Source organism: Marmota monax, unplaced genomic scaffold (genome assembly GCF_021218885.2).
Source record: "Marmota monax isolate L192 unplaced genomic scaffold, Marmota_monax_Labrador192_F-V1.1 WCK01_AAM20220418_F8-fsc00011, whole genome shotgun sequence".
In the NCBI taxonomy this organism is placed as follows: domain Eukaryota; kingdom Metazoa; phylum Chordata; class Mammalia; order Rodentia; family Sciuridae; genus Marmota; species Marmota monax.
The window spans coordinates 13348485-13420573 of NW_026693082.1; the positions used below are offsets into that span (position 1 = coordinate 13348485).

General features: G+C 36.8%; 3 protein-coding genes across 3 annotated transcripts in view; 1 reads left to right on the forward strand and 2 right to left on the reverse strand.

Annotated features, from left to right (window-relative positions):
- Stoml3 (stomatin like 3) overlaps nucleotides 1-396 on the reverse strand; it is a 22937-nt gene extending 22541 nt beyond the window's left edge. The window contains exon 1 of the mRNA XM_046454255.2: nucleotides 253-396. Within this exon, the coding sequence (XP_046310211.1) occupies nucleotides 253-304 (52 nt within the window). The 5' untranslated portion in view covers nucleotides 305-396. The remainder of the gene's footprint in view (nucleotides 1-252) is intronic.
- A 6139-nt stretch (nucleotides 397-6535) lies between these two features.
- Proser1 (proline and serine rich 1) lies at nucleotides 6536-29759 on the reverse strand. Its single transcript, XM_046454220.2, has 13 exons — nucleotides 29064-29759; nucleotides 27158-27223; nucleotides 24184-24252; nucleotides 21798-21892; nucleotides 20477-20570; nucleotides 18420-18530; nucleotides 17766-17849; nucleotides 16418-16496; nucleotides 15717-15812; nucleotides 13917-13961; nucleotides 9109-10894; nucleotides 8477-8630; nucleotides 6536-7905 (listed from the first exon to the last, which is right to left on the reverse strand). The coding sequence occupies exons 1-13, from the start codon at nucleotides 29106-29108 to the stop codon at nucleotides 7783-7785; spliced, it is 2847 nt and encodes a 948-aa protein (XP_046310176.1). The 5' UTR covers nucleotides 29109-29759; the 3' UTR covers nucleotides 6536-7782.
- Nucleotides 29760-30222: 463 nt separating this feature from the next.
- Nucleotides 30223-39327, forward strand: Nhlrc3 (NHL repeat containing 3). Its single transcript, XM_046454253.2, has 7 exons — nucleotides 30223-30574; nucleotides 30907-31059; nucleotides 31361-31508; nucleotides 33519-33719; nucleotides 35185-35276; nucleotides 37633-37745; nucleotides 39002-39327. Exons 1-7 carry the CDS (start codon nucleotides 30491-30493, stop codon nucleotides 39252-39254), a joined length of 1044 nt encoding a protein of 347 aa, XP_046310209.1. The 5' UTR covers nucleotides 30223-30490; the 3' UTR covers nucleotides 39255-39327.
- The last annotated feature ends 32762 nt before the right edge of the window (nucleotides 39328-72089 follow it).

A 72089-nucleotide genomic window follows, 5' to 3' on the forward strand; every position in this document is an offset into this window, starting at 1 on the left:
TGTGAAAAAAAAGGAATGCAAAGACAAACATCAATTCCATCTCAAAATGAAGAGAAGGAGCAAATTATAGACGGTCACTCAAGAAGCAAATAGAACCAACATAAGCAAGGAATCCAAAATCATGGGCTCTAAATGGAATTGGAGCCAATTTCAATACCTATACCCCATGCTTACTCTGTAACTCTAAGCTACAATTCCTGCTTTCCTTCCTCTGTAACATTAACGTGCTTAAAACAGGAGAGAGGAACATACCCACTAAATTATCTTTATCCTGCTTCTCAGGCGAAGACATTCCAGCATCCATCTCATGCTTGGGAAGCTTTATACTTGGCAACTGTTTTTCATGGGTGTAGAGCCAGGCCTGGACTGTGGGCAGCACGTCAGATGTGCTTGCGAGAAAGCAGAACAGAAAGAGTGAGAGAGCCAGGGAAGTTCCTGCTCTTCAGTGAGCACCCTGAGGACTAGTTACCCTGGTGAAGGAAGCCCAGTAACATAAACAAAAGACTTATTTCATGAGTTCACAGTGTCTTTGTTCATAGAGGAAATCCAAAAGAATATGAACTTCTGGTGGTCGTGTTTCCTATAAGATATAACTGTATATTTTCTGTGTCATTTGAGTTTTATGAAATGTTTCTGTGTACCTTGTGGAATTGGTCACTCTAATGAAATGCCTGATACACAAGGCAAGTATATCCATCCTTACATTTTAAAAAAGGAAGCTTAATCCAATTCATTCAACACAATACAGTGAGACATCTTTTAAAATTTATATCTAATCCTATTATCTTCCTTCTTAAAATAATCCAAGATGGTAAACTGTTAGGACAGTAAAGACCAAAGTCCTGAATGTTCTAGAAGACCCTGCTGGTCTGTCCCTCCCTCCTTTTCCAGCTTCACTCACATGACACCCCATTCATTACCGCTACCAGTCCTTCTAAGACTTGATGTGTCTTCTTGCCACAGGGACTTTGGACGTGGTATCATATACATAAATATTTGACTTGAATCTGTTTTTTTCTTGTATACCAGGGATTGGCAAACTACAACTTGCCTGCCAAGTTGGCTATACTACCTCTTTACTTTTTTAAAAAGTTAATGGTCACTGGAACACAGCCATACCCTGTATTTCTGTATTGTGTACAGCCACCTTTGCACTGTATCAGTAGAGTTATTTGCGACAGAGACCATCTGACCTGCAGAACCTTTAATTATTGATTAGCTATCCCTTTGCAGGAAAAGCCTGCTGGCCCCATCCTACACTGCACATTTCCTTGAGGGTAGTGATTAGGTTTGGATTATTTACCAATGCATCTGCAGCATTTAGAGCAACACAGGCCCATAGCTGATGTTCAGCATTTTTTGTTGAATGAATGAATAAATAATTGGTCAAGGATTATGGCTCACAATGGCAAACCCTTTTCTTGAATCCAGAGTTAGGCTCCTGGCCAGGACTCTTTCTTTCATCACATCACATGGAATCAAGAACCATGTCAAGCTTATTTCAATACCAAAAACACCAGTTTTCCAATTTCCCAATATTTATCTTTCTCATAACAATATCCCAAATATTGTGTCTTCCTTTCTGTAAAAGCAAAACAACACAAAACAGACTCCGATCTCTCCTCATTTTGTCTCTTCTGTTTTCTTCCTAGCAAAATCATCTTAAAATATTTCCCAGAGTCTGAGTTACTTTCAACAAATACTTAATGATCTGCATTGTGTTGTCCACTAATTCAAATTGCAGTAATAATGATGGCTGCCACTGTGGTTTTAAGAGCTAATGTGGAGCTTGGGAACTTCAGGGAAGGAGACTGGGGACCAGAGACAGATGAGAGTAGACACGTGCGCATGGTCAGTGTGTGTCACCTTTCTACACTTTCTTCTGAATTGACCTTATACACCCTTGGTTATGGCTCAATATGGAAATGATGCCAGATGCATGGGGTAGGGGGTGGTAAGAAAGGAAGCTTTGTGCTCACATCACACTGCCCCATGGAGAGAAATTCTTGCTCCACTGTGAATCCTTAAGGTGACCTTGGGGAGGTTATATAACCCTTTTTTCTTTCATCTTTCTCATCTGTACAATGGAGATAATAATATCTACCTGAGTTGTCTGAGAATCACATAAAATGTTACATAGAAAATTCTCAGAGTAAAGACTGGCATTCATAGACAGTAACCATCATTACCCTGTGTGGGAGCTGAGCTATATATCTCAGGGTTCAGTTATCACCTAAAATAGGAATATTGGGTTAATTTTCACAATGTCTCCCTTTCCCCCTGGTTTCAAGTGAATGCAAGATTGGTAGTTGATTCAGAATGTCAATACAGTCAGCATCTCTTTGCTTCCTTCTGTAGTCTAGGGTTATTGTTTGCTACAAATTTGAAAGCGTGAGGCCCATTCCCGGCCTGCCTGCCTGTCAGTAGATAGATCCCATCTTGTTTCTTTCTAGCCACCATGTCATCATCACTTTGTGATGAGAGCGACAGAAAAGCTTCCTGTTTCCAGCATTTCTCATGAATGGGCCATGCCAATCTTCCCTGGAATGGGAGGCCCCTTTGCCTTTGAATCAGATGCCCCTCCACAGCCCTGCTGCGAAGGCTCTAGGTGAGCTCATTTCTAAATACATTTCTCCTTCATATTGGCCAAATATCATTTATGCTGGCCCTGCCAGTCACTGAGGTATAAGGTTCAAAACAACACAAACAATAATTGTTCCCAAGGGACAGCTGGAAAGAACCTCAAGGGACCTTGCTACATACATCCCCTTGGAAGATGACTAAGCAACTGTTTTTCTTCTTCCTGCAAAATGTTCCAATGTCTTGGCCTAGAAAGCATGAGAGGTTTCAACCAGTAATGAGCACCAACAAGCTGGGTCTCGGTACAGAAGGACCTGGGGAAATAACACCCAAGCCCATTCTTAAGTTGCCTCCTTCTTTGTCCATAAATATCCACAATTACGCTTCAGATGATGAAGCTTTATGGAATTTTTCCCCATTCATCTTGAAGGAGTGATGGTGCTAGAATTGCTGGAAGGTGCTTTTGATGAAGATTTTTCCGTCCCTACACAAGTCCATTCCTACACTAGTGAAAGTCCTGAAATGAGGAGTTTCCCCTACCTCCTCCAATGTTTGTAAATACTGTGAAGTTTCTACTGTCTTGATAGCTATATCTGCTGAACTTTCAATAACAATAATTGCTCATATTTACTGAGCTGGTTTTCTGTGCCATTTACTGTTTCTAGCTCTTTAAGTGCTATCTTTTATTGAATCCTTGCAACAATCATGAGAAAAGCATATTATAAACTTTTTCCCTTCTTTTGCCTGTGCTGAGGATTGAACCCAGGACCTCATGCATGCTAAGGCAAATGTGCTACACCTGAGTGACATCCCCAGCTCTTTCTTATTTTAAGAAAGGGTCTCCTTAAGTTGTTCAGGCTGGCCTCAAATTTATAATCCTCCTGGCCCAGCCTCCCCAATATCTGGAATTAAAGGCGTGCACCGCTATGCCTGCAGACAGCTGTTTTTAAATGTTCAAATTCTAATCTCTTTTAACGCATAGGACATCTATTCCTAAGTATGAATATTTGCTTTTCCTTAAATGATCATCTTAGGCAAAACTGTTGCTTGCAACAATCCCTTTTATCCCTGAGTCCTTCTCCTTTCCTAAGCATCCAGTTTCAGGAACATTTTTTGGCCAGGTGTAATTCACTATGATTTCTTGCTAAAATGCACACAAATATTCCAGGATATTTGCTACTTCCTTAGAAAACTTTCCCTTTTCTTTAAATGAAGAAGTTCTCTGATTTCATTAACTCTTCACCATACACACCATTCACTGTATCTTATTTCTTCTCATTTCTTTTGGAGGGAGGGACTTTTTCTTAGTTTTATACATAATATGTACATATACACACTTCATACATTATACTTAATATATAAATGATACTTGACAGTTATGAGTGGCAAATATGCTTTCCAAATTCTTTTTTTTTCCTTTTACGATGTACCTAATATCAAATATGTGAAGTTTCAATGTATTCAATGTCCAATATACTTTGTTTAAAAATCCTCCCCTTCCTAAGGTTTTAATCACCTAAACCTCTAAATATCAGTCAGGCACAGTGGCATACACTTTGAAGGCTGAGGCAAGAGGATCACAAGTTTGAAGCCATCCTGGACAACTTAGCAAGATTCTGTCTAAAAAAAAAAAAAATCTGAATGTTGGGGATGTAGCTCAGTGGTAGAGCACCCTTGGGTTCAGTCTCCAGTACCAAGGGTGGGGATGGGGGCTCTAAATATTGCCTTGATATTTGGTACAGCAGGTCCCTCCTCCATTCACTGCCTTCAGAAGTGTTTTGCTTTCCATCCTTTGGCTGTGGACATAAAATTTAAATTAAGCTTGTAAAGCTCTGTTGGGATTTTGATTGAAATTGTGTTGAGTTCCAAGGTTGAGAGATTTGATATCCTAAGTCTAGACACTACCGGCAACCATGATCATTGTATATTCTCCACCTTAAATAGGTTTTCTTTAATGATGTTCAGTTTAAAAAATCCTCCTTGAAGTTATCATTCATCTCATGTTGGATTTTTTCCTAGGTAACATGTCACAATTGCCTTTAAAAATTATTTTCTGGAGTTGCTCATGTTTGATAATGCAAACTGATCTTTAAATATCTGTGAATCCATTAAACTTTGTTAATTATTTGTCACCTCTTGAATATCGTCACATCTGTATTTTGCTTTTATACCTACCTACATTAGTATGTCTTGTTCAATGGTGGATTGCACTTTCCTTGATTTCTGATTTTATGCTGATATTTCTAATGTTTCATAATTAAGAATAATGTAAGCTATAAATACTCCATATAGATTTCCTTTAGCTGATAGCTTCCTTCTTTTCCTAGTTTGCAAAGTTTTAAAAAAAACTATGGTGAAGTTTATTACATGCTTTTATGCCTACGCTAACAGCATTTTTCTTCATTTTGTTAAAGTGGTGAATTGCACTTTCCTAGTGTTATTTGACTCTTGCACTTCTGATACAACCCTAACTTGATAATGGTATGCCATTTTAAATGTTTGCATTTCTATATTTATTTATTTTACTATTCTCTTGAGAATACTATTCTCATACCATTCTTCTCAGAGTTTTGGTTCACTTTCTATTCTCTTGGAGAAAACCCCAATTCTTCTGATCCTGCTGCTTCCTTTGCATTTAGAAAGGTTGTGATCACTAGTAAATGGGAAGTTCAGCTAACATCTTCCTGTGTGCTTATTTCTTCAATTTGTCTGGGCCTTTCTTCTCCTGCCTTCTTTGGACTTTTTTTTTTTTTCTTATTTCAATATTCCTCTCTACCAACTAGGAGTTATAAACACCATTGATTTTTAGCTATTACCATACAATTTTATTAGAAGTATTTAAATTTTAAAAAATCATAATGCACCATCTGAATACAAGGACCTTTGAGACACTTTAATTTTGATTACCCTTCCAAATTTACTGGCTAATCTTGTTCAATATTAATGTCTTAACTAAATTAGACATTGTTTAGTACTACGGTGTCACCTTTAAAATAAAATTGGAGGAAGGTCTTTTCTAAAATTGACATCAATTATATTTTATGAATACACAGGTTGAACTTATATGGGAAATCAAGTAGTGAGGATTAAATTTAAGTTTAACCAATTATATTAATCACCTTTACTTTATATGGACTATAGGACTTTACATTAACACTTCTGTTTTCTTTATAGAATGCCAGTCTTACAATTTTTATTTTTGGTTTTCTACAATAACCACCCAGTCTATCACCACTAATCCAACCTCCATGTTGCAGGTTATGTGAGTATATATATTACCTTTATTTTTATGTGGTGCTGAGGATCAAATCCAGTGCCTCACGCATGCTAGGTGAGCTCTCTACCACTGAGCCACAACCCCAGCCCTCTCTTGCTTTTTAATTTTGAACTGTATATTGTGCTTCCTCATATACTACAGTCTATATACTATAGTCCCTAGTAATTAGTGTGAGTGTTCCAAATGTTTTCTTCACTTTTATATAAATCTCTGAGTGCCAAATATGTGCAAGATGCCAGAAATACATCTGAGATGAGGAGGATACAGTTTCTCTGCTCAGAAGCTCATAGGATAACAAAAATACACCTCGCAGTAGCAGCACTCTATAAAGATCACTCATTCAATAACTATTTTCTGAATGGTCAACGTATATAAGCAATAATACAATATCATCTTAAAAAGTTTTATGAACGTAGACTTAAAATGAAAAAAATGATAAATTCTGGCAACTGGTATCATAAACTGTAGGAAATATATGTATTCAAAGACAATTCAATGTATTTATTCATCTGTTTCAATTGTTAGTTATAACTTTAGCATATTATTTAAAGGGTTGGGTAATCAGTAGTATAAGTAGGGTTTCAAATAAATTCAGACAAAGACTATTCAGTATGTTCGTTCAAGCACATACACAAAAACCCAAAAACCCTATCCAAGCATTTAATAAAACACAAAATATTTGTCATATCCATAAAGTTTATTTTAAAAAATTGTTAAAAACTAACCATACAGGAATATTTAATATACTTAAAAAGTTTGTTCCCCATGTTGAAGGAAAATACATTTGCAACATCTTCCAGACACCATCTTTATAAAAGTAAAACTTCTAGATGCTGAAATGTACTACAGTAGATTCTATAATTTACAATTTTAATCACAGGATTAGAATTCATTCTTCCTACACCCCCCGCCCCCAATGTGGCAGTTGTTATTCTTAAATTAATGACATTCAATCATGTTATACTACCACAGGTCCTTAAATAGAGTACACACTGCATTACTAACAGAGCAAGTATTCTCTATTTGCTGTCACATAATTATTTCAGATAAGCATTTGACTTTAAGTACAAAGAGAAATACGACATCCCATGATTGTAAACATTCACCAAGAGCTTCCAGAGTACAATGAGTAATAGAGGTGGCCCAAGAGTCAGTCAAGTGTTCCTCACTCATTTGGATACTGCTGAGATTGGGAAAAATGTTTTGAAGGCAAATATTATCATAAGCCTTCCTTACTTATATTTCCGTAAGAAAGTAGTTCTGGATATATATTTTTAGTCGAAAACCTGAAAGTCATTCTAAAGACTACATTAAGCACCATTTTCACTTACCTGAAATATATTGAGTTAAATTCAGCAGTATGTATGATCATTAATATCAGAAATAAAAAATAATAGTGGGTGTCAAGTTCCCTTTTGCGTATACATGTGGAATATTGAGTTCCAACTGATGCTAATAGGAACCACTCATGCATACCAAGGGTATTAAGTCCCCCAGGGCCACATGCAACCCATAAGTCTGAGGCACAACTATTACTTCTGTCCATGGATGCTATACAAGCAGATTTAAGGCTGTATTCGGCTATAAGGAGTTCAGTCTCCTGCTTAATATTCTTTCTATGTAGATCACATACATGATTCAAAATTTTGTAGACTGGGAGGTGAAAAGTTCCCAAATACTTTTTAAATACTATTCTCCATACAATTTATTGTCAGCATATTTACATAAAGAAATGGGGAGTATTCATACTTAAAACCATTTTAAAAAATGCAACCAGACTTTTCAAATTCTTGCCACAACTTTTCTAGGATTATCCTCATTTTCATATTCTGACTTTTGGCCAACTTCACATTTGTCAGATTGTTCACTGCAGTTCTTAAGAAAATCTCATGTTGCTCCCAAGAATAATAAAAATTAAAAAATATTCACTGCCATCCACTTTGGGACAGGCTTGGCTGCAAAGAAAATGGAGTTCCTGGTGTTGAAGGATAGCTAGGAAACCCATCAGGCTGAGCTGGATAGCTTTCCAGAGCTGAAGCTGAATGCACCTGAAAGAGAGAACACACATGCAGGTTAGCACAGGGCCAAGCTCAATTAAACCTGACTTGCTTTGGCCTGTGCCACACTTCAGATAATCAGAATAGGAAGAACATATTTTGGGCAAAAGAACATTTGCTGAATCTTTTAAAGAAATATTCAGTCTTCTTCAAGTGGAGGAGAGACATAGAAATGCCAATTAAATAAAAAATATTCTTGCAAAGAAAGAGTAACAGGTTTTCTACAATGTGTTTGAAAGGCCTATTATAACTTAAAAAACAAGTTAAAATTTAATTTTCAGGAATAAAGATTACATTTTATTAAGTGAAATCTCCAAACAGATTTTTAAAAATCTGTTAAGTGGGAAAAACAACTCATACAGATGGACTTTATCCTACCCTTTTGTTATTCTTCTAAAAGAAGATAAGCATAATTTGCAAGTCTGAGGAGAACTACATATTAAAACTCTAGGCATTCTGATAAGAGGCACTTTTTGCCAATACTGGGATGTCACAACATCAACACTACTAATTACCATTACATGGGTGACCATTTTATTCATGCAAGACATCGCCTGCCTACCTGCTGTAACAATGCTGACTGTGCCGCTGCTGCATTATGCTGTAATTCTTGCAAGGATGACTGTGAAGGATTCTGGGAAAACCCAGGGATACCTGGGAGGGACAGGAGGCCTGGAAAAACAGAACTGCCTGCAGCTTGAAGTCCAGACGATAAACTAAAACAATTGATAGAAAAACAGGTTAAACTGCAGACAAGATAGCAAAGTTCTTTTTAGATTTACCAAGTAGTATCTTAAGATATGGAAAACAAAACAAAAACTTAGAATTTATTCTTCTGTTGGAAAAAACCATAAAAGTCAGCCACTCACTAATGTAGAACTTACTGTTACGAAGTGTATTATTCTGAATTCATCAGTCTGTGTTTTACATATAATTCTTCCTATTTTGAAAGCAAGTTAAATTACCAAATATAAATTCTACAACTTTGCTAATAAGTATTAATATTTTATATGCATCTAAACTAACAGTCCAAGAGCCATAAAACATTTTTTGAGCACTGACGTTTTGGCCCAGAAAGACATAATTCAGCACGACTGAATGACTACATTTTGACTTTCATTTGAATAACTTAAGACAATGAATTACATGTTAGGTGAAGAATGATTCAATCCTATTCCCACATTATTCACATACCCGGCTTGTGCAACAAGAGCAGAGTTGAAATTAGAACTAAACGCTGAAGCGAATCCCGGGAGGACAGGAGCTGGTGACGGGGCCGTAGCTGCGACAGGTAGTTGTGTGACAGCTGTGACTGTGGAGGGCGCCTGCAGCCCCGGGAACGAAGGGAGAGCAGGGGTAACACTTGGGGTATTGGAGACAGAAAAGCCAGGATAGGAGGGATTTGAAGGGGGAAGAGGTCCTTGGGTAACTGGAAAAAGTGAGGGGACGGCAGTGGATAAGTTGAGGGGGAAAGGTGCTGCCGAGACTGGTGCTGAGGCAGAGAGCCCTGAGAGAACAGCTGCCGTGGAGCTAGGAGGAGGCATAGCTGCGGAGGTGGCAGTGGTAGATGAGGTGGCTATTAATGACCCTGGAAGAGACACCGATGGATTAAGAGACGGGTTGCCAGGTAAAGGAAAACTATTGGTCAGAGAAGTAAAAGGAGGAAGAGCAGTAAACACGGGAGCAATAGGAGTGGAGGAAGCATGAGGTGGAAGGGAAATAGAAGAAAGGGGATTTGAGCCATTTAAGGGAGTGCTCAAACTGGAGAGACCTGATAATGCAGGATTAAGGCAAGTAGATAAACTGACGGGCACTGACGCCGAAGTATATGCACGACCCAATGTCCCTGACAAACCTAAAGTGCCATGAGAGGGAGTCACAGAATGAGATGGGCCTTTGAAGGCCGAGGGAGTAGGACTTGTGGGCTCGGTTTTGATCATTACAGGAATGGTAGTAACTGCAGGGGTAGGTGAAATATGCAGGTCTGAGGTACCTGGGTGGGGGCCATGCAAAAGGGAGGCTGAGGAGCCACAGCTAACGGGCACTGATGTTGAGGAGGATGTAGCAGTAGCCAAAGGAGACTGCACAGACAGCGTAGGGGGAGTGGAAGTTGGGTTAGCCACAGGGGACGGCAGGCCTGGGAACATGGCCAGCCCAGGAGTGGAAGACCCCTGCGGGGTGGGGACAGTTGGGGGTGCATAGCACTTGCTAGGCGCTGAAGCAGGAGAATCAGAGTTTCGCTTAGTAAGAGAGGATAACGAAGCCAGCCCACTCGTGACAGCAGATGACAAAGCAGAGGAGTTGATTAAATTGGTGTCATTTGATGTCAGAAAGCCTTTTAAAGCAGACAGAAGAGGACTATTTACACCAAGTGGACCAGCAACACTGGGGGCAGAACCACCCGCAATTACAGAAGGAGTCGGGTTGGATATACCTTGGGAGGTTGGCGTTAAGGGCAAAGGGAGACCTGCAAAAACCGATGATAATGAAGCCGAATTTGGATTGTTGGTAGAAGCAGCAGCAGAGGTGGCAGAAAAGGAGAGGCTAGTGAAAGGAGCAGAAGTAGAAGCAAATGATTCACTGGAAGCCAGAGTAGCCCGAGGAGTGGTTGTGGCCTGAGGGGCTGGGTTAGGAGTAGCAGAAGGACCTGGCAGTGGTACCAGGCCAGAAAAAACAGAAGGAACAGGAGCAGATGTTGTACTGTGGATGGAAGTAACGGGTGCCGTAGGCAATGAGAGGGTCCTGATAACTGTAGGGTTTGGCGTCGATGGCTGAGGTGTATGAATGGCTGCGGAGACCTGCCCTGGGAACACAGGGAGGACAGTATTGGGCATGTTCATTCCAGAACCGGTGGCAGCTGCTGAGGCTGATGGATGGTTTACTGTCTTGACTGGGGATGCAGTAGGGACGGGAGTCGCAGCAGGTGTTGAAGGATTAGAACCATGGGGAGAAAAGAGTTGACTTGCTGGGGTAGAAAATGCTGTGTGAGGAAGAGAAAAAGGCAAGAATTTATTATGTCGAAATGCCCAATTTGAACTCCAAAGAAATGTATAATGATTTTTGTCATATTTCACAAATATATGACATCTATAATCAGCTCTTGTAATATCTAAATTTCTAGATTCCACTATCCTATCTTCACTCTGAAGTCTCAGTCAGATCCAAATGTCTTCTAGACAGTGCCCAGAACATCCACCAAGTCACACTGAGGAAGCCTTGAGAAGCTTAGAAAATTTCATATTTTTCTACTTTTTAAAAATAAAAATAAAAAATAATTTAATTGTGATTAGTGTTAGTACATTGACTTACTCTAAGTGATTTGAAAGAAAGTAATAATAACAAACCAGTCCTCTTCTCAAGAGCTTTCAGGACACCACTTCCCTTTCAGGGACATACTAGGTCTTCCAGGATTCACGTCCCTCTCTCTCAGTATTGTTTGTTGCCACCCAGTGAGGTGAATTTAGTAGTACATGTTATTAATATGTACGGTCCCCACTTGCTGCATTTGCTAATACTGACCAATATTGCACTCATACTATACTTATACTGTTTCAACAGGGAATGTTCCTTCTGCAGTGATAATCAACTGAAATCATTTCTATGAACTAAAACAGACATTTAAACATCTACGCATACGTAAAACTATTTGATATGAAGAGATGACATGTTAATGAAATAATGCCATGTTAATCACAGGGGAAGGACATCCAAGGAATAATAGAGGTAAACAAATAGACCTAATTCATTTGTAATGGTCAAAGAGTGCACTGGGCTGAATAAGCACTGCAGTTGTTTTACAAAAGAAACATAGGAGGAAAAATTCACAAACCATAATACATAAATGCATAAAACTGCAAACTCAAAAGGCCAAGCCTAAACCATAGTCATGCCTTTGTTTTTTTGAGGGCAAGCTTTGAGACTGAACTAAAGCACACATTCTACATCTGAACTATATTCCAGTCCCACCGTGTTTGTATTGTTAAGTAGTGATTTAATTTCAGGAAAGCTAGACTATCATTTTAGAGTACCTATGAAAATGGATTTAATCTTATTTCATAAGAACTAGACACATAAGAAATATATTTTTAATTTTGATTTTGTAAATAATGTACCAAAAAAGTATTTAAGTCTACAGTGGTTGGAAAAATTTGAGAATCCACTATCCGATTTAACTATATGCTGAAGACTATATAGTCAATGATAATCTCAAGAGAAAACCAAGCTAATCCTAGAGTGATCTTTATAGCTACTTCTACTAGATACTTTTTAATATAATAAAGCACAAGCTTTGCCCTATTAATAATTGTGCCTACAGTTAAAAATGAAACAAAACAAGGTGCCAGGGTTGTGGCTCAATGGCAGACTGCTTGCCTGGCACAAGATCTTTATTTTTTTTTTTTCTATGTGGTTCGATCCTTAGAACACATAGAAAAAAAAATAGAGATATTGTGTCCACCTAAAATTAAAATAAAAAATTTTAGGGGAGGGGAGGGGGGATAGTAGAGGATAGGAAAGGCAGCAGAACACAACAGACACTAGTATGGCAATATGTAAATCAATGGATGTGTAACTGATGTAATTCTGCAATCTGTATATGGGGTAAAAATGGGAGTTCATAACCCACTTGAATCAAAGTGTGAAATATGATATATCAAGAAATTTGTAATGTTTTGAACAACCAACAATAAAAAATTTAAAAATAAATAAATAAATGAGTCTTACTTTAAAAAAAAAATAAAAAATTTTAAAAAAAGAAACAAAAACCCCTATAAAATCCCAACTACATACTATGATAAACATCAATTTCTGCTATATAGTTTAGTTAATAATTAAAACACTATCTGTCACAACCCCTGCTAGTAATCTATAGCTATCATTTCATTTGTTCCCAAATTAATCCTGAGATAGACAGTAACACTTCCATTTTATAGGCTTAGTGAGGCTAAGCAAGCTATTAAAAGATCATGCATCTGTTAAGTGGTAAAGCCAAGATCTGAACCTAGTCCTGTCAGGTCCTTACTCTTAACTATTACATTAGTTTGTCTTTATTAATGTTTCCTAACATGGTTTAAAAAAAAATATAAGAAAAAACTCCTAATCACGTTCATATAACATAGCATAAGAAATCAAACTATGCTACTCCTACCAATGGTATTTATGACACCCTGGTTACCTCTTTCCAAAAACAGATTCATGAATAAAGCTGATCATAAAGGATGAAGTTTCCCTAATCATCTTTCCATAGAAATTAAATGAGTCAAGGTCACAAAACCTCGTGGTTCCAGAGACAGGATGAGAAACTAGGTATCCTGACATCTTACTTGGTGTTCTTTTCACCCCATTTTGCTCCTTCCTTTAGAAACCAGCTCAAAAGCATCATTTTACGTACTGTTCTCAGGGAAGGGAATTTCCCCACTGAAACCATCTGCTATAGTAATTAGACTCATATGCTACTCTGCTACATAAGAACTTACTCCAGGTCTCATAGCTGAAACCATCTCATATCCTCCAAGAAAGGAAGAATACAATGGTATCAAGCTGCTGCCACAGGACAACACTGTCCTGGCCACACTTCAATTTACTTTCTGCTTTGGCATCACTTATTCTTTTCTACATTCAGTTATGTTTAATAATACTGAAATAATTAAAAGTAGAATCCAAAATAGCACTTGTCAAAAAGGATTTTTATCATTCCATGTGTTTATATCAAAAAGAAATGAGGCTTTCAAAATCACACAATGTATATATGGATCCACATGCTACACAGCACTTAGATTTCATTACAAGTTTTGCAAATAACATTAAAGTAATAGAATTAATTTTAAATGTAGTTATTATATGCATTTCATTAAGCCACTTTTAGTAAGTATCAATTACATTCTTTATCCAGGAACTTTTCTTAGAACATTCCAAATATAATCAATTCAAACTGTCCTCAGTGAACAACAAAGAGCAGACAACCATGACAGACATGTTATCTCTGGATCAGATCTGGTACTTACTTTGATTTTGTGTAGGTTTTGACTGATTGGAAAGGTCTTCATTTTCTATGTAAAAGTAAATAAACAGAAGTTGATTTCAAACTTTAATCAAATTTTTTCACCACCATAACAATCAGAGATTGGTATCAAAATGAGAAAAACAAAGGACATGAACATACAAACACTAAATTAGAAAACACAATGAATACCTATGGAGAAATAAAGGAAATACACAAAAGTCATAATGAATCTGAGAGGATTATAAATGATTGTTCTTTCCTTTCTCTTAACCCATTCTCTTCCCCTGCTGGTCTCCCCTGAACTTGTCAAGGTTTAAATTCACATTGTTAAATTCACATTATTGAAAAGGAGCCAGCCTGAGTGTAAATGCAGGAGAGAGTGCAGACACCATTTTTATTGGCTAAGCTACCAGCAGGCCCCTCCGCACTGCTGCCTGTGTGCACAGTGGAAGACTAGGAAGACCGAAGCAGGAGGCGGCTGCTGGGTGAATGAGAGCAGAATCCACTGAGTGTAAGAGGGCAAGTAGAGTAAAAGCTACATATTTAAAAATCAACATTAAAGTAACGTGAGAGTATACAAGATACTTTTATACTTTTGGGCTGAGGAAGGCTGTCCTGATCAAGGCACAAAGAGCTAAGTAAAATATAATTAATCCAAATAAAAACTAAATTTTTGTCACACACACACACATACACACACACACACACACACACACACACACTACAGTCTACTATTAAATTGGCAAAATTAGAAAACTGATTATCTACCATGTTGAGAAGGTGTGAAGAAACTAATTCATATATGCTCATGGGCAGAAGTAACTGGTACAGGGTTGCTGGAGAACAGTTTGGCAATAAATGAAAAAATATTTATTCTTCATATACGGTATGAACCCTTCTCATCACGCTTTACTTTCTCTCTTTTTTCCCCTCGATGTTGGGTCTCAAACTGAATGCTTGCACTACCTTTTCAAAGTCCTTGCTCCCTATGGTAGATAAGAATCACTTGGAGTCATTGGAAAACTGAAGATACCACAGCACCACCTCTCATCCACTGAAGCAGAATCTCTACTGAAGATGTTTTAAACTGTGCCTCAGTTATTTCTAGGCCACAGAGAAACTACCTTATTGTCACCTTGTTATTCCTCTCATAGTATTTCATTACCAGTCCGTTTTTACCTGTTTGTACTTCAACTTAGGACATTACTGAGTCAACAATGTCTACTGATACATGACACAAGCAACTCATATTTATTTTAACAAGACTGGTTTGGATGCCCTTCCTCTGAGATTGCACACCACCTATACTTTTTCACAGAAATAATCATTCTTCTATCTCAGAATCTAAGCTGCTATTTGCTATAAAGCACATTCCAATTTCAGAGAAATTAAACTATAAAAATGTGCAGTTTAGAATGAATGAAGTAAAATAAACTGAAATTGTCTTCTCCTTCCTCGCCTATATTTCTCATTGATTGCAAATTCTTTGCAAACAGGACTTTGTTCACATTCTTTCATTTACATATATATAGCACATTGCAGATCATCTCTCTAATGTTAACTGAATGTTACTAAACAATAGTTTTTAAAGTATTATTCTGTATTTCAAATGGAGAAATGGAAGTCATTAAGATTATGAAAACTGCCCAATGTTACCAACGACTCACACCACACTAGTAAGGCTCTTGAGCTCATGCTCCCATTGTTAGGACATGCCATGTCAAACAACTGTCCCTGCCAAATGTATGTCTGTGAATGACTAATTTAGTTACTTTTAACACTCCAAATATCATGACTTTACCTGTTCCTACAGGATTCGGAGTATATGAAGATGGAGGGGGTACACCTGGAGCTATCATGTTGGCTAACGGTACCAGACCTGCATTGTTGTAAGCACCTAAAATAATAGAATATATGTAATTTAGTATTTCTCTGTGGTTAGGAGTTCAAAGTATATTAATGCAGCTATCTCATTTATTATTTGAAATTATTTATATAATGGATTTGCAACTTATAGATTTGGGTCTAGGGTTAAATAAAAACTGAGATAATGAGATAACAGGAGATGGCTATTCCCATTACATGTTCATTTCAGGCATAAGTTCACTGAATGGCATGGCAGGCAGAATCTGCCATACATTTAATTTAAATATCTATATTTGACAATATTGTAAGTTAAATTACCAAAAAAATAAAAAAGATTCAAGGTCATTTACCACAGTGAAAACCCATAATAAGGAATGATTAAAAATAATCTGCAACTAACTTATAGTAAGAAAAATAAATATAAATAAATATTAACAAATATAAATAAATACCACAAGGAAAATAAACTCTGCCTGATATAGTACTGCAGACCTAGAAATTGGTAGCTGACTGTGAGCAAACTCTCAGAGAACTTCATAAGTGCTGCAGGTTTCCCAATTACATAAAATTAGAATTTACTCTCAAATTAATAAACAGGAAAAAAGAAAAAGAAGTAAAAATAAGAGAACTCCTTACTTGGTGCAATGGTTGCATGTGGCCGGCATGGAGGTATGGGATAAGGAACAGGTTTATGTGGGTTGTATGTCGAAGGAGGCTAGACGGGACAAGAACAGCAGTTAGAAGGAAGCCAAGTAAGATGTCTCCTGGTAAAACAAAATACAACCTGCCTTTTAAAATGTTTAGTTCTAATAGGCTAAAAATGTCCCCAAAGATCAAATGCTACTGGCCTAAGAAATGGCATAAATGAGGGAAATTTCTTTGCTTTAATAAAAGTAGTTTCTAGGTACTCTGAAAAGTAAATTCTGCCAAAGATGGCCAAGTTTTTGTTTTTTTTTTTAATTTCACTACCCAATCATCTCCAATGAAGGGTCAGAACTTATCCTAAATAGCAAACTACTCTCTGATCCAGACTAAATTAATCCAAGGATTCCTCTCCTCTTATATTAACTAATGCAATAAATCCACTAGGTTTTGGAATCTCAGCTACATAAGAACCCCAATGGCCATATCCTCCTCAATTGATTAGGAATTCATCCTATAATTCTTACCCTCTTTTCTTCTTCGGGAAGATAAATGCACTGTTTGTTTTAGCATTTGGCATTTTGACAACTTTCATAAAATGTATACTAGAACTAGGAATTGAATATTTCAGGGTTTTTTCATTTTCTAAAATTCATAAATGCACAAATACTTTTATAGTTGATGGCATTACATAAATAACAAATATTCAAAGAATGGGTTTTTAGAGAACTGCAAGTATTTGAAGCTAAGGCAAATGCTGTACTTTTTACCTACAGAGAGGTGGGCGAGCATGAATGCCTTTAGTGCAGAAGGGACCCACTGGGGGAAAGGGACCCAGTTTCTTTCTAGCTGTCACAAAAAACAGCCACTGGCATTCTTGTCATATGGATGGGCAGAGATTACAAGGTGGCTGAGTACAGGCCTCTAATACTTCAATTCTAACAATACTTTAAACCCATAGGGCTACCTCTGCCTGTTCAGTTTACATTCTAATCACCATAATCACACCCTTGAAAAGACTCTCAGTCTCCTGGTGTCATTCTTGTTTCACTAAAATTAACCCCAGTTTTGTTAAACCAGAATCTGTTAAAGCAGACATCACACTTTGAACTGAACAACTGAATGTGTCCAGAGAAAACAATAAAAATAATTAACTCATCTCACTTTAAAATAATGCTTAACCTCAAAAAGGGTCTTAACACTGCTGATTACACTATACTTCTCTAGGCTACTCTCTCTTACTCTTCCAGCATTTCTAACATAATTAAACTTTGCAATACAAAAATTTAATAGAAAACTACTAGGAGTTAAGAATTATTTTCTCTTTTATTTTCACACATACTGGCTTGGATGGTCCAAGAATCCGTGCAGCTATGCCTTTGCCCTCATTTGTACATTCTTCACCATCCTTTTTCAAAGGGGTTCCCTGTGTTATTAAAAAAAAAAAAAAAAAAAAGAGGGGTGAGGTGGGGAAGAAAGGTAATTGAGATTTCAAATAAATCCAAGCCAGAACAACCACACTGTATTATACTAAAACAGAAAACAACGATAAGAGATAAAGCTGGTAAGAATAAGACTTGAATTCCAGACCCAGTTCTGCCCTGGCTGGCTGCATGATCCTGATGAAGTTCTTAAACTTCCTCTTTGCATGCAAAGTTTCCCAAACATATTTAACTGTAAAACTGAAAATTACTGACGATTTGAGAAATTTTCCTTTATTAAATGTAAATCAGTACTTTTAAAATATGGAAACAAAATAAAACAAAATCATCATCTTTTTTTGTTTGGCTTGAAGATTTTACACAAATGTTAATGAAATTTACTCATGAACTTTCAATCAGTGATGAATCCATGAATTATGCTGATGACATGATGAAATTCCTTTCCTTTGCAGAAGCATCATCAACTGGTATTTTCCCTTAAATATCATTAACTTGGGTTATATTTCACACTTAGTCATGAGAAGTTTCATATACAGTCATAAAAGTATGCTTACTGGGAAAATTCCATTTATACGACTAGGTCTTCCTTTGGGATATGGATTTCCTGGGATTGTTCCACAAGAAGATATCATAGCGTGAGGAGCTTTGCAGCCCCCCTTAAAAGCCTGTAATATACAAAAGAGGAGAGTGGTTAAAAAAAAAAAAGTCAAACCCATAAAATCAAATATTTTGGATACTAGGAATCCCAGCTAAAAAACATGAATTAAGGAACAGCATCACATTCAATCTGTTAACACATCAGTCAGCACTTGCAATGATTAACATGTTCAAAGGCAATATGCAAAATCACTTTATTTAGGTGGAATTATTAAAATGGTATAATATACTTTAAATTGCAACTAACAGACCCTTAAACAAAGAAATCTTCACAATGCATTCTGTAAATTATGTGCAAAAAAAAAGTCTATTTATTATCAAATCTGTTCCATTTCACCAACCAACAAGAAATAATACAGTCCAAATCTCTAAACACCAAGCTCATTAAAGGCAAGGCAAGAAAAACACAGGGGTGAAAGAGGCAAAGTCCTCGCTCTGAAAAAGTTTACATTTTAGTGGGAAAAATGCAAACAAATAACAGAGGATGCTACTATTCAAAGAACTGCATTGCTCAATACACTTGACCACATGATGTCCAGAATAATGTTACACCCTTGAGACACAGTAGCAGAAGGGATTTGGGTCTAGGCTTTTCATTACTAGATCTCTGGCTTCTAAAATGATGCTTCACATATACAGAGTTGGAGCTCAATATTTATTAGATGAGGTCTGGGAATGTGGCTCAAGCGGTAGCGCGATCGCCTGGCATGCGCGGGGCGCTGGGTTCGATCCCAGCACTACATAAAAATAAAATAAACATGTTGTGTCCACTGAAAACTAAAAAATAAACATTAAAAAATTCTCTCTCTCTTAAAAAAAAATTATTATTAGATGAATGATAAACACTGTAGAAGGCAAATATATTCCAACAAGACTATACTGTATTACAGGAATATTCAGTTATATATAGACATGTAAAATATAATATATATGTGATTGTGATTATATGGTTTTACATATATATAAAGATTTTACAAGTATGCATGATTTTACACACATTTTTATAGTTATATCGGTTTCATAAATTCATCCACAACACATATCATATCGGTGATATAATCCAGCCCCCTACTAAACACTTTAGCTCTAAAAATCATCCCTATTTTTGGTTATTATAAATTTATGTAAAAGCATTTAGATAAGACTGTATTTCTAGTTGTTCCACTGGAAAAAATTCTTAGACGTGGAACTTTTGTGTTAAAAGGTAACATCAACAAAACACTTTGTAAGGAATAAAACTACAGTGGCAGAGGCATGATACCATAAAGATTTCAGTCAAGAAACCCAATGAATTAATTAAAAAGTAAAAGAATTGTAGGCTCAGACCTTATCTCTACTACAATAACATAGGACTAAAGCAAAGTTGCCTACCCTCCCTAAGCTCAGAGGAAGATATAAGAATTAAATAGGACAGAGTTACAAGAGCAATATGCATCTTCTTCAAGGAGGTTCTGAATTATTAATTCAATTTATAGACATCACAGTCCCAGGAACTTACTAACTTAGATGACATATCAAGTTTTCTAGGCTTGGACAAGAACTGCTTTTCCCACTTTGGTAGGTTTAAATAAACCGGAACTTGGCTTTGGTATTAATCTCTTAGGAATCTAATTAACATAAGCCTGAAAACAAAGCAAATTTGAAAAAATCAAGTTCCTAAATACATAAAATTAAAAACAAAAATCTGCAGCAATGGCAAAGCTATCAAAGGACCAAGACGTAACAGCTTCATGGGGCACAATGTGATGCTTTTCACTCTCAAGCCATCTCTCCCTGCTCTACTATCCCCTTCAACCAGATCTATTTTACTCCATGAGCTGCAGGAATGTACACTCTTAACTCATCACATACCAGCATTCGGGTTATTCTCAAAGTTAACAGAGAAAAAAGACAGGTGCTTTTTTCATCTGCTACCATTCAGAAAAAACGGCACAGCAATCTTGAGAACAATTACCTGTTCAAGTACTCTTTTGCACCGTTTCTTCTCAGACATATTTATCCTGAACAAATCTTCAATGGGACGAGAATTCTGTGCATCAACAATGTTTCTACCAAGAAAATACAATTTAGTTTTTCATTTAAGAATACACACAGAGTTCAGCAGCTTTTGATTACCACACAGACAAATCTGAGTAAAACTTTCCCATGACATAGGGAGAAAATGTGATTATTTACTTTTAATAGGTCAATTTATATTATAAAGATAAATATAATAACTGAACTGAGGTTTATCTTTCTGATTACTGGAAAGTGACAAAGTAATACTGTAAATAAAATGATTATTTTGAGAATCTTGAAAACATACCCTCTCTGATGGTGTTGAACGTTATTGCAATAGAGCCAAACCATGTATTTTTTTTTTTTAAAAAGAGAGAGTGAGAGTGAGAGAATTTTTAACATTTATTTATTTATCTATTTTTTAAGTTTTCGGCGGACACAACATCTTCGTTTGTACGTGGTGCTGAGGATCGAACCTGGGCCGCACGCATGCCAGGCAAGCGCGCTACCGCTTGAGCCACATCCCCAGCCCCATAAACCATGTATTAAATGCATAAAAATTACAGTTAATCTAAAAATGAAGTTTTACCTTATGTTTTATTTTAATTTTGTGTATTTATGGACATGCATAGACATTAAGGACTGTAAAATATATGCTCCATAAATAAACAACTAATACATACTTTTCAATCATGCAAAGAATTAGGTTAGGTCCTCTCCGTTTCCCTTCATGCTCACATTTATCATGATCACCTATCAAATGCTGCCCTAGGTAGAGACATTTTAAAAGCTCTTCAAATTTACCTTCCAGATAAGTTGTACTAATTTACATTAATCAGAAAGACTATTCCACAGAATACTTAAAATATTTATATATTGCTCATAGTGTTTAAAGTATCCCCAAATATACTATGGGTGAGCAGAGAACCTCTGCTGTAAGTTGTTTATTCTATTGACAATTCTTAAACTCCTATGTCTTTACCAACTTGCTTGTTAAGTCACTCAGAATATGAAGGCAAAACAAGCTACTAAAATGCAGAAAAGTCAAATTAAATAATCTTGATAAGCCCCACTATTTTCTAAGTTACAACCATATGTGTAATAAGTAAATTGAATGTTTATCCACAAAGAAATCTGAATTCATCCCTATGCTTTCAGACTATATTTTATGAGAGATTTGTTTACTTATATAATTTGAATACATTAAGATATAACAATAAGTTAGAAGAATTAAAAAGCATCCAAATTTGAAGTAAATAGAAAAAAGAAATACTTACGAAGCTAACAGTTCAAGAGCAACTAGCTTATCTTTACTGAAGGTGAAACAGTTGAGTATATTGACCACTTCTGCTGGGTGAACAGCTACCATTTTCTATTAATATAAAAGATAATTTTATTTTCAATGTAAAATCTTCATGCTGGAAATTGCCATATATTTATTTATTTATTTATATACATATATATACATACATACATATATATATATGTATACATACTATATATATATTTGTTTCAGTTGTTGATGGACCTTTATTTTATTCATTTATTTATATGTGGTGCTGAGAATTGAACCCAGTGCTTCACACACGAGGCAAGTGCTCGAGCACTGAGCCACAATACAAACCCGAAATTGCTCTCTTTTTGAAATAGTTAAATACTCTTAATGTAAACATTTTAGTTAGGTGAAATATTGTATATTTTCGGTGAAACTTCAAATGAAAGTTCTGAAAATATGTGAATTATCCTTACTTTCTTTCAATGTAACAATTTCGGATCAAGATCCCAGTTCTCTTATGAGCTCTCTTTTAATCCACATTTCTCAATGTGTTCATTTATAGAATAAAGAAACTAGCAAGTACTACCTTCTCAGAAAAGTACATATCTAGGAGGCTCAATTGGTCAAGGAGTGAGAAAAAATTATATTCCCAAGTTGGGAGGTGGGAGCAGGTATGCCACAGATCACTTGCCAAAAAGCTGTGCAAGAGGCTAGTGTTACACAGCAAAGGATATACTAGTCACAAAAGCTAGACCAAAACTTAGCTAAACTGGGCTCCCTGTTGAACAGCCATCATAAGATTGATACGTTAAGCATACATTGTGACTATCCAAGATGATGTGAGATGTTACATAATTATTTCTCTAGGGTATCTCTATTTCTGAAGAGTATTCAAAAAATTTGAGCTGGGCACAATGGCGCACACCTGTAATCCCAGGGGCTCAAGAGACTGAGGCAGGAAAATCTCCAGTTTAAAGCCAGCAACAGCAGGACACTAAGCTGTCTCTAAACAAAATAAAGTAGGGCTCAGGATGTGGCTTAGTGGTTGAGTAACCCCAAGTTCAACCCATGGTACCAGAAAAAAAAAAAAATTTTTTTTTTGGTCGATTCATAGTTAGTTAAACAGTTATGGAAATTCAAATGCAAAAATCAATGAAGAACTAAGATTGGTTAGGATTAATACCCTAGCTCCTAAAACTCAGAGCAGTGATTTTCAAACCCTTTTATAAATGTACTACCAAGGAATTGATTTATGTACTCCTGATAGTGTACATTTGTAAAAAATACAGAACTACTAATTTAGCTCATTTAGTTTCTAGAAATGTTCATTATACAACCTTTTTGGCAAAGTTAAGTCTTCAGTGTGAAAGCACCAGTAAAATCCAATTTTTTTTTTTAATCTCTCCTTTGTTAGAAAAGGTGAGATTTAATTTAATTCAAGTAAGTGTATTGAGTTGTCCCTGCAATGTACTTCTCACCTCTAAATTTTAATCGTAAAGTAGGTAGACAGGCAAGCAGGCCTCAGAGTTGTCATGGGTTTGCTGTCCTGATAAAATAAGGCAAAGCCCTCCCAGATATTTCTTGCTGAATAACTGTACTCTGCTTATCTTTTTGGTTCACAAAGATTTTCACCCTTTCTTTTGTAAGGTAGAAAACAAGCAATTGTTAAAGAGGTAGATAGAAGCATAACACACCTAAATTCTTTCTTAGGCAGATCAGTTTAAGGAAGTTAGGTCTTGTAAATTGATTCTATTAAAGTATTCATGCCAATCACTTCTTAGAAAATCTTCCTCTGCAGCCAGCTAACACTGTATAATCTACATACTGTTGTTGATCTAGGCTCCAGGCTATGTTATCTCATACAGTAACCACAAGGCACTTGTGCCCATTAAATCTAATTACAATAAAATAAAACTAAAATAGTTCCTCAGACTAAGTGTTCAATAGCCACATGTGACCAGTGGCTCCCAAAATGGACTGTGCAGATATAAAAATTTGCATCATCACTGAAAATTCATTTGAACAGTGCTGTTATCTAAAGAATATAAGTGTAACCTGATGACTCTTCTAAGACTAAATACAAGCAGGTAAAGATAAGTATTGAACAATAGAAGAAAGTGCATAAAAATACTTAAGAATTCAAATCCTTTGTTTTGTTTGTCAATTTGCCACTTAGGACATTGTGGCTTACAATTTAATGATACAGTATATGCAATTTAAATTTCACACTTTAGAAAATTTTGTAACATAGTTTTGAATAATCAAAGTATAAAATTTAAGGTTAACTTTTCTAATTCAAACATATTACAAGTTAAGATGAATCCAAGAAAACTGGGAGAAGTAAAAATACTTAAGATCTGTATTCTAAGCAAAAACAAACTACTTACATGCTGTAATGCTTTCATTGCTTTCAACTGAGGCTCAGCCCAGGAAAAATATCTCAGTAAATCAACTACCTGAAAGCAGAGAATTAATTACAGTGTGGTTTACAAACATTTCTTTAAGATTTATTTCAATATGTGAAATTCAACACAGCCCAAGTCCAGGGGATGAGCATGCACCAGAGTCTCCACCTGCTGTCAAACACAGTTAAGTGTGGTTGTTCAAATTTAAATCACTTAAAAATCAAAATTTAAAAATTCAGTTCCTGGCTGGGTGCAGCACAGATCTATGATCCCAGTTACTTAGGAGGCAATGCAGGAGGATCCCATGGTCAAGTCCAGTCTGGGCAACCCTGTCTTAAAATAAAAATTTTAAAAGGGGGATGGGGACTTAACTTAGTGGTAGAACACTGGAGTAGCATGGACAAGGCCTGGGTTTATACCCCAGTATCCTCCACCACCACAACAAAATTCAGTTCCTTTTTAGTATAAGCCACATTTCTTTTTTTTTTTCCCTTTTATTAACATTTTATCCCAAATGGACCATCCAGTTATTGCTAACATAATATTTTTTCTCAGGTCTAACATTGTATTTTTAGGGTATATAAATTCCGCAAGACCCAGTTACAGAGAACCATAGCAGACAACTGAAAGTGAGTGAATTGCCTTACTTTCCCCTATTGTTTACAATTTAAAAGAAATTTGCAAACTACTTTCATTCACAAGGTTAAAATACTTCAAGAATAATTTCCTACTTGTATTCCTAATAACATATTTAGACTGGTTATTTCAATTCGACTCACAAATATTGAAATGTGTCCTTTTAGTGTAACATCAAAAAGATTACTTATTTAAAAAAAAAAAAAGAAAGAAATCCTGAAGCTAAGTTTACAAAAAAGGGCTAACAAGTTTTCTTTTACTCTTACAGAATCTTAACTAAAAACTTGAAGTCGAAGCTTATTATAATATTAAGAAAGTATTAAATAATAGCATAGCACAAATCAGACAATAAGTGAAAATCAAACAAGTTTTTTTTTCTTCTCTCATTCTCTCTCAGTATAAGCCACATTTCAAGTGCTCAACAGTCATACCAAATTTATGGCCAATATAAGGGACTGTAGCTGAAGAACATGTCTATCATTACAAAAGTTCTATTGAATAGCACTGGTCTAGCAAGAAAGGAAGATATTCAATGGGGGGGGGGTTATCCTAATGAGGGCAAAAAATCTGAAAAGTACTAGATAGAGATAAAAATGACAGCTTATGAACACAAAGATGTATTTGAATGAAAAACTTTAAAACAATAATGGAGAGTGGCATAGTTTTAATCATTCACAATGGTGTGACAGTATGATTCAGCGTAAGTCCACTAACTTCTACCTTTTTATTTGGATCTGTAATACTCGTAAATCATGTAAGAACCACCAAGATTTACTCTCCCAGTTCACAGTTCAGAGAACCAGGCTACCATCAATTCCCACCACCACCAGAGAACTTCAAATGAATGAAGGGGACATTGTGAGATGGGCAGTAAGAGGTGAGCAGGGCTTCAAGATCACAACTTTCAAGTCTCAGCATGATCAATACCACTCTGGTTCACAGCCTCTGAGGATACTCCAAAAGGGAAAAGAATTAAATAGGAAGAGTCTTAAAATCTGAGTTTTTTTACTCTGAATTCTTGAAAATGTGCTAGGAATTTAATTATTCCACAAGAACCAGTCAATGGTGTAAACTAGAGTGATATGGGAAGAAAGTGAAAATACTTTTTATTGCTTATAGAGAGACGCATAAATAACATATTAGGCATACTCTCCAGTTACTTTGGGAAGAGTTTATGTCCTTATTTCATGGGAACAGTGTTCTTACTATACAGTGAAGGCTGTACTTTACAAACCATAAAACTTAACTATCAATCTTCAATAAGGTAGACTCAGAATGTCTCAGTGTTTAATAAAGTTTTAAAGGATGTCAGCAAAGGCATCACTAAAGGAAGATGTTTTCTACAAAATGTCACATGCATGTATGTGGGAAAAAAAAGCTGTTAGTTGTAAGAAATCATAAATCTTTCAAAACATTTAGATTTAAAAAAAGAGCATAAGGCAACTTGTGAAGCAAAGGGAAAGCTGAAAAACTATCCCTAAAAAGGCACTAACAGATGCAAATCCTAAGAAGAACTTCAGGCGTAAAGTTATTCAAGCTGACATGTATTCAAACTCTGGAGAAATAAAAAGTTGGTACTATCTCTGAGTCTGCAGATTCATCCATGATTCACCCTTTCCCAACTTCTTTCTAAATGTACGTTTCTATGTCTGCCCGATTTTGCTATCAAGAATTTTCCTAGTGCCCTTCAGAAATCCTTCTTCTGTGTGTTTATATACATACACAATTTTTTTTTCTTAAATATGATCAAAGTTGCCCAGCACAGTGGCTGCACTTCTTCTAATCCTAGCTACTGGGGACCCTGGGGTTGGGGGAGGCAGGGGGATGATGGGCTAGAGCCCAGCCTGGGGAATATGGCAGATACCATCTTGAAAAAAGAATAAGAAAAAAAGAAAGAAATCAAACTCCTAATGTGGGGTTAAAGTTTTCATTAAACTATTATGCTTAAAACACTAGTCTTCTGGCTATGGCAGAAACTACTTATTAGACACAGTGTTTATATTTCCTTATTGCTAAGATTTTTATTTAGTGGCTTCACATAAGAACACATTTCATCACTTATTCATGTTTTCTTTTGAATTTTGCAATTACTGACATTATATTGTAAGTTTATCATTAAGGTTATAACTTTTGATTACTGTGTCCAGACTAATTCACACTTTTAACTACTTTCAGGCTCTGTCAAAACCACAAGCTTCTAAAGTTCCTGAATAAATATAAGAACAAAGTACAAGCAATTCTGAATTTGAACAGCTGGTAAGTTGGTATTAACCAGAACAATGGTGTAAAAAAGTTCATTTAAACAAACAATTAAAAGTACCTGTTCACTAGAGAAGTATCCATGCACATATTCAATTGCTTTTAATTTGTATTCTGTCAAAACAGCCTAAAAAATAGAAAAACATCATTAATATATGTAAGCAGCACAGTAATATGCATATATCAAAACTGCCCAAGCAGCTCAATCGTGGCAGGGCTTCTTTAGCCCTGGCACACAGCAGCAGCTAAGATCATGTGGTGACAGAACAGTCTATCCTTTCAGGTCCCACATTGTAGGGCCTCCCTACTCACTTTTACAAAGAAAGGGAATAAAATTGTAATAGGCAGATTCCACATTAGTAGAAATTACACAGATAATTCCTGAATATGTAATCAATATCTGAAAACCAAACAAATTTTCATTGTTTAAGAGTAAATGTTTAATTTATCTATTATTTGTCAAGTACCCATTATGTGCTAAGTTATAGGTAAACAAGAGGACAAGGTCTAGCTGAGGCTTGGTATTTCACCAGGGAAATGAGAAAACAAAAAGCCCCAAAGTCCGTGAATTCAAGGTCTTTGCTAGGCATTTTAATTCCTTTAGGGCTTCCTCATTCACAAAAGGGAACAGAATTCACCACCTATTTCAAAAAGTTACATTTAGTTAATGGTTCCTTTTCTGCATAGAAATCTATCAGTAGGTGAAAGAGATGTTGGTGGCCTTGACCTCTACTATCTAGAGCTCAATTAAATCAAATATCTCCCCTTGCAGGTATATGCAGAGCTTAAAGATGGAAACACCAGGTTATCACAGCTTTGTGGCTCTAATCATTAAAAATAACTAATCCTTTTGCTCTTACTACAAAACAATTATACACTGATATCCTGTATCATCCAAAAATAGAAATCTGCTGGTCTAGAACTATTTTCTCATAAACAGTATTCACAAATTAGCTCATGAACAAATTGTGACAAACTCTAATTTTACACAGTTAGCAAATTGGTATTTGTTTCCAAACTTGTGGACAAACTAGATTTACAAAAGTAGAAATTTGTTTTAAAAAGAGCATTCAAAAGTATCAAATATAAAAAATAAAACATGTCAATAAAAAAAAGATTTTATAAAAAACAATATGAAACAGCAGCTCCAGAAACAATTTTAGTAAAAAACTCATAAGCTGATATAAATAATAAGCATGGAAGCACGTGGTAACAATTCCTTTGGTGTCAGTTAATGAGCCACAGAAGTGCTCAGAAGGCCGAAGCAAGGCACTCAGTTAACAGAATAATGGTACTAGAAGTCCTTTAAATTCTAAATGGGTAACTAATTTTTGAGCTTCAGATAATGCTAGGCTCAAAACTACATTCCAAATTTTTTCCTGTGTTCACTCCTAGAGGCAGGATACCCAACTATATCTCAAAAAGAATCACGAAAATAAGAAAAAAAATTGAAACTCAAGTTATCGATGGTCAATTTATCAACACAGTAAATTTAATCACATTTAATCATCAGAACATTAACTTTGTTCTGGCCGAGGCAGATATATTCTGCCTATCTTTAGATTTGGGGGGGGGGGGGACATAATTGCCGTAATAGAAACTTTCCACCGTGGTACTTCTGGTTTTCAGTCACTTTCGTGTTACAGAAAGGAAAAAAGTAGCCGCAGAAATATTAAATTACTTATTCGAAAATACACAGCTGTTAAGGATTTGCACAGCAGGCTTCACAACTGAGGAGTAATACAAATTCCACAATGCCGCGCTGATTCTCAAACTGGGATAACATAATTGCTATCCGTACGGTGAAACCTATCAAGGCACAAGCTCCTGCACTACACGTGAAAATTCAAACCAATTTGGCAATGCTCTGATTCTTATTTTGTGCAATCTACACACAGTACCTCCAAGAAACTAAACCACGATGATTCCTATTCCGCAGATTAATTTAAGGCATCAAGTGCAATTACCTTTCTAATTTCATCCAGCACCGTCTCGAAGGACTTTTTGTCCATCTTGACTATACTATTTCGACGTGGTTTTTAATGGTTACACTTTCAATCACAAAACGTTCATCTCTGGTTTGCTCCACTGATAGTAAAAATGTTTACAGCTGAGGAATAAACCACTCCAGGAGCAGGAGAAAGAAGGCGAAGAGGTAGAGTGTAATGCAAACTCCGCGAAAAAATTCTAAAAACGGAGACTTAAAAAAAAAAAAAAACTTTATTAAAAACAAAAATCCCTCCTGTCGGCTTCTCCAGATGCTTCACACAAAGCTTCGGGGCACCTCGGGGAAGAGCCAGGTCCTCTGTGTCCTGCAGAGAAACCCGGGGTCTCGGGCCGGGGCTGAGCGCCGTTCCTTTGCAGCTGAGGACCAGGAGCTGCCCGGGAGAGGCCGGGAAACCACTTTCCCCAATGGAGCGGCCAGGAGAGCAGAGGCACCAGCTCCGGAGTGCCGCAGGCGGCGAGGAGTGGAGCGCCGGCGTCTAGGCCTGCACCAGCGCCTCGGCCGCCGGCCGCGCCCCTCACCGCAGTGATCTTGGACTCATGGTTCGGCTCGCGGTCATTCCCAGCCACTCCTCCAGACTTCTGGGTCCCCCAGCCCGGGCAGCGGGCGGCCCAGCAGGCTCTTTGTTACCAGTTTCTGTGGCTTCCGGGAGCGGGCCGCGACCTGAGAGCACCAGAAGCCGGGGAAAGGGGGACACGACCACGCACAAGGGGGCTCGCGAAGACCGCAATACCTACAGCGCCAGGCGCCCTGCCAGATTACCCCTACAGCCCCCACCGGCTCCTAGGGACCTTCAATACAGCCCGTCGCGCCCGAAGAAACTCAACTCTGCGCCGCCAGCAAGGGCCTCACTTTTCTGGAAGCCAGTGAAGGGTCCTGGTGTGGGAATGTAGGCATCCACAGCGGATGCCTGGATATTTTGGAATCGGGTGTAGCTTAAATCTTTCTCGGAGCCTAAGAATCATTTTTTGAGTGAGACTCCTCCCTTATCACTCAGGTGTTTGGTGTGAAGCTTTGATCATTAAACCTGAATTAAAAGCAATCAACGACAAGAGGATAAGGCATATCTAAGGGAGCCGCGATATGGGTGGCTGGGAGAAGTCGGATGCAGAGACCTTCCGGAGGGCGGGGAAGGGTGGTCACTGGTTCGGCCCTCTGGGCACCTGACATGGGGCGGGAACCTGGAAAGTCGCTACAAACCCGGAACTCGTCTTCCTGGACTTGAGTTTCTTTTGCCTTCTGTTTCTTTGTACCTCTGGGAAGGGGGTAGGATATAAGGGTCTTCAGCCGGGGCATCCAGACTGACGCTCTGCAGCTACCAGCCTCTCAGGCTTGGGGGGTTGTCCGGCACCCCTCACCTGTGGACCCTTCCCTCCCGTAACTCTGGTAATGGCGAGATTTTGGGTCTGCGTGGCCGGTGCCGGCTTTTTTCTTGCAAGTCTGGTTTTGCATTCGCGTTTTTGTGGCTCCCCGGTGAGTTGAGTAGTGAGGAAACGACTGTCAGTGTTGTGAATGGCACGGTTGGGATGAGATGGTGGACCCTGGCTCCTGCACCAGCTTGTCCCCCAAACCTACACTTGAGGCTGAACCAGTCGCCTCTTGATGTTAAAAAGGAGTGTGGATGCTATTTTCGTCTCTTCCCCAGCTCTAGAGTTTTATTATGTTCGTTTTGGTCTTTCGATGCATAACCTCATTCTTTGGAATCTTAAAAAAAAAAAAACAAAAAAACAACAACAACAACAACAACAACAAAAAAAAAACACCTGGAGGGCACACTGAATCTTTATTTTCTAATTTTACTTAAGGTTTTAAGGAACTTTGCTTTTCAAATTTCCTGGAGATCAGAGAAAGTTGCTTACCGGCTGGATTTGGATTGGCCTAAGTATTCAGACTACTTTACAGGAACAACATTTTGTGTTACAGTTGACTCACTCAACGGATTGGTTTATGTAGCCCAAGTAAGTAAAATGAGGATTTTTTTTTTTTTTTATGACAGAGGAAACGGCAGACTTCCTGTTTCACTGCACTAAGTATACATGTACACGCATATTATTCTAGCTATGCAACTTTTTAAAGTTGGCTTAAGAAAATATTTTGGTTTTAAATGTGATAGATATTAATATTGGTGGTTTTGAAATTGTTTTTTTTAAACATTACTAAATTTCTCAATTAACTTCATTTTTGTTTCTCTCCGACAAAATAAAGATTACCATTCCTTAAACCGATGCCATCTAAGCAGTTATTTTTGTATACCTTCAGAGAGGGGATAACATCCCAAAGGTATTAGTGTTCACAGAGGATGGATATTTCCTACGAGACTGGAATTATACAGTTGACACACCTCATGGTATGTTTGCAGCCAGTACACTACATGAACAATCCGTCTGGATCACAGATGTAGGAAGTGGTATGTGTAGTAATATCTATTAAATTACCTTGCGGAAAATCACATCTTTGCCCATGTTCTTGCTTGTACATTTTAAAATCAGAGTTGCCAAATCTAATCGAAATTTCTTTTATAATTCATTGAAATCACTGGTTCCTAAAAATCTTTATATTGTACTCCTGCAGAATCAAGAAATTAAGCAAGGAGGCTGTAATCATTATGATCTTTTAAACTTGTCAAGGTCCTTTCCTCTTTAAATCATTGGTGGTTCGTCTCAAGTTAAATAAGACTACACCTTTTAATGAAGCCCAATAAGACAGTGATCCTTAAATGGAATGACTGGAGTCCTTAGCTCTTATTTTCTTGCACCAGTTCTCTTTCAAAAGAGGTTGTGCTAAGAAGTCTTAATTACTTTGTTGCCCAGAGTACAGAGATTTATAGAAACTGGTGTTAATGGTTTTGAATTTCCGCTGACTGAAGCATGTCTGAAATCTTCTGTCTCAAATATTTTCAGTAGACAGTGCAGAAAAACGAAGTAAGCATAATTTAATTTGCAGCTATGAAGAAACTTTTCAGAGAAAGCAGTTCACTTGGACTGGTGGCTAAGACCACACCAGAAATAGCCTGTCATTACCTGAAGAATTCAGGAAGGCATGGGATCATAAATAGAATATTTCTAGTGTTCCTGGGCCCAGTTATGTTCTTGACTTAAGGGACATCCTGTTTTCCCATGCTAGCTAGTTTAGATATTAGGATTTTTTTTTTTTATTTTTTTTTTTACTTTTTTCCCCCTATTTATGTCATTCTTTTTTTTTTTTTTTTTTTAACATGACTTCACTTGTTCCCAGAAATAAAAAGAGCAGATGAGCTTATAGTTCCATAATTTATTTTGCTACCCATGGATCTGGAAAGCAGGTTTTTTTGTTATTTCTCCTTTTTCAAAGGAGAAGATTTCCTCTAATGAAAATGTGACTGCAAGTCAATCATTTAAAAAAAAAATTTACTAGTATTCTATCCTTTTTGTCAATTCTTGAGAAATTTTGAGGTTTGCTTTCTCTGATAATACTGTGTTCTCTTATTGCTGCAAACTTTGGCTCAAGGATCCAAAACATGCATTATACTAAATACACTTTTTAAAATGGAATGCAAGCTGATACGCTTTATTTCTGGTAAGCTTAGGGTAGCCAATTAGTTTGTTGATTACCTATCCATTAGTTTCTTCTTATATGCCTTCAAGTTGATTTCTGGTAACTGCTTTATGATTTAACATTATTAATTAATGTTCTGCTTTTTTCTTTTGCTTATCAGATCATGTTAACTCAAATTTCAATGTATGTGAGAAAATAAGATGCCAGTGATTTGGAAAGATTTTTTTTTCCCATGGGAAAAAAAAATCAGTGGATTCAATTTTTAATTTGTATAAGGAAAATATGTAATTTAAGAAATCTGTGTTATAGGGGCTGGGGCTGGGGCTCAGCAGTAGCACACTTGCCTGGCATGTGTGAGGCACTGGGTTCGATTCTCATCACCATATATAAATAAATAAAATACAGTCTATCAACAACAATAAAATATTTAAAAAAAAAGATCTGTGTTTCAGAGAACTTTTTCTTGCCTACTGAAATTTAAAATCTGTACATTTATGATTGAAATAACAGTTTGCCATGTAAATTGTACATTTTAAGTTCCTTCTGATTTGCTTTTATATTCCATCTTTTTTAGGTTCCTAAGATAAAAGAAAATAGTACACATAGTTTGTTAACATTATGAACATTCTTTGTAGTGAGCCAGTGTTTTTTATTTTTTTGAATTTAGAATTCACTTATGTTGGAATAACTAAGATTTTAATTCATGAACAAATTTGTAATTTATAAAGAAGTGCTATTGCTTATCAATTATAACATTTAACTATTTCAGCCATTCAACCTTGAATTACTGTTTAATTCTATCAGGGTTTTGCCCCCAGTTTATTTGAAAACTGAATGTTGTACAGTAATTTTATTTGTGAGACATTCATGTGTATCTTTACAGGATCGTATGGCCATACTGTTAAAAAATACAATACCTTTGGTGATCTTGTTCAAGTCTTGGGTACGCCCGGGAAAAAAGGCACTGGTTTGAATCCTCTGCAATTTGATAACCCTGCAGAACTCTATGTAGATGACACAGGAGATATTTACATTGTGGATGGAGATGGTGGATTGAATAACAGATTGATCAAACTGTCCCAAGGTACATGGCCTTGTTTCTCTGGTATTAAAATAATCTCATTTTTAAATTGGATTTGTTTGCTATTTTGTATAATGTTGTAATAATGGTGGGTATAAAGCTGCTTATAAAGAGCTAAAATGTATTTCTGGGAGAAAACTAGAAAACTACGGGTGGCATTATCAACAATAAATGATTCTACTATAGGTCTACTTGTTCTTCATCAAGGATAGGGGTTTTCTTCAAAAGCAACTGGAAGTGAAATGGGAATGTATAATGGGTGCAAGAGATAAGTAGAGCTGGGTGAAGTGGCACATGCCTTTAATCCCAGTGGAAGCTGAGGCAGGAGAATCAAAGCCAGCCTCAGCAATTTAGTAAGACCCTATCTCAAAAAGAAAATAAAAAACCAGGCTATGGATGTGGCTCAGTGGTTAAGCACCCCTGGGTTCAATCCCTGGTATCCCACAAAAACAAAATAAAGAGAGGGCTAAGTGGATATCCTATTCAATTAAGAATGGAGAGTTAGGAGCCTGGAATCCCACAGTCTGTTTTAATGTAGAGTAAAAATTAGGAGATGGAGAAACTAAATTGGTGAATAGGACAAGATTTCCTAAAGAAGTAGTCCATCAACTAAACTGGTTTCTGTGGGAGGCAAATAGAGGAAGGGGCAAAAAGTTCTGGGAGGCTTTATTTTGCAAATCCACAGGTGGTAGATCTCAGCAGGAAAGGAGCTTTGTGTTTCAATCAAATCTCCTCTTCCTTTCTCTTGCAAACTGTGAGAATACATTTCTGTTGGCCACCTGTTTGTAGCCATTTTTAGAGGGAGCCACAGGAAACTAATATACCCATATTCAATCTGTCTCTTAAATTTGGTTGGTTGGTTTTTTTCATCGGATTTTTTAGATTTACCACGCCCTATTTTCCTTTAACTGTTACTGAACAAATTTACTACTAAATGATAAAATGACTACATAATCTCCAAATGATAGAGCTCACTAGAAATATATCCTGATATAGTCCTTCTCTAAATTCAGAATAATCTCATTTCAACTTAATTGCATCTGCAGCATCCCTAATTCCAAAGTCGGTTACATTCACAAGTAAAAGAGATTAGGACAACAGTTAATCTCTAGAGAATTGATAGTAAAGGAGACAAACTATAAAAACATAATGTTAATTTTTAAGCTCAGTGAAATGATAATATGAAATAAAAGTTGGGAAGGGAACATATTTGAGAGAGAATGATGTGAACCCTTAATGGTGATTTTGAAATCATTAATCATTATCTCCATTTGAATTTTTTAAAGAAGTAGATTAATTGCTTGAAGCATTGTAAAAATTAGGCAAATTGATGATAGAAAGCCAGGAAAGCATAGTTAAGTGAATGGGGGCATAATTAGTTTTTTGCAATTTATATCACAAAATGTAATATACAAATACTTAAGACATTCTATATATTGCACTGACCACATAAATTTACTATTTATAGATTTCATGATCCTTTGGCTGCATGGACAAAATGGGACAGGGCCTGCTAAGTTCAACATACCTCACAGTGTTACACTTGATTCATCTGGTCGGGTAAAAATACAGTGTCATTTGTGTCTGGGACAATTTCTGTGCATGTGTGTGTATGGGCGTGTGGATCTGTGTGTTACTAGGTATGTCTGGGCACATGTTCTGGTGCTGGGTATGCACTCACACTCATGCAAATGTTGGGGTCCTGTACTGAAGGGGTTCCCCAAGTATTTAGAAATGAGCACAGTAGATTAGAAGGAACAAATAAGGATCCAAACATAAAGTTAGGTGAAAAAAATGTTGCCCTAATGTTGAAAATAGAGGAAAACTATTTCCAATTCATGAGAAAAATGTATTGATCATAAAGGGGCTGGGAGAGGTTAATCTTAAACTTGAAAAAGAGCCTCATGGGCGAACTCTGATTCCTACTAGTTCCACTCTGAGGGACAGAAACCTTTAACCAAAAAATTTCAGTCTGTTCTTATCTTTTCCACCCCTACCTACTACCACCTCCTTCAGCTTTTACTCACCTTCTGAACAGATATCACTTCTTTGGGATTACCTTTCCACAATCAAATCGCCATCAAATATTTTTGTATTTCTCTTCATGTTTTCTTACAGTAAGTAGCTTGTACTTCCTCATTATAGTAACTATCATGCTATATTATCATCATTTAATTGTCTCCTGTAATAGATTGTAGGCTGTGTGAAAGCACATATTGAGTCTCTCTTGCTTTGTATGTTAGTGCCTGCACATACTAGCCACACAGACTTATTAACAGCTATTCCTCTTGATTCACAGTGCTTCAGTTTGCCTTTATGTCATTAGACATTTCTTCCATTTTCATTTCTGATTCTGTGTGCAATGAAAACTGTCTAATTATGATTTGACTTTACATATTGATGAAGAATGTTTTGATCACTAAATCTACCAACCATAAGAACTTAACTGACCACATGAACTTTGTATATAAATTGAGAACTGGAATGTTAGAATTCTAGTTTTATATATTATCCTTCTGAGTTTGGTTAATTATTCCCTTTGTGGACTAATAAAAAGACCAAATTTCAAAGCGTGCAAGACCTAGACCCATGCAAATAAAGAATGGTGAGGAATGTTCCAGGAGGCCTTGGAGATCATTCAATGGGAGTACTCTGTGCTTAGTGATAAAAAGTGAGTGTTAATTTCTACACACTTGTGTTTTTATAACAGCAGCAATGCTATTCTAAGCATTTTACATGATTAACTCATTTGATCATCATGACAACTTTATATAAGTTAATTCACTCCAGAGTTGACAGACTTAGTATTTCTTAAACAGGATTTCCTATCATCAAAATTTGTTGAGTATTAAGAAGGAAAGATGTTGCTAACAATATAAAGTGTCAGTCAATCCCAGAGTGTTAACTTTATTTACACCTTGGTCATTTGTCTAAGAGAGTGATCCCAAAATCCTTGAACAGACCTGTCCATAGTAAAGAATCACAGATCAGGAAAATGCCTTGAGAAATCACCTTGCATCGTGTTTCTGCTTGAAAATGAAGTCAGTGGCTATCAAAATTCACATGTTGATGAAGATAAAATCAGAATATCACTGCAGAAAAAGTCCCTAAATCCATAAACCCAAGAAACCAATGGACCTGAAGTGCAGGGTTCGGGGCAAAGATCAGCAAAGTTAGCTCTCCCCTCCTGTTCATTCTTCATACATCTCTACAGCCCCTAGGCACATATCATCAAAATTCTTATACTTTATGCATGATGTAAATTGCACACACACATGAAATGTCATTTAGAATGAATCTAACTTCCTATTTTCTACCAGGAATTCCTTAATAACTCATTACCTATAACAAACCTAAATTAAGCATATTATTATAATAGTTTATGTGTTACTAACATCCCACCCTCCTTTAAATAGTTCACTTTGGACAACCCTTAGTAATAACAGCAGTTTTAATGATATTGCAATATGAATGAGTAAATGCCTCATTCCCCACTATACTGAACTGCTGAGGGGCAAGGCTGCTTTTACTTACTTGTGTCTAGGAACTGGCAGACCAGCAGTGCTCAATGAAGGTAGATGCTTGTTCAAGGATTGAATGAATGTTGTCTTTTCAGTACATCAGTCCTCAGCATTGTGTCCAGTTTTTAGTTACTTTCATGTTTGGTTAAGTAGACAGACCATTACAGCCTGTGGATTAAGACACTTGGCCATAGACTGTGGCTTTCTTGCTTGTAAGAGCTTTATAGACAATGATTTTAACCTTTCTTTCCTTATCTGAAAATGGGGTTGATACTCCTTAGTAACTGTAAGTACTAAGAGATAATGTGTTGGAAATGGATGAAAATAAACATTTATTATTCTTTTTTATCGTGTCGTGGATCTTTTTTACATTTCGAGTGTTTTCGGTTTTTCAGGTATGGGTTGCTGACCGAGGAAATAAAAGAATCCAAGTATTTGATAAAGAAACTGGAGAGTGGTTAGGAGAATGGAATAATTGTTTCACAGAAGAGGGACCTTCTTCAGTTAGGTAACTATTTCTTTTTATTTTAAAATGCTTGTTTTAACTGATTTATATGATTAATTTCCTCTGAAGCTAGCTAAAGTTTATAATATTGTTAACTTTAAGCAGGGGAAAATGGACAGAAAAGTACACAGAAATATTTGATGTATGGGATTTTTAAATCCCAGATAAAGTGAAAACAGTTAAATTTCCAGTGCTCTGTGGAATTTCAGTATCAAAGATAATAAACATGTGTTAGACATCTCCTACAGCCTTTGGCAAATTTCTTTTTTTTTAAATTTATTTATTTGTTCTAATTAGTTATGCATGGAAGCAAAATTTTGATTCATAGTACACAAATGGAGCACAATGTTTCATGTCTCTGGTTGTACACGAATTAGAGCCATACCATTCTTGTCATCATATATGTACCTAGGGTAATGATGTCCATCTCATTCCACCATCTTTCCTACCCCCATTCCCCCTCCCTTCCTCACCCTCCCCTTTGCCCTATTCAAAGTTTCTCCATCATCCCATCTCCCTCCCACCCACCCCCACCCCCTTTATGAATCAGCATCCACTTCTCAGAGAAAACATTTGGCCTTTGGTTTTGGGGGGATTGGCTTACTTCACTTAGCATGATAATCTCCAACTCCATCCATTTACTTGCAAATACCATGATTTTATTCTCTTTTAATGCTGAGTAATATTCTGTTGTGTATATATACCACAGTTTCTTTACCCATTTATCTATTGAAGGGCATCTAAGTTGGTTCCACAGTTTAGCTATTGTGAATTGGGCTGCTATAAACATTGATGTGGCTGCATCACTGTAGTATGTTGTTTTTAAGACCTTTGGATAGAGACTGAGGAGTGGGATAGCTGGGTCAAATGGTGGTTTTCTAAGGAATCTCCATACTACTTTCCAGATTGGTTGCACCAGTTTGCAGTCCCCAGCAATGTAAGAGTGTGAGCCTTTGGCAAATTTCTAAGCAAAGAAGGAAAATCAAAATTTGAGTCTATAGTATTGGACCCAGCCTAATGCCAATTCTCTATTTGTTTGCGGCTATCGTTTTTCTTAATTTAAGCTAATTTTGGGCCACAAGTACTATTTTAGATGTTTTCCCCCTCAACAGAATTAGACCAAATTAAAATTCTTCTTAAAAGAATATTTCTGGGAGTAGCTGCCTATTGTTCAGTATTGTAGGGGAATAAAAATATTTACAAAAGTAAGCATTTATCTTTCTTCTGTATAAATTTATGTAAAATGTCTTTCTCCTTAGATTTACTCCAGATGGGAAGTACTTGATTGTGGCCCAGCTGAATCTCAGCAGGCTGTCCTTTCTGGCAGCACCCCCAGTGGGAAGCATTGGTGACTGCTCTGTGATCAGCACAATCCAACTACCAGATCAAGTTTTGCCGCATCTCTTAGAAGTTGACAGAAAGACTGGAGCAATCTATGTAGCAGAAATTGGGGCAAAACAAGTTCAAAAATATGTCCCTCTGAATAGCTATCTTCTTGCATTCGATGTATAGAATTTTATTCCTGGCAATACTTGAGGGCATGGCAGTTCAGCTTCATAGATTCATTAAAGGTTTACCATTGCTATCCAAGCACAAACATTTTGTTTATTTTTACCTGATACATTTGATCAGAAGTATTGATTTTTGATTTTATGCCATTAAGAATCATGTTTTGTTGATATTCTTGGGATTTAATTGTACTTATTAAGTGCATAAGGACATTTTAATGAAAGAAATATAACTTAAAAAAATAGTGTCAGAAAGAGGAACTAAGATTGTAACCTAGTTATTTGTTCTGGCAGATTAACTTCCTTGGTTTACAAAAAGTGGGAATCAGATGAGTTCATAGGATAATTTATTGAATATCACATGAAGAACTACATTCATTCAACTTATATAAAATGACCCCTTGAGAAATTGTGAATAGAAAGGGCTTTTGAGTAATTTTGAGTACCTGCAGAGTGCCAGGACCTGGAGATTCAAAAATGAGGCAGCAGGATTGTCTGCCTTTTGAGTAGCTCAGGATCCAGTGGGGGGAAACAAGTGGACAGTCACAGCACAGACAGCAACGCACAAGTGTGGGACTTTAGTAGGAGCGTGGTACTCTGATTGGATTCCTGGAAACTGCAGGGGAAGTCAGCTTGAGCTTGAACTTCAAAACTCAGAAGGATCTTGGCAGGGGATGCAGAGGGGAAAACATGTTTAGAAACCCAAGTTGTTTTTTGTTCTTTAGCTAAAAGATGCTTAATGACATCTTTAAATATAGGAGTAAAATTACATTTCATAAGCACTTTACTAAGAGGAGTTTTTATAAATAAGTAGAAATTTTTTTAAGTTAATGATGGAAATAGGGCCTATCCTCAATTTTTCCTATTTTTCTTTTCTATTTTTAGCATAAACTAAGTACATTTCTAATATTTGCTACCTCAAAATTTTTTTTCAGGAGAATTATTTGTATGGATATGTGCCAAATATTTGGAGCAATTCTGCCGTTCTGTTTCTGCTTCTGTTTCTATCCTCTTCCCTCACATTGGTCTGAATATTGGCTTCCAAAAAAGGGCCATTTTTTCAGTTTGTTCCAGTTTATTCTAGGTTTTGGGGGAACCTTATCATTGTGATCTTCCAAGATTCTTCCGCTTTATCTAGTGTTGTACTGTGAATTGTATAGCATATGAAGAGTCTTGAGCTGACTTTGCTCCTCCCCATTATGACTGGAGTCATAGTGAATTTATGACTGAATCTGTACTTGTTATATGCATGGATCATAATGTGGTTAGGAAGGTAAATCTACCACCAGGAAACCCTAACCTGTATTCTAAGGCCATTGATAAATGTGTCTGTGCAGCTTGAATGTGTTGTCTTTGTTGAGTAATGTGGGAGCATGATGGCTTTTCCTCCTCCTTGAAGGCTGTGAGGGTGAGGTACAGAAGTGCCCTTCAAATCTTATAAAACTTGCGGAAAATGTTTTTCTGTATATATGCAAAAAGTGTTTATTTGATTGGTAATTTGCAATCACAGTATTACACTTTTTTCTTTTGGATTAATTGGTTAAATTAATGAGAAATGTGTTTTCCATTTTAAAATATGCATATTAAAATTTTGAAAAAAAGTTAATATTATCTGGCTTTCCAAATAAAGATTGATTTTATTGTCATAAAAAGCAGTTTATGAGACTTCTTATTCCATTAAACATTCAGCAATCATAATATCACTGGTTGGTGCTAAGAGAACATATCCATCTTTATAAAATGTTAACTGCTGTGCATAAATATTGATACAGGTAGCTTGGAAGATTTAAACAGCGTGGCTTCATTTGAGGTGGGGTGGTTACGACTGGGGGTACTAACTACCTAATTGTCTTATGTTTCTACAGCAGAAGTGGAACCTCTTTATGCCTCTACTTTCTAGGTTCATTCTTGGGGTAGAGAGGAGAGGAAGTGTTCCAATCAAAAACAAAGGCTAAGGTTTTTTGTTTTTGTTTTTTTTACCTCCTCTATAACAGTAAATCTTTAGAATGACATATTTGTCATGCAGAGAAAGCTTGGGTACAGTCTAGTGAGAAACAAAGAGGACCTGTTAATTTGTGTGTAGGTCTCTTAGCAAAAGACTGCTTCAGTCACTGGCTGTAAGGCTAAGACAACAAAATCCTAACTTTTTTGACTTTTGCTGGTTTTAAACACTTAGTTTTTGAAAGCAGGATGGATTGTATGTGCCACCAGCATTAAAATTGGGACCCAGCCTAATGCCAATTCTCTATTAGTTTCTATTTGTTAAAATTGGGAACTCCTAGGATTTTACTTCTTAAACTCCCTAAAACATGTCTATCATTTTTTAAAATCCTGCATTTATGACTTTAAATTGCTTTATTTTCTGCAATAATTAAAAAAAATTAAGTCAGAATAAATAAGCTTTATTGATAAAAAAGGGGGGGTTGAGCCAAAAAAAAAAAAAAAAACTGGATAGAGTTACTCAGGTAAGTGCCCTCTGCCTTAGTAGTTGGCAGCTGGTTAGAAAACAACCTACTTAAGCCATTGCTCTAATTCTGGGAGTTACCCTGTTTTGCACTTGGGTTGCATTACATTCTTCATACAAAAGAGGGCACTAGAGTTCTGCTTATGGTAAGCATTTCTTGAAATAAATGTGGGCAAATGTCGACCTCTATAACTTTGACTTTAAAATTGAATCTACATTAATCATATCTATACTTTTTGTTCATCTTGCTTACATCTTGAGGAAAATTGGTTTATAGATGACATTTTTCAAGGATTGGAAATTCACTGTTTAATTGAACTTTTCTACATTTAAAAAAAAGTTTAATTTTCAATAATTCAAACTGACAGATTGAGGTGAATAATTCCCTTTAAACAAAGGAAAAACTATAAACTGATTATGTGAGTTCAGTACAATAGGAAATGCATTTAATCGGCAATTCTTTTTCTTATACTAGTTTTTTTTAAAACAATTTTGCCTTCTGGTTTATGATTCTTTTACATATAAGAAAAATGGGTTATTTATAGAAATGCCAAATCATTTCTGCACCTGGCACTTGATCAATACAGTCTGAGTTGACAGAGTGAACTAATCCTCGAACATGTAGATACTCATTTTATACAAAAGAGCTAAGTAGAATTGGAACAATAAAAACAGCATTTCTTAAAACCTTTACTTTCTGTATTGTAAATAATAATAGTTAAAATTTAATTCTGCTTTTGTGTAATTTGTAAAGAAAAGATAAGTGGTTTTTGGTGTTGATGTATACTATCTGTTGATGTAATAAGTGTTACAGATTTTTTTCCCCTTTAATTTACCATTGGAAAAAACTTTTGGTCATATTGACTTGCTTAAAACTTTCATTCATGAAACAAAGAGGGCAGTAGAGTTCTATTCATATACAACTTATTATGTTCTACATATCACCCAAAGGAATTATGTTTCCTTAATATAAAATATTTAGAATATATTAAGGTAGACTGTCAGACATTGTATGGGAGAGGGGATAAAAGTACATTTATTCAAAACCTTAGTTAATAATAGTTACAGAGATTAAGCATTGAGTTATTTCTGAGTAGCTGTAGGAAAGAAGGAAATAAAGATATGTATCTCTTACCTGATTAAAGCAAATGAATTAATTCTTTAGAGAGCAAGGACTTTTTTCTCTTTTCATTGCAGGCATCCTTACAGATGAAACAAAATAGCACATCTTCAAATTTTAATAGAACATGAAGAAACTTTTATTTTTTATGTGATGAAAAATCAAGGGCAATGTGAGAAGGGGATAAAGTCTTTAAACCAGTAACAGTAAATGTCAAGTATTCCTATTTGGTGCACACGCCATTCACTGCATGCAGTCTTCAGCACTATCTAATAGAAGTGATGGTGGGCAATGACCTGTAACTCTGGCATTCAATATGGTAGCCTCTCACTCATGTGGATGCTGAGTACTTAAAACATAATGTGGGTTTGAGGAACTGAATTTTCTACGTATTTTAAATTTAGATGTCATAGGTGACTATTGGCTATTGTTTTGGATAGCATAGGAGGTGACTGCAGCTTTGTCATCCTAACTACAATTTATTTTCATTCGATTTCTTTGTTTTCAGAGCCCCAGCTAAATTGGGGTTTGCAATACTAGAGCAACTAGTAATCCTACACTGATGGGAAACAGGGGGCTGGATATGGGTGTTTCCAGTGTGCCACGCACAGGATATACTTTAACCTGCTGGGTGGCCTAATACTTAGTTTTCAAACCAGAGACCAGGTGTTCTGTCACAGGAGAACCTGTTCATCCACCAGATGCCCTTGTGGCTCTTATCTGACCTGTATCCAGCTATGCCTGCTTGACCATCCTGCTTGCATTTGAAGCTCAATCCTACATTCTCTCTGGTGTCCAGGGAAAATCCAGCCTGGCACAGTCCCTGGTTCTTCAGGTAGAAGTCACCACTACAATAGGAAACACATTCAAAGATTTTTGCCTTGGAGATGCTGGCAAAGAGGGCATAATGAATCAGGGAAAACCTCTTTCCTGGATTGCATAGGTCAATTTAAGTTTTAATGAAATGCCGGAATGTTCTATTTAATGAAAGCACCAGTCTGCTAGTGGGGAGATGCCTCTAAATTTTCCTCTCTGGCTGCTGACTTGAGCCATTTGGGTGTGGTATAGAACTGAAAACTGCATTAAGGGAAACTGAGTCCAACTTCAGGTAGAGAAAGTTAAATTTGTGTTCAAAGTTGATGCTGACGCAATATAAAATTATAAGAATTCACTACAGCCATCTCATAACCCCTTGAAATCAATAATTATCTAATGTGATCCTCCTGATTTGATATTTGAGTTGCAGCTGTTTGGATTTTAGATTTTCACTGGATATAAGCCCAAGGATATGGTCACAGACAGAAAAGACCAAGCATCTTCTCAAATGTTATTTTGGAATCTGAACCAAAATGACTCTAAATTTACCATGCCAGAGTATAAACAATACAGATCTTTATTTAGTAGATAAAGGCAATTTAACCAAGAAAAATTTGGAGAAGATGGTGTCTTGTATCCACTTAACTTTTTCAAGAAGCTCTGCTGATTTGAGACTTTCAAATTGAGTTAGCTACAAAAATGCATGTAACTGAACAAATGACCTGTAAAAGGGTTGTTCAATATTTTTCATTTGAACTTTACAAAATACCTGTGCCGCTTTCCCTCCAGTGATTTTCACTTTGGTATGATTAATACTGGACTCTTACTATTAGGAGTAATTATAAAACATTTAGTTGTTGTCAGAGGATTATCCTTATATCTGATTGTAAAACTATGTTATCAGGCTTTTATTCATTTTATTCACTTGACAATTTTTGGCACATGCCCTGTGCCAAGCCCTGGGGGTTTTTAACTTTTTAAAAAAATTTAATTGTAAAAAAAAAATCCATTATAAAGTCTCCTTTCTAATCATTTTTAAGTGTATAGTTCAGTGATATTAACCATATTCACAGTGTGGTCTAACATCTCTAGAACCTTTGCATCTTGCAGATCCAAAACCCTACTCAATGAAAAGCTCCTCATTGCTCTCTCTCCAGTTATTCCTATTGTGGTGGTGACTTCCACCTGAAGAACCAGAGACTGTGCCAGGCTAGGTTTTCCCTGGACACCAAAGAGGACATAGGTTGAGCTTCAAATGCAAGCAGGATGGTCAACCAGCAACCAGCTGCTTTCTGTTTCCATGATGGTATGCACCCCAGATGTCCCACATTAAGTGAAATCACAGACTATTTATCTTTTTGTAACTTACCTATTTCACTTAACATTTTGTCCTTAAGCTTCATCCATGTTGTAACATGTGATGGGATTTCCATCTGTTTAAAGGCTGAATAATATTCCATCATGTGTCTGTATCACATTTTCTTTATCCATTCATCTGCCAGTGGTCTGTTGGCCTGCTTCCTCTTGGCTTTTGTGAATAATGCTGCAATAAACATTGAGTGTACTAACATCTCTTTGAGATTCTGCTTTCAGCTCTTGAGGACATATACCCATTAATGGGATTAGTGATGCTATTTTTAAGTTTTTCATGAAACTCCATACCATTTTGCACAGCAGCTGCACCATTTTACAATCTCAACAGCAGTGCACATGGGTTCTCTACATACAATCTTACAATATTAATTTTTTTTAAACAGTGGCCATCCTGAGAGTGTGACTTCTGACCTAGTAATTATACTTCTACAAAATGATGTACTTTGAGTGATATTCCAATGAAAACTGATCTTTGAACTGTATTAAAAACTTAGTACTTGAAAGATACTGCTCTCACACTTGCTATCCATTAACTCACTAAACCTCGTGATGGCCTTGAGGTTGAGAAGGCATTATTAGATGAAGAGACTGTCAGAGCAAGGATGAACAACTTGTCCCAGCTGGTAAACTGCAGAGATGGGATTCAAATCCCAGGTAGTCTGGCTCCAGACCTGTGCTCTAGCCACTACACTAATGTGCTTTTTGTGACTAGACACATCTAGACACATCTCTGAGTTCAAGCAAAGTTTTATTGACAGAGAACATCTGCCAGGCTGCTACCCTTCTGCAAGGTGTAGCAGACTGCTGAAAAACAACTTCTGAACTATATAGTCAAGTACAATGGAGTAGCTAAAAAATAGGCTGCCTGGTCCTGTGATTGTTACTTGGCATCTTTGCTGTGGTTTCAGTAGTTAGGGACTCTTGCAGGGTGGGCCTAATGGGAAGGTCATGCTTGAGTGGGCAGGTGGTGATTTTCAAGATAGAGTAAATAGAGTTACCTTGGCCTAAGGACCTAAGACTTTTCTCTTAGAAGGATGCACATATACATGTGCACAAATGTATGCATGTATTAAAAAATATCCAGGACCAGGGTGTTTACTAATTAAATAGCAAAGAATTAGAATTGCCAGTGTCGCAAGACAACAATGGTTTGTTTATCCTACAGAGAAAATAGTGATGAAGAAGAGTGAATCCACATGGAAGATGATTGGGAAATTACATGAAGCAAGAAAGACTTGGAATAATACAAGACTGTAAGATGTTCTTTATGGTTATGTGGTTACAACTAAATAACAACATATGCAAAACTTTCTCTGAACCAAGCTCTGTGGACTACTTAATCCTTACAGAAATCCTTTGAGTGGGCATTGTTACTGTTCTCATTTTACACCTGAGGCAACTGAGCGGCAAACAGACTGAAGTCAAGGTCTCACAACAGGAAAAAAAGAACCAGGATTTCAACCCAGGAATTAGCTCCAGATCCTAAATGTTGAAAGAATGATCTATGCATTCTATCAACAAATGCCAGGAGAGATCAGAATGATAATAATGATATTGTTTATGTGGTAGTAATATGGAAAATATGTATTGTCCATATACTCCCCAAAGATTTTGATCTCCTTTATAAATACAACCAATAAAGTAAAAGGAAAATCACCTTTTTAGATTGCAACCCTCCCAGGCCAACGTCTTTGAGCTGCTTCTCTGTTTCTCCTTTCTTTCTCCTTTTTGAAAGTTACAGTCTAGCAATCCCTAATCAGTGCATGTTTATACTAATTTAAAATATAGTATAAAAATCTGCTGGTAAATGTTAAAAGTTAGAAGTCTGATTTTCCAAATTGCATTCTCTTGAAACATATTTTTCACATGGCTTCCAGCTTTCCACATTCCTCTGGATTTTCATTTATTCTTCTCCAGTATCTTTATTTGGGACTGCATCTCTCTTCCTGACTCGTAAATGCTGGAGTGCCTCAACGCCTGGGGCTTATTCTTGCTCTCTATCTGTACTCAGCCCACCTCATCCAGGCCAATTAAATTAATTATCATCCAAATCCAATGACTTTCAAATTAGAATCTGTAGTTCCGAGTGCTCTTCTCTGCTCTGGACTTGGATAGACAAGTCCTTGACATTTCCACTTGGAACCTTAATAGTTATTTCAAATATAACAGGTCCAAAAAAGATATTTGATTCCTCTCTCTCCTTCTCGAATAGAATAGTACCACCATTTATTGGCCTAGCTGCTCCTCTGTCTCTATTTGGAACACCATTACTCCAGATCTTCACTTGGCTTAATCCATACATTCTTTCAGGTTCTTCTCAAATACAGCCTCCTCAAAGAGATATGTATTTAGTGCTATCCTTTGATCTTAAATATTCCCCAAATGTCCATGTGTTAAAGATTTGGTTTCCATTCTGTTCCTCTATCAGGAGGTTTGGGAACCTTTAAGAGATGGGATTGAGTGGGAGGAAGTTAGATCACTGGATATGTTCCCTTGAAAGGGATATTGGGACCACAGTTTCATCCTGTCTCTTATTTTTGCTTCCTGACCACCATGAGGCCACCATGTGCTTCCATCATGATATGTTATGTCACTGCTGGTCCAAATTAATGGGGCCAAGTGGCCCGAAATCTCTGAAACCATGAGTGTTATAAAATACCTAAAATAATCAATGTAAATAGAGGAAAGGTTTATTTTGATTTATGATCTCAGTCTATGGTTGCTTGGCCCCATTGATCAGTGCATATTTATACTAATTTTAAATACAGTATAAAAATCCACTGGTAAATGTTAAAAGTTAGGAGTGTGATTTTCCAAATTGCATACCCTTGAAACATATTTTTCACATGGCTTCCAGCTTTTCACATTCCTCTGGATTTTCATTTATTCTTCTCCAGTATCTTTTTTGGGGGCCTGTGACAAAGCAGCCTAGCATGGTAGGATGCATGTGGTAGAACAAGCTGCTCAACTCATAAATGTCAGGAAGCAATGAAAGGAAGGAGTCTCTGGAGTCCCTAAATCTCCTTCAAGGATATGGCCCCAGTGACCTAAGTTCTTCCCACTAGGCCCCACCTTTTAAAGTTTTCTTACCTTTTTTTTGAGTATCAGGGATTGAACTCAGGGCCACTCAACCACTGAGCCACACCCCCAGCCCCCAAAGATATTTTAAGCAAATAAATGTCAAGGATATTTACTGCCATCAATTATGTACTACAAAAAAATATTAAAGGAAGATCTTCAGGCTGAAAAGAATGGAAATCGTACCAAATTTAAAAAACAAAACCAAACCAAATGAAATTTGATGCACACAAAGGAATAAAAAGGACCACAGTAATAAACATCAAAGACATTTTCCTTTTAAAAGTTTTCTTTTAAAGTTGAATATCTGTTGGAAACAAAACTAATAACAATGAATTGATACATTTATATAACATGTAAAAGCAAAAAATATGATAAAATAGCACAAAGAATGAGAAGTGGGAGGTGAGAACATGTGATTATAACAATGTAAGCAGTGGTACATCATTCAAAAGTAGACTGGCGATTTGAAAAGGAGCGTTGTGAATCCTAGTGCAAGCAATCAAAACGAAAACAAGAACATAATGATCATAAGCCAACAGAAGAAGGTAAAAGAGTATACAAATGGTCAATTCCAAAAGAAGCTAGAAAAGAGAAAAGGAACAAAAAACAATTAGGACAAAACAAAAACTTAAAACCAATCATACTAAATATCACATTTAATATAAATGATTTAAACACCCCCGTTAAAATCAGTGATTGTCAAAGTGGATTAAAAAAAAAGAAAGAAAAGCAAACTGTGTGTGGTTTACAAGAGATAGACTTTATATATACAGAGTTAAAAGGTGAATGAATGAATGAGAAAGGATACATCATTGCAAATGGTAATTATAAGAAAGCTAAAGTGGCTGTATTTTTACCTGCTAAAGTAGATTTCAAATAAAAGTTTATTTACAAAAATTATACATCCAACCACATGAATGAATGCTGAGCACAAAAAAATAGAAATCAAAGAATACATACTGTATGATTTTTTAAATTTTTTATTTATATATGACAGCATTACAATGCTCATTACACATATAGAGCAGGATTTTTCACATCTCTGGTTGTATATAAAGTATATTCACACCAATCCATGTCTTCATATATGTACTTTGGATAATAATGACCATCACATTCCACCATCATTTCTAACCCCCTGCCCCCTCCCTTCCAACCCCTCTGCCCTATCTAGAGTTCATCTAAATTCTAGAAAAGGCAAAAGCTCATCTATAATGACAGGAAGCATATCGTTCTTTGTCTGAAGCCATGGTGGGCATTGTAAATCAATTGAATGATATGAGGTAACTTTTCACACAGTGAAAAAACATTCTCTTTCTTCATGTTAGTTTGATGGATATATACACATCTGTCAAAATTCATCAGATGGTACTCTTAAATTAGGTATATTTTATTGAATAAAGTTAAACATCAATAAATTTGATTAAAAATAAAGCAGAAGATTGGAGAATAAGAAGGAAAACAGAACAGAAGATTGGAGATTGGAGAATGAAAAAAAAAAGTGAATTTTAGGTGGAGAAATGGTAGGTGAAAGAACACTTGCTCAATTACCTTGACCTAGAAGTCAAGGTTAGAAGGGGATAAGAGGAGGTAAAGGGGGTTTGGATAGCTGTTGCATAAAGCATGTTAGGAAACACAAAATCAATGAATTCCTTACTAACTGGAATCACAGAGTAAGAATGTTGAATATGAGCAGGGTCTGGTAGTCCTTACTTGTAATCCTGGCCACTAATAGGCTGAGGCAAGTTCAAGGCCAGCCTTGGCAACAACATAGGAAGACTCAGTCTCAAACAAACAAACAAACAAACAAATAAATAAATAAAGATTGTTGACTGTGTCAGGTATTCCCATTTTCCTTACTTTCTCTGGCTGTAATTTTCAGCCCAGAGAAAGTAGAGTAGGAGTTGCTAAAGATTAAGGATTTCAGAACATATGATCAGTAAGAAGCATTTTATGTTAAGAAAAGCAATATAGATATGACTCAAGAGCTTGAACAGAGCTAAGTGTGGTGGCACATGTCCATAATCCCAGAGGTTCCTGAGGGTGAAGCATGAGGATTGCAAAGCCAGCTTCAGCAACTTAGCAGGGCCTTAAGCAAGTTAGCGAGACTCTCTCTCTCTCTCTCTCTCTCTCTCTCTCTCAGTGGTTAAGCACCCCTGGGTTCAATCCCCAGTGCCCACCCGCCAAAAAATACAAAAATTTTTGAACAGAAAACTTAACAGTTGGAGAATGAGAGGGAATGGTAAATTTCAGAGTGAAGAAAGGGTTAAGCTCATATGAAAGACAGTAAAAAAGTAACAAGTAAGAATTATTTGGACTAGGAAAAATTACTTTCTATGATAGGTTGACATGTAATATGAGCTTACCAAGTTACGCAGCAATTACAGGTAGCTACGCTAAAAATACAAAACACTTCTGTCGGGTGCAGACTTATAGGAAGTCCTTCTCCTTTCTATAGAGAATATCTATGAATGGAGAATGTCTTACTAGCTTCAGTTCTGGCAAAAATGTATTTTGCATCCTCCTTAATTTATAGCTTCTAAAGACAAGATTGCTTATCCAATACCTGTAATTCAGGTGGTACTCCAGAGTACAACTCCAAAAAGATAAGTCCATTGCAGACAAAAAATGGAATATAATGTCCTCAACCTTTCAGGCCCTTAATAGGGTTGATGATGGATGATTCTACCTGAAAAAAAAAAAAAAAGAGGACAAAGAGGCTTTCACTCATCAATAAAATGTCCAACTCCTTGGAAATAACTGGAGATCATATTTAAAGTCAATCTTAATTTGAAACAATGCATATAAAGGTTATTACCTACTTCATTTGGATATGTCAGACTTTTAAGTATCTATGTAGAAACAACAGCTTATAATTAACACAGGGAAAAAAATGAACACTACTATTCCTGTTTAGAAGAATATCAAAAGTTTGGGTACTGTGGCACATGCCTGTAATCCCAGGGCTTGGAAGTCTGAGGCAAGAGGATCGTGAGTTCAAAACCAGCCTCAGCAACTTAGTGAGGCCCTAAGCAACTCAGTGAGACCTTGTCTCTAAATAAAATACAAAAAGTTTTGGGGATGTGGCTCAGTGATTAAGTGCCCTTGGGGTAAATTCCAGTACAAAATAAAGAAAAAACAACAACAACAACAACAACAAAAAAACAGAATAATATCAAAGGCAAGTTTTAAACCAGAGCACTATTGGTGCATTTGATGTGACATCAACGATCAAGACCATTATGTTATTTTTAAATAGTTTTGAAGTCTTTAAGACTCCTCTCTGCCCTTTCTCAGTTCCTACAATATTATCCTTCATTCCTCAGTTTGCGCTTAACTAGATCGTATTCTTCATTGTGTCCTTATATCTTAACCTACATTGTGTTTAATAAATAATTGAGAACAGAATCTTGATATTGTCCAGGGGCCTCACCCAGTACCATGCACTGTTTCTGGATTCAAAGATCCTTCAGTGGTAGAGAATAGGAAAGCTACATAAATGGAATTCCCCCATTTCCTCAGAGTCCAGCAAGGGACCACAACCCTGCTGTGTCAAAGGGTTGATTGACTCTCACAAGTTCCATGAGTGCAGAGAAAGACAGGCAGTTCCCCTAGAAACTAGGTTGCTAGTTCCTTAGGCCCAAAGGACCTCTCTGTTGCTAAGACAGCAATAGAGCCATAAGCAGGTTTTTTCCTCACATTAACACAAAAAGGTAGGGAGACTTATCCCTTCTCATCAGGAAGAGATGGAAATGGAGCACAGAGGTCTGGCATGGACATGAGCTACTTGATTCCCTGCAGTCTCTTATCCCCCATCTATGGGCCTTCAGGACCAAGGATTCCACCAACTGCTACAATTCCTACATAGGATGACGCAGGGAAGTGAAGAGTTGGAGAGAATTCTTCCCAGATATAGTGTCCCACTCACTGGTCTGCCATCTTCCACCTTTGTGCATTTAGTCCTCAAAACATCAATACATTTTAAATAAATTGCCAACTCACACAGGTACAGAGCAAGAAATGTCTTCAAGGCACTGCCCCTAGATAGAGAACAATTCTATTCAGGGATAGCTCCATGTCCACAGATACCTAGAAGTACAAATTTTCATTTTAACTATACAAATCCACTGATAATTGGATTACTTCTGAGTAGGAATCAACATTTCTTCTCATGGAGTCCTTCATCTTAAAAGGAAAGAAAAAAGCAGTGGGTGATGGCCCAGTTTTCACCTCTACTTGAAGTGCATCTCAGGAAAAATCACTTAACTTCATTGGACACCAGTTTTCTTCTCTTTGGTGAACAATAACTATTCATGGTGGGGCACACTTGTATCCCCATTACTCAGGAAGCCAAGGAAGGAGGATCACAAGTTCAAGGCCAGGCAGAATTTATAAACTTTGGAATTCCCTTGAATTCAGGTGAGTCTGGGGCCTCATATTTGCAAGACCCCACCACATATCATCACAAAAGAAATAAAATATAATTTTATTTCTGATGTCTTTTTTCATTTTGGAAAACAAACGTTTAGGTATAAAACATTTTTAAATGATAATTTCTAATAGCTCTTGAATACTTAATACCTACGAATCATGTATTAAATCATTTCATCTTCACATTAGCCACAAGATGGGCACCTTTATCATGTCCATTTTACAGATAAAGGGAAGAAAAGGCACAGAGCTTTACACAGCTTCCAAAGATGGCATAGGTGGTAAGGTGGAGCTCAAGAATGACATTCCAGCTCAGTTAGTAGTGTGCTTGCCTCACATGTGCAAGGCCCTGGGTTCAATCCCCAGCAAAAAAAGAAAAAAAAGAAAGAAAGAAAAAAAAATGACATTCCTCTTAGAAATAGAAAAAGAAGTCATGAAATTCATCTGGAAAAATAAAAGACACAGAATACCTAAAGCAAACTTTAGCAAGAAGACTGAAGTAGGTGGCATCAGTATACCAGAACTTAAACTATACTACAGAGCAATAATAACAAAAACAGCATGGTATTGGCACCAAAATAGACTTGTAGGCCAATGGTACAGAAAAGAGGACAGAGAGACAAATCTACATAACTACAGTTTTCTTATGTTAGATAAAGGCGCCAAAAACATACATTGGAGAAAAGATAGCCTCTTCAACAAATGGTGCTGGGAAAACTGGGAATCCATATGCAACAAAATGAAATTAAGTGGATCAAGGACCTAGGAATTAAACCAGAGATCCTGCACCTAATAGAAGAAAAACTAGGCCCTGTCTTCCTTAATAAGACTCCTATAGCACAAGAATTAAAATCAAGACTCAATAAATGGGATGGATTCAAACTAAAAAGCTGCTTCTCAGCAAGAGAAACAATCAGTGAGGTGAATAGAAAGCCTACATTTGGGGAGCGAATTTTTACCACATACATATCAGATAGAGCACTAATCTCCAGGATATATAAAGAACTCAAAAATTTTAACACCAAAAAACCAAATAGCCCAATCAATAAATGGGCCAAGGAACTGAGCAGACACTTCTCAGAAGAGAATATACAATCAATCAACAAATATATGAAAAAATGTTCAACATCTCTAGCAATTAGAGAAATGCAAATCAAAACTACTCTGATTTCATCTCACTCCAGTCAGAATGGCAGCTATTAAGTATACAAACAACAATAAGTGTTGGTGAGGATATGGGGGGAAAGGCACACTCATATACTGCTGGTGGAACTTCAAATTGGTGCGGCCAATATGGAAAGCAGTATGAAGATTCCTTAGAAGATTGGGAACAGAACCACCATTTGACCTAGCTATCCCACTCCTTGGTCTATACCCAAAGGTCTTAAAAACAGCATACTACAGGGACACAGCCACATCAATGTTTACAGTAGCATAATTCACAAAAAAATGGCTAAACTGTGGAAACCAACCTTGATGACCTTCATTTGATGATGGATAATGAAAATGTGGTATATATACACAATGGAATACTATTCAGCATTAAAAGAGAATAAAATCATGGCATTTGTGGTAAATGGATGGAGTTGGAGAATATAATGCTAAGTGAAGTTAGCCAAAACCAAAAAGCCAAATGCCGAATGTTTTCTCTGATATAAGGAGGCTGATTCATAATAGGATTGGGGGAGGGGCATGGGTGGATTAGACAAACTCTAGATAGAGCAAAGGGGAGGAAAGGGAAGGGAGGGGGTATAGGGGTAGGAAAGATGGTGGAATGATATGAACATCATTATCCTAAGTTATGTATGAAGACACAAATGTGTACAACCAGAATATGAAAAATTGTGCTCTATATATGTAATATGAATTGTAATGCATTCTGCTGTTATACATAACAAATTAGGAAAAAAAACACATCCTGTTAAATAATAAAATAGTAATCTAACTTGATCAAAAATAAAAAAAGAAAAAAAGAAAAGGAAAAAAGAAATGTCCCAAACATGGCCTGTTAATGAGCTTCAATAATTTTCCAAGATGACACAACTAGTAAGGGCAAGAGTTTAAGTAGCTTATTCAGGATGGTACTAGAAGTGGGGTAAAGCTCAAATAACTCGCCCAAGATGGCAAAACTAATTAGATGTGTGGCTAAGGAAACTTGTCAATATGGACATTAACTGGCAAGTGGCAGATCTCAAGTACCTAACCAAGACAGTCAAGAGCAGCCCTCAAGTAACTCCTCCAAATTCCACTTCTAGCAAGGGGTAGACGCAAATAATTTGCAAAGCACAACAAAACGTGTAAGACAAACACTTAAGTAACTTGACCAAGGTGACACCACTACTAAGGAAAGACTTGTCCCAAATCGCACAACTAGTAAAGGATGGTACTTAAGTAACTCTGTCACACTGCTGGTGAGGGGTGGACATGGCAGGTTGTCTAGCACCATGCTCTCACCCTCTCTACCTTCCACTTGCCAGGCTCAGCAGCTCTAGGCTCTGTGCAGGTGACTCCTAACAGATATGATGTCCTCCTTCATTTTACAATTGTTTTACCCTTGTTTCTTTAAAGAGTCTATAAGTCATGAAGAGCCTGAACTTCAGAGGCTGCCTCCCACTGTACCTCCAGTCTAGAGTTGAGACTAGAATGTCAGATTCCAAGAGGAAAAGAAAGGATACGGAGACATGGGGCCCGCAGGAAGGAAGAAGCAGGTGGAGATCAGAAGGAGAGAGACCTGCTTGGCTTGGGTATAAAATGATTACCCCCAAATTCAGTAATTAATATAAATAATATGTAAACATTTTAAAATGGAAATAATGTGAAAAATCTATGGCAAATAAAATATCAAACTCGCAAAAACCGGATCTGACAGAGCCAGTGCTATATAGGGAGGCAAGTGAGGCTAAGTCCTGTAAGCAGAGGGCTGGATCCTCTCTTCCTATAAAATATTGATGTTGTCTTCATCATGTGTTTTTTTTTTTTTTACATTGATTTTGATTTTTTAAAATATTGCATTATCATATCACTTATCTTGATTGACACGGTTTTTACCATGTCTTTAACATCTTGTGTACAAGTGTCTCGTTCTCTTCATCGGGTGATGTGAACCTGGGACCTCAGTAAAGCAGGAAAAAGGCAGAATGCTTCACTATTTCATTTATTCTGGAAAGCCACCCTCTGAGGCATTATCATTTGTATAAGGAAACAGAGTGCCAATGATCTAAGGGCGAAAAGTGACCTTGCTGGGTTTCAGCAAAGGTCTCACTGCCTCTAGAGCCTGGCTATTCCCACCCCTGGCTCGAACATGCCTAAAAACCTAAAAGCAGAATTCTTGACATTTTCTCCATCTTTCGGGCCACAGGCTCTACCACATGAAGACTGGAATCACAAAGGGAAATTTTATTTCTCCCTTCTTGGAGCTGCCTAAAATGTTAAACCACAGCTCTCCCCTACTGATGTTCTTGAATAGATTTCTACTCTTCCTGAGTTACTCGTATGCTATGTCTACTAAGAAGCTCAGACAATAGGAGTGTCTTTTTATACATACCACTTATTACAATGCTTGATTGGTGTACGATTTGCCATACCACAGCATATTCAAAACACAAAGGATCAGTCAGGGAGGTGGATTCCGGACACTTTACACTTGTGTTGTAAGTTGCTTATGGTAATCCAGTCTGGAGTGTCATGGGAGGAAGGTGGGCTTGGAATTTGAAGTGAAATTTCTTGCCAGTATGTCACTTTGAATCATTTATTTTACTTACTCTAGGGTGATTTTTTTCCTATTTAAAAATAACATAATTATTTTTCATAAAGCTAACATTGTATGAAATTCTGCCTAAAGTCAACAAGATCCCCTGGTGAAGAAAATCCATTGTGATTTCCACTTTTCCATCAGGAATCCAAGTCCAGCCAATACTTTTCCCTATTACCAACTGTAATTAAGGCTTGGGGCTCCCCTTGATCTAATAAATGAACCACTACACGTAGATCTGGCTCTACTGATTACTTCATCATTGCAATCTGTTATAGCCCCTACGGGCATCCATCACAGCTTGGGCTCCTGCCCATAAATAGAGGGCAACTGTTAATGAATGCATTATTGTCATCTTGTTTGTACATGTTCTATAAACAATCATCATTTACTATCTAAGATATTACTTTTGGGCTTTCCCAAAACCAATGTTCTATGAATTCATGGTCTGAGCATAGTCATTCAGGTGGAATTAAATATCTCTATGTGCCCCATAGAGATTTTGGGGCAAAACTCCATTATATTTACTTCATTTGTTTAATGCCAAGTAAAATGTCTGATATGTAATAAATTCCCTAGTAGAGAGATCAGTTGATCCTTGATGGACACACATCAGATAGTTTGTTTTTGAGCTATTAGAGCTTCATCATATAAACACCTGGCTATTAGAGCTTCATCATATAAATTTATATACTCTTTAGCAAATAGCCCAGAAACCAGAGTATCAGATTAAAGAGGAAGAATTTGCCACTCGAAGGACCAGTGGCTGATTCTAAACAAGCTTTTGAAGCATTGAATTAATTTCCATCAAAGATTGAATAATTCTTGTCATTTAACTTCACTTCAAAAAATATTTGGGGATTCAATCTTTTGGGGTGATATTTTGCAGAAATTCATTCATTCAAGGTATCTAATATCATATATGTGTTACATATTGTTTAAGGTATGGAAACTCAAAAATATCTAAGATAATATCTCTGTCTTTAAGAATATCAAAAGCTAGCCAGGTCTGGTGGCACACACTTGTAATCCCAGCCATTCAAGAGCCTGAGACAGGATAAGACCTTGATTTCCAGGATATACCAATAACTCAAAAAACTTAACACTGGAAAAATAAATAACCCAGTCAATAAATGGGCAAAGGAACTGAAGAAACACTTCACAGAAGAAGAAATATGAATGCTCAAAAAATAAATGAAAAAAATGTTCAACATCTATAGTAATCAGAGAAATGCAAATTAAAACTACACCGAGATTCCATCTCACGCCATCTCAGAATGGCAGTTATAAAGAATACAAGTAACAATAAATGTTGGCAAACATATGAGGGAAAAGATACTCTCATACCTTGTTGGTGGGATGGCAAATTAGTGCAACCACTATGGAAAGCAGTATGGATATACCTCATAATACTTAGAATGGAGCCACTATTTGACCCAGTTATCCCATTTCTATACCCAAAATACTTAAAAACATCATACTACAGTGACACAGCCACATCCATGTTTATAGCAGCTCAACTCACAATAGCCAAGCTATGGAAACAACCCAGGTATCCTTCAATGGATGAACGGATAAAGAAAATATGGTATATATACACAGTGGAATATTACTCAGCCATAAATAAGAATGAAATTATGGCATTTGCCGGTAAGTGGATAGTACTAGAGAATGTCATGTTAAGTGAAATAAGCCAAAAGCTGAATGTTCTCTTTGATTTGTGGATGCTAACCCACAACAAGGGAGGTTGGGGAGGGGAAGAATAGAAGTCCATTGAATTAGACAAAGGGAAATGAAGGGAAGGGAGGGGGAGGGGAATAGTAAAGACAGTAGAATTGATTGGTCATAACTTTTCTAGCCCTGTATTTGTATACACCACCAGGATAACTCCACTCATGTATGACTACAACATTGGGAACCTAAATAGAATAAGTTGTACTCTATGTATGTATATTCTGCCAAAATACATTCTACTGTCATGTATAACTAAAAATAAAAAATAAAAAAAGAGATGGAGGCAAGAGGATCTTTATTTTATTTTATTTTTTAAATTTTTATTGTTGGTTGTTCAAAACATTACATAGTTCTTGATATATCATATTTCACACTTTGATTCAAGTGGGTTATGAACTCCCATTTTTACCCCGTATACAGATTGCAGAATCACATCAGTTACACATCCATTGATTTACATATTGCCATACTAGTGTCTGTTGTATTCTGCTGCCTTTCCTATCCTCTACTATACCCCCTCCCCTCCCCTCCCCTCCCCTCTTCTCTCTCTACCCCCTCTACTGTCATTCATTTCTCCCCCTTGTATTATTTTTCCCTTTCCCCTCACCTCCTCTTGTATGTAATTTTGTATAACCCTGAGGGTCTCCTTCCATTTCCATGCAATTTCCCTTCTCTCTCCCTTTCCCTCCCACCCCTCATCCCTGTTAAATGTTAATCTTCTTCTCATGCTCTTCATCCCTACTCTGGTCTTAGTTACTCTCCTTATATCAAAGAAGACATTTGGTATTTGTTTTTTAGGGATTGGCTAGATTCACTAAGCATAATCTGCTCTAATGCCATCCATTTCCCTGCAAATTCTATGATTTTGTCATTTTTTAATACAGAGTAATACTCCATTGTGTATAAATGCCACATTTTTTTTTATCCATTCGTCTATTGAAGGGCATCTAGGTTGGTTCCACAGTCTAGCTATTGTGAATTGTGCTGCTATGAACATCGATGTAGCAGTGTCCCTGTAGTATGCTCTTTTTAGGTCTTTAGGGAATAGACCGAGAAGGGGAATAGCTGGGTCAAATGGTGGTTCCATTCCCAGATTTCCAAGAAATCTCCATACTACTTTCCAAATTGGCCGCACCAATTTGCAGTCCCACCAGCAATGTACAAGTGTACCCTTTTCCCCACATCCTCGCCAGCACTTGTTGTTGTTTGACTTCATGATGGCTGCCAATCTAACTGGAGTGAGATGGTATCTTAGGGTGGTTTTGATTTGCATTTCTCTGACTGCTAGAGATGGTGAGCATTTTTTCGTGTACTTGTTGATTGATTGTATGTTGTCCTCTGAGAAGTGTCTGTTCAGGTCCTTGGCCCATTTGTTGATTGGGTTATTTGTTTTCTTATTGTTTAATTTTTTTGAGTTCTTTGTATACTCTGGATATTAGGGCTCTATCTGAAGTGTGAGGAGTAAAGATTTGTTCCCAGGATGTAGGCTCCCTATTTACCTTTCTTATTGTTTCTTTTGCTGAGAAAAAACTTTTTAGTTTGAGTAAGTCCCATTTGTTGATTCTAGTTATTAACTGCAAGAGGATCTTTAGTTCAAGCCAGCCTTAGCAACAGCAAGGCCCTAAGCAAGTTAGCAATACCCTGTCTCTAAATTAAAAAAAAAAAATAAAGGCTGGGGATGTGACTTAGTGGTTAATCATTCCTGGATTCAATCCTTAATGCAAAAAAAAATAATAATAACAAAGGCTAATGGATAATAAAATATAGTTAAAATGCATTGAAAGTGCAAAAATAGAAATATGTCCCAGGAAGAATATGGGCATGAATGAGAAGTTTTTTGCTCTAATTTTCTAAGCCTAGAAATATTTAGTAAGAAGATGCTTGAAAGTAGTCTAAAGGATGATTAAGAGTGTTCCAGGTAGAAGAGGAGAAAGACATTCCAGAACCAGGAGGAACATCTGCAAAAATAGAGGTACCAAACAGCATCATGAACTTAGGAAGTTAAAAAGAGCTCCATGTGGTTGGAACACAGGATTCTTGGAACGGGCTCTGGAATGAAGAGAGAATTAAGGCAGGAGCCAGATTATAGGGGCCCTCTGTACGTGCCAAGTTTTGACTTGATCCTACTGATCAGTGGTTCTCAATAGAATTGGGAAATATAGGATACCACTTGGGTTACAATTCCACTAGCAGAAGTGGCTCTTTGAGAGTGATCAGTCCCTTTCGACCAATTGATTTCAGTTTGGCCACTTCTCCTGAGCATTTCAAACCTGACTGTTCAACAGAATCCTATGATGGGAGCTTTTGAAAAATGGAAGTGTTTCTTATTCTCTGTGTCATACCTTAAATCAGCTACTGAACACAACCCAGCAACAATTATGGAGCTCACGTTTGGGTTATTTCTGAAGTGCAAAGACATCAACAGGTGTTAAACAAGAATATAATACAAAGGTAAATATTCTATTACAACAGGTCACATTGGTCACTTTGGGGAGAAGGAGAAGGGAGATAAATGGCTCAGATGATCAATTGATTGGGATTCTCCAAGTCACTAAAGTAGTTAAGTCCAGTTAAGAAGAGGAGGTGAACTAAGGCAGTTAGGTAAAAGGGGAAAAAAGAAATGAGACTTAGATTGCATGGAACTGGACCAAGAGAGTGAGTGATAGGAAGGAGTTTAGAATGACTCTAGGTCTCCAGCTTGGGGTTTCTGGCAAAGAAAACAGGATAGTGCAAGGAGGTTTGGAGAAAAACAAAACAAAACAAAAAACCATTAAATTCAATTTGAAACATGATTTGAACTTGAGATGCTTGGGATGTATTCAAGATGAGACATCTTTCAGGCAATTGGATATCCTAGCCTGGAGCTCAGGAGGAAGGTCTTGGCTGAGAATGGGGATCTGGGGAATGCCATTGTTCAGGTGGAAATTGGAAGACAAGCCCAGAAGGTAAGATCACTCAGAGCAGAAAACGAGACATAACACACAAACAGAAGACTAACAACCAAAGTCTCACCGTGTTAAGTTCTGAGGGGACAGTTACAAGAAAGAATTAGCAAAGGAGAATGGGATGGATCAGCCAGAGGGATGGTGGGAAATCCAGGAGAGAATAACAGGACGGCAGTAACAGAGGCCAAAAAAATAATAATTTCAAAAAGAAGACATGACCAACCATGAAACTTGTTAAAGAAATATAAAGACAATTCAAATAATAAAATGACCACTGGGTTGACTCAAGAAGAGGTTCTTGGTAACTTTAGTCAGAACAATTTCTGTGAAGCAATTAGGAAAAATTGGATCCTATTTGCTGTGGGTTGAAAAATCAATTGGAGGTGAAGAGAGAGAGATAAGGAGTATAATTTTTCAAGAAGCTTGACTGAGAAGCAACAAAGAAATAGGCTGGTACCTAGCTAGAAAAGGCTATTGGGTTGAATGCACTTAATGTGTCCCATTTTAAGATTGAAGAGAACTGGAAATACTTTCTGTGAAGAAGATAGAGCTTAAAAATTGGGAAAAGAAATGAGACTTGAAACAGGAAGGGCTGGGAGCCTACCGAATGAGGAGTGGAGTTTGCTCTAGTTTTCTTTATGCAAAGAACATATGATAAAGGAAGGAAATATTCATTTACTCCCTGTATCATCACGCCTAATTCTCTACCATGACCCCAACCCCTTTGTACTATCTCAAGACGGAAAATAAATACATTCGTGTACTGCAATTCTGTGACATAAGAATATCATAAAAATGTTAGTGTTGATTAGCACAAATATGTCACTTAAACTGCACAAGGCTGCAACACCTAGACTTCACTAATGGTACAATAGAAGTAAATGTTAATTTTCTTAACCTGCACCTTTAGTCTTTTGTTGTATTGCAGAAATTGGCAGTTGCCAGCTCCCAGACACAATAGCTTCTCCTGTGAACCCTACGAGTTTTAGTTTAGATACATCAGAGGGGGAAATTCTATCCCTGAACAATTCACTCCATTTGGCAAGTAGAGCTGAAAGGATTAATATTTGGTCCCGTTCTCTATCTTCTATTTTTGAAGTGAGGAGACAGATAATCATGGAGAAAATGCGGTCTTATTCTGAGGTTTAATTATACGGGTCTGCAGGGACTAGTGAGAGCACTATGCATTTGGGTTTTTAAAAAGGGGAAAAAAAATTAAAAAGCACACACACACACACACACACGCACACATACATACCAGGGATGATTGATCCCAGGGGTGTTTAACTGCTGAGCCACAGCTCCAGTTCTTTTTATTTTTTTTATCTTGAGGCTTTGAACTTGCAATCCTCCTGCCTCAGCTTCCAGAGCCACTTGTATTACAGGCATGGGCCACCACGCCAGAATAGCACCCTTCATTAACATGCATTATTCTATTGGTGTCCTTTTGTAAGTTGGAATGGAAGTCACACAAAGCATGGGAGACATAACTAGCACAGAAAGACAGAAGTGACACATCACAAGAAATCAAGATTTTACCTCAACAGAAGTCAAAGAGGAAAAAAAATATAGCATTTTGATCAGGCAAAACTAGATTAAGATTGCAATAGTGACAGCTACCAACTGTCCTGGGCAAACTCTTTGACACTGCAAATGTCCCCTATGATGTGAGTGTGACCCTTGGGGGTGGGTGGGAATGACAGCAGAAGCTACCTTAGGCCCACTCACTTCACAGCTGCAGATCCCGAGCCCTCACAGGACACAGAGAAAAAGAACATCTATTTTCCCCAGGTCTCCAGAGCTGTATAAATAAAATAATGTTAGATCTGAGTGATCTTACCTACAGACTTGGGGAAAAGTAACCTTTAGATGGCTTTGGGGACAATTGAGGACTGGGACTAGGAGGGCTTAGACAAGGGAACCCTGTGGTGAGATGAGAGTTGTGTCTCCTTTGGGCTTCTCTGAGCTCTTCTGAGTGCTTCAGTCTGTTTTTTTTTTTTTAAAGAGAGAGAGAGAGAAACTTTTTTAAACATTTATTTAGTTTTAGGCGTCCACAACATCTTTGTTTGTATGTGGTGCTGAGGATCGAACCCGGGCCGCACACATACCAGGCGAGCGCGCTACCGCTTGAGCCACATCCCCAGCCCCTTCAGTCTGTTTCTACAACCCTGTTGACTAGAGAGAAACACAGATTCCATAGGTACAGACCTTATAGCTTAGAAGAGGAGTTGATATAGAGAAATGGAAGGGACAGCTTCAAGGACTAAAATATCAGACAAATGATCCAAAAGAAAGCAGCAGCTGTTGAGAAGAAGCTGAAGCCCAGAGAGTCTGAAATGGGCACTTCTTAACATCCACTCAAGCAGTCATGTGCAACGTCATTTCCCTTTAGTATGAACCACACTATATGCATATCCTCGATTTATTCCCACTATTGCTTACTTGGGATTTTCTTCTTTAAAAAGTGTATTGCTAGGGGCTGGGGTTGTGGTTTAGCGGTAGAGCGCTCACCTAGTACGTTTGAGGTGCTGGGTTCAATCCTCAGCACCATATAAAAATAAATAAATAAAATTAAGGTATTGTATCCAACTACAACTAAATATATATATATATATATATATATTGCTAGAATGAGGAGTGGAGTTTGCTCCAAACTGCACAAAGCTATCCATTTGTCTTTTCAAAGAACCAGAGGATGACTTTGTGGATTCTTTCCACACGTTGCCTTCTGTTTTATTAATTTGGGTCCTTGTTCTTTCTTTTCACTTTCTTTGGGTTCATTCTGTTCTTTCTCTGACTTCTTAAGTAGATGCTTGGCTCATTATTTTTAAATCTATTTCTTTTTATCTTATACTTCTATAAATTCCCCTCTAAGTAGCACATTAGTTAGACTATCCAGGTTTTGATAGGCAGCATCTTAATTATAATTAGGCTCCAAATGCTTTCCTGTTTCTATAATGATTCTTCTTTTAAGCCTGTTAGATTTACAATTTATGAGAAATTTTAAGTCTTTGTATTACTGATTTCTAACTTAATTGTAGAGAAACTAGTATGTTTGATATAGATTATCCGCTATACTAAGACTTGATTTATAATTAAGTGTATGGTCAATTTGAAATTCTCCATTTATGCATGAAAATAATGAATATTGTCTAAATATTTTACTGTCTAAAATTACTAATTGTGTTATTTTATTTTTATTTTTTTGGTTTTATTGAGCTTTTAATTAATGGGAAAATGTGAATTAGTTAATTTTCTTTGGAATGCTATCAATTTCTGTTTCATATATATTTGGAGGCTATATTACTACATGCATATAGTTCAAATTGTTATATGGTTAGTGAATTTTTTTTTCTATCCACATAGTAAACTGAACTTTTTCTTCTTAATAATGCTGCTGCTTTAAGTTTTATGTTGGGCATTAGCATTAGGTAACATTTCATCACTATGACAAAATATGTGAAATAAATCAACTTCAATGAGGAAAGGTTTATTTTGCCTCACAGTTTCAGAGGTTCCAGTCCATGTTTAGCCCTGTCACTTTGGGTCTGTGGCAGCACATTATGGTGGGAGTGTGTGGCCAGGAAGGCCCATTCACTTTGTGGCTTCTGGGAAGAAAAACAAGATGAAGAAAGTGTTTGGGGTCGCAGTATCCCCTTCAGAGGAATATCCCCAGTGATGCAACTTCCTTTCACTTGGCCCTACCTCCTCAATGTTCTACCACCCCTCAATAATGCCACAAGCTGGTGACTAAGCCTCTAATACATGGGCCTTTGGGGGATACTCCAGATCGGAATTATAGTATAATGTCTGAAGTAAAGTCACATCTACTGCCTTTATTTTTTTTTAAGTATTTTCTGAAGTATTTTGTTTTATCTTTTTATTTTCAACCTTTTGTGTTAGTTCACTCTCTCTCTCTCTCCCTCGCTCTCTCCTTCACCAACAAACTTTTTAAACATTCTATTTCACACTTTTTGAATGAATATCTTTGTAGGATTTTTTAAAATTCGCCTATTTTTTAATTTTTGTATTATAATCATCCATATTAGTGGGATTCATTATGCCATATTCATAAACGCATATAATATAACTTGATTAATCTCATTCAGATTAATCTCATTAATCTCAGTATTTTCTCTTTCCCTCTCCTCTTCCTTCCCTATTTTTGTAACATATTAAGTCCAGATATCTGGTTATAAAACCTGACCTATACATGTCTTGTTTCAAATTAGCTTTATTGCTCCACCAAAAGTCCATGGCTATTTACATATAAAATTAGGGGGGAAATTCGCATATATTAAAGTATGAACATCAATGCTCTGATACTGTGAGCATCATAGACCCAAAGACCTTGTAAGGAAGTTCCACAGGTCTTCATGCCAAGGTCATATTTTCTTTCATTGTGAAAGTATTTTATTCTTGGTGAATAGGACCATCTTGTGTGTCTTCTTCAAAGTTGACTTCAAAATCCTCAAAAAAGAAAGCAGGTGAATTTTTAGAATATAAGAAAAAAATGGTATTAAAAAACCTAGAGTAACTGATTCATATAATTGAATATATCATTAGTTGAATTTGATTCAACTGAGTCATATAAACCTCCTACTATTTTTTCAGCCTCTAAAGCCCAAAGTTTATTGAATGACATGTTGTTTTTATGGTTCCATTAAATTCACAGTGCCTACCTACAATTGAGTGAAAGGAAGTAGGAGCCACTCCCAGGAAATTTCAAGCCACCTGGAACTTTGATAATAACTGCTTTCCTAACAACTTCCTCCTGGTATTTACAATGCCATTAGCACTGACTTGTCACTTACTGGTGACTTAAGCAGGTGGGAAGGAGTGAGTGGGCACTGTGCCCACATACCCTCTTACATAATGGTAGCCATCAAAGAGAAAAAGAGGCTCTGCCTGCTCATTAGAGTTGAATGTAATAAATTACTCTAATCAGGTTCAATGGCCTTTCTCCCTGCCCCATTTCTTCTTCCCTGATCCACTATTTTTTTCCTTTGAACCCTTTTGTAACTACAATGAGGTTACTGGTACCTATTTGTTCTGTTTGTTTCTTTCTTTTTCATAGTTAATAGTTTGGAGGTGATTTTAGACTTAGAGAAGTACAATAACAACAGAGAGATCCATATACCCTTCATGCCTATGTTAACATCTTCTATGACTCCATACAGATTTGCTTTATGTTAACATCTTAACAAAAAAAAAAAAAACTTATCAAAAAAGTTAACCTTGTGTTATGGTTTGGATATGGAGTGTTCTTCAAAGGCTCATGTGTTGAAGGCTCAGTCATATTCCCAGTGTGGCAATATTCAGGGGAGGCCTTAGGGGAAGCGATTGGATTGTGACCTCATGAGTGTATTAATCTATTGCAGATGAATACTTTCATGACATTAGTGGGAGGTGGTACAAACTGTTGCAGGTATAACTTGGTTGGAGGGAGTGGAGACATGCCTTTGGGGACTATATTTTGTCCCTGGTCCCTTCTTTTCTTTGTACTTGCTGACTGCCTCGAAGTGAACAACTTTCCTTCAATACACCTTTCTACCGTGTTGCTCTGCCTTGCCTCAGGCTTAAAGTAACAGAGCCAGCTGACCAAGAACTAAAACCTCTAAAATTATAGCTAAAAATACATTTTTCCTTCTTTCAGTTGTTTAAGTCAGGTATTTTGCTCATAGTGATGCATATCTGACTAACATACTGTTTTACAATATTATTAACTAAAATTAATAGAATGAAAAAGATTTTTTTTTCTTTCCTGCTCTAGGACTCCATATAAAATCTCATATTATAGTTAGTTGTCATGACTCCTTAATCTCCTCCAGTCTGGGACAGCTCCTCATTTTTTTCTGTCTTCTCTGACTTTGACATCTTCCAAGAGTACTGTTTAATTATTTTGTAAAATGTCTAGCCGGTTTGATTTTGTTTGATGTTTTCCATTATTATACTGAAGTTGGGCGTCACTGGCAAGAATACTGGAGGAGTGATGTGCCTCTTAATTCACCCTATTGGGTGTATGATGCCAATATATATAGTGCTGGGCCTTGATATCTGAGCTGAATTGTTTCCAGGATCCCCTATAGATTCCAGAATACACAAATGTTCAAGTTCCTTATATAAAATGGCATAGTATTTGCATATAACCTATGTATAACCTCTTGTACTCTTTAAATCATCTCTGTAAATCACAGTATCTTGTACAATGTAAATGCTACGGTAATAGTTGTTATCTCTATTGTTTAAGGAATAATGACGAGAAAAAAAGTCTGTATGTGTTCAGTAAAGGTGTATTTTTTTTCCAAGTGTTTTGATCTGTGATTGGTGAAATCCATGGATGGGGAAATTGAAGATACAGGGAACAACTGTATTAAATGTGATCTCTGGGCTAAGATGATGTCTGCCAGGATGCTCCACTGGAAATTTACCATCTTTCCTTTTGTGATTACTATATCTTGGCGGGTAGATACTTTGAGACCACGAAATATCCTATTTGGACTTAAACTTTTATGTCAGACTACCTAAGGTCCAGTCTTCTCTGATATAAATCTGAAGACCTCATATTATTTAAACTAACAAGCACCCTTTTTGCATCTCCAAAACAAATGCCTCCCAAGGCTCAGTTGATAAGATTCATTACAAATGTTTTCAGTTTTTTTCCAGGTTGGTCTCATAGGAATGCTTTATACTATCTTACAAGCTCAGTCAATAAACTTAATAGAGTTCTCTTTGTATTTTATCAGCATTTCTCTGTGTTTTATAGTGAGAGTTTTTTTTTCAGATTAACTATGCTAATTTTTTGCCAAAATTGACCTTTGCTTTCACCTACTCGTACATTGACACCAAAATATAGCTATAACCTTGAGGCCACCATGATGATGTCTCTTTCTCTGAATCCAAAATAAGGATTCCATTTCTGAGAAGGACATTTCCTGGTTTGTGAACATTTTTTACATGGAAAGACTTATGAAAAATTAAATTATGTCATTTTAGCTTTAGTTAATCATTCAGTCATATCTTTTTGAAAGAATCAAATTACATAAAACTGAAATAACCACAGAAAACCCTAGGCGTATGTTCTCTATACCCATGGCTCATGAATCATGCTGCTCAGCTTCTCTGTTTTGTTCATAGAACACGATCTCCAGCAACACAGGTGCGTCTATCTAGCCTCGAGCTCCATTGCTTCCCTTTGATGGTGAAGAAGATGAAGATGATATGAGGAAATAGCTACCATTTCTAATCAATGGATAGATACACATATGCAGTTAACAAAACCATTCTTCTTAACGTTTCTTACAATTGCAATTTGGTTCTATTATCCTGTATTGCTATTTCATTACATTGCCTGTGTTTGACTTATACACCGATACCCTTCCTGCACACTTCTTTCTATGGATTTTTTTTTTTTTTTGACTGGTGCCATCTGTCATTATAACTCATCTTCCACACTGAATGTCTTTGCATGTGATGACTACTGGTTTTTTAGTCACTTGGACCTCACGGTTCTCCATGAAAGAAGATGATCTCAGTGTGACTCTATTTTGATACCGGACTCATATGAATTTCCTGCTGAGATTAAAGCTTGAAATGGAGAGTCAGTCAAGTGTTTGTTGTTTAGGCTGGAGTGGGGGTTGGAGCTGCACTTGTGCGCGCGTGTGTGTGTGTGTGTGTGTGTGTACATGCATTTGTGTTCATTTGGAGAGGGCAGGCTAAGCCCCATTGCTCAATAAGCAAGGAACAGATGGCGCTGTCAGTTCTAGGCACAGCACAATCACACACCATATGAGCATTCCCAAACAGTGCTGCATATGCAAACTCAAGCTGCCAGCAATCCCTCTGATATTTAAATCCCCAGAGCTCCAAGAGAGCATATTGCACTGCATTCCTTTGAACAATAAAAATTGTTTGACCTTCTGCCTCTCTTCTACATTTTCTCCCACAACCTGCTCCCTGGGGCAAGTGGGAAATGAGCTTCAAACTTAAACTTTTATAAAATCAAGTTTTTACTCATTTGTTTTCTAAAGCAAGGAGAACAAATGACCAGACATCAGTCCCACTCACTCATTGCCAGTACCAGAACATGGTGCTACCGGAAATAAATGAGTGGGACTCATCACAATAAATATGAAAATTATTTATTAACTGAGCAAGTATTCAAAAATCTCCCTTTGGGCAAGTATACAAAATCTAGGAGGAACCGATAATTGTACATATCCATAGCCCTGTCCTCAAACCAGTACTGAATCAGAGGAGATAAGTTACACAACTTGGCCAAAATACAAGTTGGGACCTGGATAGCATAAAGTGAAGAAGGGTTCAAATGAATAATATCACTGCTCATGGAGAGGATGAATGAAAACTATCAATAGCAGCATGTGAGTTGGACCTTGAGAAAGTCATTTTTAAGTTGCAAGAGAAGAGGGCTATAGTTTAATAGTCATTTAGTAATACTTATCTATGTAGTACTTAAAGTAGTTTCTGTCTCCATCATTAGTCTTTTAGTTTATGGGATGCAAAAGAAAATGCAAAAAGAAAAAACCAAAACTATATTAACCAACTGGGGATCTGGGCATTTCCTCTCATTGAAGAAAATTGCAGTTATTTTCTTCCTGTTTGAAAATTTTCAATCCAACTGGAACTCACAGTGCTGCTTGAGTATAAACTGGTATTGCCATTTGGAAAAACTAGAGCTAAACATGTGCATTTGATCCAACAAGGCGGCTCTTACATGCATTGACCAAAAGGAGCATTCTAGAATATTTATAGTAGTACTTTTTAGTGTACAGGAAATGTGTGTCTTAATCATTTTTATATCCTTTGCATACCCACAGTACTACTCAAAAATCATGATAAGAAAAGCACAAATGTATTGGAAGTGCATTTATAAAATATGCATTTTCTTTTATCTACTAAGAACTAAACTTTGCCCTCTCAAATTCATGTAGAATCCCCAGCTCCAGTATGGTGGTATTCAGGAATGGGGCTTTTGAGAGATAATTAGGTTTTGATGATGTCATGAGGGGGAATTAGCTCATGAATCCCATCTGAATTAGTTACTTCTGGCCGGGAGACTCTCTAAAACTATGCATATTATTTTCTCTACAAATTATTGCTTTGTCTTGACTATATGTTTCTATTGGTTAGCAGATGGCATAAATAAGACCAAGATTAATCAACCTGTCATAATACACAGTCACAAATGACATCCTGAGTCACAGCCAATCATCACAGGGAAGTGGAACTGAATAACCTCATCATTGGAAAATCAACCCAAAGCTCATTTCCTCCTAAGCAGGGTCTCTAAGTGCCATGCTTGTAAATTAAGAGCACAATATTGTTATGATATACTTTCAATTCCCTGTAATTGACTGTTAACATTGGTAACTAACTGGTACTACCGGAAATAAATGAGTGGGACTCATCACAATAAATATGAAAATTATTTATTCCCTCTTTACTTAACTCCTAGGATAATGAATGGCTCTTCATTTATTTTCCCCCATCTTGTGTGTTGTATAGTGGATTTTGTTTGTTTGTTGTTTTTTGTTTTTTTGAGGGGGGAGTTTCTTGCTGCTTATTGAACCCAAGGCCTTTATTCATGCTGAACTTGTACTCCATCACTGAGCTACAATCCCAGACCCCATGTATACTTAATTTTTGTAATGAATTAGATTTCCAAGAATCCAAACCTGTTTATTTTGCATGTTTTTAGGAAGAAAAAAAACAGAATTTATGTAAGACTACTTCTTCCACTTTTTAATTTCTCTCTAGATTGGTTGATCTTGATGGAAAAACAACAGGTGCCATGCCTATTTTATTTAGAGCTTTTGCTTTAATATCTTTAAGTCCAGCATATGTCCCAGCAGAATACACAGAGGCAGCTGCGTTCAGGGCATTTTCTTGGAGTGCTGCCAGTGTGGGCCAAGGGTGCAGGCTCCCAAGTTTAGGAAACGTGAACGCATTTCCCTCTTGGGTCAGTTTAGTGGAGACACTGGCTAACAGTTTTTATCCTCCATTTTTTCCCCCACAAAGGAGTCAAACATTCAGATTTAAAAAAAACAAAAAACAAAATTATTGTTGATCCGGAAGTCTCATGTCTAGTTTGCAGAAAATTATTAGTTTGAAATCGGAAAACCCTGAGTTCAGTTGTCAGCTTATGATCGATTTTGTTCATTTGTTTGTTTTTTAAGTAGGAGAGTCAACTTAAGATTCAGAAAGGAGGACACGCAGGGGACTAATTTAAAATATAACAGGCAGGAAGGGATTGCCTCCCACTACCACTTCCCATTTGGTTGCTTGCAAGAAACTCCACCCTACTTCAGTCTGGCTTGCCCTCTTAGTTTCTTTATCGGTTTTGTCCTAAATAAAGAATTGAAAGAAGACTGAAGGTCAGTGGTCATGTCCCATGCTGTGAAACATAACTTTGGTGTTTACAGAAAGATGAGCATTCTCCTTAAAAACAAAAACAGTAACAAACAACCTCAAAAAACCCAGATGTCCACAGACATCAGAACTGTACCATCTGACACTCTTACAATGAATTGTGTCAAAACTCACATTAGGTTCACAAAACAATGCTCCACGCAAAGAGTTCACTCTTTCCTTCCTCTCCTCTGTATTCCTCTAAGTGCCATGTTTATAAATTAAGAGCACAATATTGTTATGATATACTTTCAATTCTGTACCTCCTCTGGGCCTTCCCATATAATTGCAGCGATTGTCTTTAGAAGTTCTGTTTCCTTTTTATTATGGAAGGGGAGCATTATTTACTTACTTATGTATGTATGTATGTATTTGTATTTTTCTGTGCTGCTGTGGATTGAACCCAGGCCTTGTGCATGAGGGGCAAGCACTCTACCAATCAAGCTATGTCCTCAGCCCTGGAAGAGGAACATTATTTAGGGTTAGTCAGTAAGGTACCAAGCGATCTCATTCCCAGAGTGATAAAGATTTAGGATTAAATGAAAATATCACATGTTTTCTCCAAGTAAACTTTCTCCAACCTCTTTAGCAAGAAAGAAAAACACAAATTCCAACATGCTGTCCCAGCAGCAGTACCTGAATGTGACCCATTGACACCGTGCCTGGGGCATTTCTTGTAGCTCCTCTGGAAAGGG

What these genes read in the sequence shown, in the direction of transcription:
- Proser1 (XM_046454220.2), bottom strand. Translation starts at nt 29,108, where the DNA reads ATGGACAAAAAGTCCTTCGAGACGGTGCTGGATGAAATTAGAAAG. An exon ending in GTATAAATGGAATTTTCCCA is followed by an intron (nt 17,850 to 18,419) that starts GTAAGCATACTT and finishes TTAATAACACAG; the next exon opens with GGAACCCCTTTGAAAAAGGA. An exon ending in AGTCAGCATTGTTACAGCAG is followed by an intron (nt 7,906 to 8,476) that starts GTAGGCAGGCGA and finishes TCTCTCTTTCAG; the next exon opens with GTGCATTCAGCTTCAGCTCT.
- Nhlrc3 (XM_046454253.2), top strand. Translation starts at nt 30,491, where the DNA reads ATGGCGAGATTTTGGGTCTGCGTGGCCGGTGCCGGCTTTTTTCTTGCA. An exon ending in GATTGGTTTATGTAGCCCAA is followed by an intron (nt 31,060 to 31,360) that starts GTAAGTAAAATG and finishes GTATACCTTCAG; the next exon opens with AGAGGGGATAACATCCCAAA. An exon ending in GAGGGACCTTCTTCAGTTAG is followed by an intron (nt 37,746 to 39,001) that starts GTAACTATTTCT and finishes CTTTCTCCTTAG; the next exon opens with ATTTACTCCAGATGGGAAGT.